At 36.6% G+C, this 72089-nt stretch overlaps 1 pseudogene; it reads left to right on the top strand.

Annotated features, from left to right (window-relative positions):
- Positions 1-34855: 34855 nt before the first annotated feature.
- Positions 34856-54451, top strand: LOC114611065 (annotated as a pseudogene).
- Positions 54452-72089: the final 17638 nt, after the last annotated feature.

Here is a 72089-nt window from a genome sequence, read left to right as displayed (position 1 = left end):
TTAACTTGATACCTGTTGATTTAAAACCTCTATTTCAGCAAAATCAGAAAAAATATTTATATTGTAGACATCATTGTGTTATCAGCTATAAATTTCTATTGGCTCAGAAGTTGAGAAATTTCACTAACCTGCATTTCCTCTGCTTGACACAGCTCCAGCACCAGCTACATAGCTGAAGACAAGGCAGTGAAGGCCATGTCCTTTAGTAGAAAGTCTAGCCCAAGAGGATAAAATGCACTAGAAAAACGCTCTCACATTTGATACAGAGTATGAGAAAAATTAAGTTTCCAGATGTACATACAGAGAATGATGAGCTGGCAAATCAAAGCAGACGATCACCAATGCCTTGGAAGCTTAAACACAAATATATTTCACAGTGATCAGTGTGCCATTGGAGAGAAGCATCCAGTCATGTACAAGCAGAGAACCCAGTAGAAGGTGATTTCATTCTCTTCAGAGGGAGATTGTAACACAGACAGAGGAAGGAGCTAAACTCAGAAATTTATTGTTGAATTCCAACTTTGAAATTTAAGTCTCTGGATATAGAACAGATATGATAAGGAGCAAAGGCAGAACTAAGCATCTCTAGAGACACCTGCCTCTTGCTGCTGAGTTAAACAAATAGTGGCATATCATTAAAAGATGTCGAATCATGCCTGTTCTGGATATTTGAAGGATGACCTCAAAGCAAGATTTTACTCTCAACATGAAAGAATAAGACAATTGGTAGCTAAGGTATTAAGTGCATGTCTGTTATGTTTCTGGATCTTGTTGTCAATGTTAGAGGTAATAATATAGCTTTGGATAGCTGAAGCTGAAGGATAGGACCAATTGTAAAGTTACTTTTGTATAAAATATTTGAGGATTGCACTTGTATCTTAATATTTCATATAAAGTACTGTAAGAACTCCATCGCCCTCACCTCCTTTTTAAAATGAATTAAAGCAAGATTCCAAGGAATTGTAGCAGTGTAGGAGAGCACAGGAGAGGGCCAAACATTAGTTTAGTGCTTTTAGTTTTACTTAACTTTACTTATATACTGAGAGGAAGAGTCTCAACAATGTATGGGGATGGATTTTCTCATTAGTTTGACAATAAGAATATATGAAGTACAAATTTATCAAATGAAAATAAAAGTAGCTTTTTCCTTCATTACCATGTGTTGTTTTATGGTACATGGACAGTCCTAGGAAGATAGAATCAGCTCTTTCAGTCATTACCAGTTGGAAGAAAAATATCCTAAAAAAAGTTGAATCCTGAGCTACAATTACAGCAAAAGCAAGAAGTATGCTTTTACTGGGGAAAACTGGTATTGAAAATACCTATTAGAAGATAGGATAATAATAATAATAATAATAATAATAATAATAATTAATAAAAGACAGAATAAAATACTTTGGTTGGTTGGAGCAGATAAGGTTTATGATTATATAGTTCAATTTGGAATCTGTGTAAAAAGTTGACCAAAAAATCGAATTCGAAGTCACAGGATTAACTCAAAGTGGTTGATAAACCAAGGCAAAGTTAACACAGGACTATGTGGAACTGCGTAAGTGGTGTTCTGGGTCATGACTGAGCAGCTGCCTAGAACTCCGAGACTCTGCATGAGAACCAACAGGAGTTCGGTGCGCCCCTAGAACCCAGGGTCCCGAAAAGCAGTCTAGTCTCCTTAAAACTCAGTCACGTAGGCCAGTCATTACAACCCCTCCCAAAATGCACAAGTAGAGGGTCTGACTAGAGGCCTCAGGGCCTAGGGATTTACATACTAATGAAAGCCAGAGGGCAGAGCAAATTATGCATGCCTCCCCAGATCCTCCCCTGATCCTCCCCAGAGCCTCCCCTTTTCTCCCTCCCTATATAACTTGGGACTACCCTGAGTTTTACTAGGTGAACTTCCAGATTCATCCACCATCTGTCATGACAATAAACCTTTTGGAACCAAGGACTTCCTCGTGTCATTGGGGCCCACCACTGCAAAAGCCCCCAGCCTCTGGAACCATAGACGTTCCTCCTGCATGTGGGACCCGCCACAGTGTGGAAGCCTCCCCCAACCCCCACTGCTGCGGCCACTAATTTTCTCCACAGGACTACAGAATGATCTTAGCATCCTCTATAGTTTTGGGTGTGTGTGCAAGATACATACCATTTTACATTGTACATCTATCATTTTACTACTATCCCAGATATTTTTCTGGTACATATTGCCAGAATAAACTTTCCCATTCTTGAAGCAACCTCTGCTCACATCACTATGGCCATATATTTATTTTGCCTATCTTCATGTAGCTAGGATAACATTTGCACTAAAATTGCTTTTTAATTAACCTATTCACTCTGCTCCTTCAAACAACCTGGTAATAGTTTAGTGTATATATCTATTATTTAAACATCAATTTCCCTAAATAGGCAAATTTGGGATTTTCCCAATTATTTTGTAGCTATTGTTTAGGATAATATGAACTTCCTTAAATAAAGTCTTGTGTTATCTCTGCATAATTATTTTGTGGCAAAATATTTTTTACTTTCTTTACACACAAACACAGTAATGTAAAGCATTAATATTATTACACAGAATTACTACTACTACTTCTACTACTACACCACAGAATCCCTGTTCATACGTTTATGGCCACCCCAAAGTCTAATTTTTGAGTTTCTTGTTTTTACTAACCTTCAATCATTGCTGTTAGTGCTTTTTTCTTGTATTGTTTTGTTGGTTGATTGGTTGATTTGGTTTGTTTGTATGTCAGGAAATTCATCAAGTCATGAAGGAAGAGATTTTAGTGACCTTTATCTTGTTGAACTTTAATTACTTATATCTGAAATGTCAGCCAAAAGCAAATGTTCTTTTTTTATACAGAAATAGCAAGTTTTTTGTATTTGGTAAATTCGGTAAGGATTTTGTATTTGGTAAATTGAGAACTAATTCTATGTTTGCAGACAGAAGTATCTTTCTGTATCCCTTTGTTTTGGAGCTGTGTTCAAATTAAGCAAGGGGAAATAAAAGGCTTAAGCTTTAAGTTTTGTCACAGTTATTACCTGCAGTCTCTGTGCTCAAAAATGTTTCCAAACAGTCTTGTGATGCTGAATTAGAGCTGGATTCAGAAAGCTAATTTTCTTTGAAACAGGTACTTTCATATTGGCTTCATTCACAGGCTGCACCAGACATTGGAGTCTGGAGTGGAAAGAAGATGCTTGACTTCTGTGTGTTTCCATTCTTCTTAATGGTGATGCTCTAGGTATCACAACTGGGTTCTTATAAGAAGTATTTTCTGATTTTTTTTCAGCTCTCTAAGTCAGCCTAATGGGATTTTATCTCCTAGATCATAAGTCTCAGATTTGTAGTTATATTCTTTTAAGTTCCTTGGTTGCCAGAATGAGCTTAACAGTGCTTGCTTCTCAGAGATCAGAACAGTGCTTATAAAGGGGCCTTTCTTCATTTTTTTCAATAGTTTTTTCAAGCTTTTCCTCCATTTTCATAACCTGGTAGTGTATAGTTACTTCAGGAGTCTTGATTGCTATATCAAATTAATATAACTATTTGCTTTCTCTGATCTCATTATTTTTAACTAGTATCTAAATTAAGTTCCATGTTTAAACACATAACTTATATCTTCCTCAATTTGATCAATGCAGTATTAAAAGTATGCCAGTCTTTGTTCTAATGAAACACAGCACACTCCCACTAATGCCTTATACTGAGTAACACTGAAATTAAATGCTAGAAATTCTTATCTCGTAAGCCACCTAGAGGTCTGAATCCTCTTTATTTAGTGAGATTCAATTTATTTTGCAGTGAATGCTGTCCATTTTAGGCTAAAAGACTGAAACTCAAATAATAGACAACAGAATTGTTACTCAAGTGCCTCTCTTCTTGTTCTCATGCTGTGCCCATGTGATGCTCCCTTTATTTAACACCAAATTAGGAAAACCACATATCCAGAGGAGAGTTCTTTGAGATATTTACAGATCATTGATTTAAAGAGAAAAAAATGATAACCCTGAAATAGTAGTTATACAATGATGTAATTATTCTAACCATGCAAACCAGATGCTAACAAAATCATTTCCTTGTTTCCTGTTAGCACAGGACATCTTTAGTTCCATTTTTAAAATGGAAAATTCAGCAAACTGTGGTTTCTTATCATGAAGTACTTAAGTAAATTGTAAAATTTATAAATAAGTCAACCCCTAGCATTTATCTAATCAACTTTTCCAGCAAATAATTTGCCTGTTGCGTCTGTATGTAATAGGGCGAAGACAGTGAACCAACGGAGGGAAACCATGTAACCTCATGTATTGCATGACCACAGATGATGAAAATGATTCAAAATTATGCCAATTGCTGTGCGTGTAACGGTCGAGTAAGATTGAAAATCACTGAGCCAACTAATCTGATGACTACCTAATTTTGATGTCTCCATTCAAGGAAGTAGGTTCAACTATTTGGATAGTTTAGCAAAATAATGTTGAAATCTATCAGAGAAATTATGCTGGCAAAATCCATTTTTACTGCTCAAAATACCATTACAGGAAGGTGATTGATTGGTAAATTTAGCAAGTTGAAAACTTTTATAAAATTTTGTTTCCAAAACTAAAATGAAATAACATCTTTACTCCTTCTTGTAATCATATTACAAGTCACTGCTGATGGATCAGTCCTAACAGCAGATATATAGCTCAAAAACAAAAAGGATAGCAATTCAACATTTCACTGTAGTACCAAATACCATATTTTATAAAGGTGTGACAGGAAGAAAAGAAACAGAGTGATATTATCACAGAAACAACTACTGAAATAAATTAACAGTAAATTCATAAAACTATAATAAATTTAATTTTAAAAAATGGAATACACTAGACACTTAAAGTCAGTGTAGACCAAGTGGTAATACATTTTATATACAATTTTAACAAATCATTTTTAAATTAAAGATTACGTGCACACATTCCATTTTGCATGTCATCTATGATTATTATGACAGCAAATGACTTAAAACTTCAAGTAATATTTAGAATATACCATCTTCTGGTATAAGCTTCTTGCCAGGCATAGAGTCAGTATGCTCACCAGGACTTGGCAGTGACCCACTGACCGAATGTACAGAACACAAGGCAGCAGTGGTCCAGCTCTGTTTGTTTGCCTTTGGTTGAACAATCTGTTCCTGCAGTGATTTCCACATGGCATGTAGGCTGGAAGGTCAAGCTCTTCTTGGTCCAGGGATTTAGAATCTAAATTACATATTTAAAACCCCAAACCTGGAGTCCTTGGAGGAATTTGGAACATAACCTTATTTGGACAGTATTATCCCCATATACTCAACTGCTAGTCTAGCTGAAACAAACAAACCAATAAATAGAAAAACACTAGAAAAATATATTAATTTTCATATATATATATATATATATATATATGAGATTATGATAAAATATGGGTTTTTAGAAATATATTTTTCTTCAAATTCTTTTGTTATATGTAAGTAATTTGAATATTAGGCATGATTATTAATTAATTGTAGCACTAATAGGAAGGATTGTGTGTGAGTGTGCATGTGTGTGTGTGTGTTTAACTGTGTATGTATAAGTGATGAATTCATTCTGCATAGGACATGAGTGGGTTTGATATACAGGAAGACAGCAACTATGGATGCATTGAGACAGAGCACATCCATAGTATCTGAAGCATCTGACAGTTGCTCAGGGTCTCTGGATTGCCAGTGGTAGCTGGGACTTGCCAAGGAGCCAGATGCTCTCATGGCTTTCCATCATAGAGTAATTTCTCTCCAAAGAACAAAAGCCTATAAATGCAAGGATAACATTATTTTTCTCATGTATGCGAAACAGTTTTATTCTCTTTTTATTATGATAAAATGAGCATAAGTGCTAAAACAACTACTTTTCAGATATTAAACCTGTAAGTGCTAAATAATTAATGTTTGATATTCCACTCAAACATTAGCACTAACTAATGAAGTTTTAAAAAATGATCTTTAACCCAGTGTATTCTCTGTGTCTACAGTCTTGACAAACTATAATGGTAATTGAGAAGAATACACACACACACACAAACACACACACACATGCACGCACACATATATGTATGTGTATGTGTATGTATATGTATATGTGAAAAGGAATGGAAACTCCAAAAATTATGTATTAGGAAAACTTCTGCCTCCACCCTAAACAACAGGGCTTGGGGTGAAATATTTTGGAGAGTTGAGATGGTATCTGAGTTAAACACTCCTCAGCCATAGTTCCATGTATGAAAGAAAAGAGATTGAAAACTGGAGCTTTAGTATTTCCTAGATATAGAAGTGATTTAAATTTTTTGAGTCTGTGTCAATGAGGCTTGAAGAGTCTGAGGCAGTTTGGGTGTCACTGAAGAGTCTGTCATTGCTGAAGAAGGATTTTTTGTCCCTGATGACCAGTTTCATTCCTGTAGCAATTCATACAGTATCAGGCTTTCCAAAAGCGTGCAGTGTGGCATTTTACTAACTTCCTCCTCTGTTTCCTTCTGCCCCTCTGCTTCTCCCCAGCTCTCTCCCTCTCTCTGTATTCCTGCATTCTTCTCTCCATTACAATACACACATATATTTGTACACATTCTCAGGTATCATTTCTCACTTTTCCCTTAGACCTGTATTAGTCTGTTTTAGGCAGACATATAGATGTATTTATACATTCCTTTTACACCTTTAAGAAGTTTAATAAATTTTTGATTAAGTTCACACTTCGTTTCCACCAAATTCTTCTTCTTTGTCATCATCATCATCATAACATCAGATTTAGCAAAACACATGCAAAATTGACAATAAAATTATTACAATATCTAAATTAAAGGACACAGAGAGTTGAATCAGATCCACATAAGAATATAGGTTACTGGGATTACAGAAGGGAAGACATATGCTTAGAAAATGATGAAAATTTGTGTTTTATGCCAACCTGTCAGAAGCATTTCTCAGTTACAGAGGGAATACTGCAGGATCCATGTCAGAAGAATGGTCAGTAGCACAAATCCTTCTTAATATTACAATAGCAAAAGTTTCTTGCATTTTAATAACAATTTTTGATTTGTAGTTTTATACTGAAGCTGCTTTAATTGTAAGTTAGCTGAAGTACCAGGAAAAACATAGTTGACATTTGTGTATGTGAGTCATTTTGCAATAAATTGGATAATATATATATATTTTTTTTAATGTGACATAAAGGTATAAAACAAAAATACATTGAGAGTTAAAAGAGTCTGCCACCTTGAAAATAAGAAAAACATAGTACATAAATACTAATAATAGCTTAGACAATTCAGCTTCTATTTGATTATGGTCCTGAACTTTATGTGAAGTTGATTTAATAACATCTGAATCCAGTCAATTCTTATATTTTTATATTTTCTCAATATAAAATATTGATTTTCGTATTTATTAAAGCATCCCATAATTTTTGAAAAATGAAAAGAATCTAATAAAAAGCAATAAAGAACTAAGGATTATATTTATTATAATTAGGGGAGCTGCTGTTTTATTTTGATGAGCAGATATCTATTATTCTGGTAACTGGCTTCTCAGTTATTTTTTCAAGAATGACATTTTCACTCTTTTATTTACTGCATTTAATTGTGTGTGTGTGTGTGTGTGTGTGTGTGTGTGTGTATGTGTACTCTATGGATCATATATGAACATGTGGAGACCAGAGAAAAATTTGAAGGATTCGATATTCTCCTTCTACTGTGTGGGTCCAAGAATTGAAATAATATCAACTGGCTTGGCCGAACATAACTTTATGCATCAGCCAAGTTTCAAGACATCAGGTAAGAATGAATAAGAATTCAGATATGAAAAATTTAACTGAGAGAAATCTCTTTATGACAAAAGTGGAGAGACCAAAGATCAAGGGCATAAGATCAGGTGCTGAGATTAAGGGATAAGACAACAGTGATTGCCAATGAACAATTACATGCTAAAACAGACTCTAGGGCTCCATAAAAAATTTGAATGAAAAATGTCTTGCTAATGATTTCTAATGATATTCTGCTATACTCACAGATTAGACCCTAGCCAAAGCATCATCAGAGGGGCTTCATTCAGCAACTAATGGGAGCAGATGTAGAAACTCACGGCCAAACAGTAGATAAGCTTAGAAACCATGTGAAAGAGAGAAAGGAAAGATTATAAGAACCGGAAGAGTCCAGGGCACCAAGAGAACATTGATTCAGAGAATCAACTAATCAGGGCTCATAGAAGCACACAGAGATCATAGCAATAATCACAGAGCCTCTATGGGTCTGCACTAGGTCATTTACACATATTATGGTTGTACAGCTTGATGTCCTAACAGTGGGACCATGGGCTGCCCCTGACTGTTTGCCTGATCTTGGGACCCTTTACCCCTACTGGGTTGCCTTGTCCAGCCTTGATATGAGGGTTTGTGCCTGGTCATGTTGTAATGTGTTATACCATGTTTGGTGGTATATCTTGGAGGCCTACTCTTTCCTGAAGAGAAACAAAGGAGAAGTGGATTTGGAGGAAGGAAGGAGTTTGGGTAAAACAAGGAAGAATGGAGGGAGGAGAAAGCATGGTAGAGACTGAATGTATGAGAGAAAAACAGACAAGTGAAAACCAGAGTATCGTGGAGGCTCTTCTGTTTGTTGAGCTTCCAGAGAAGAACCAAGAGTAGCCAGAACCTAGCTCTGAAGAGATCCTAAGCAAACATCCAAGTAGAACCTGCTAGACCCATTACTCATCTGTGAGGGGGCCAAGCATAGTTTTAAACCACTACAGCAATGGCATTGGATTTTTGCACAGTCACAGATACCAGCACACAACCATAAGCAAATCACGTTAGCAAGGGAGCATTGTTGTCAGCATCCATAGGCAAGTACGTTTTGTTTGGTTGTTCGCTTTTATTTCAAAGTCCTAATTAGTGTGCTGTATCTTTACACATGGTTTAGAATGACTTACTACCATTATATTGATGCCAATGTATCGATGATGGTTTATGAATTTTATTTATGACTTTGTGTTTTACTTTTGTGAAAGTGAGCTTATTTATTCACAAAACAGTTCAACACTGAAAATTTTCATGTCAATTAACTACTACATTTAACAGCTGTGCTTGTGTGCATTGTCTGGATGTAGAGTAAATTACTTCTGTTGAACAACATGCTTTTTACAAATCCTTCTTATTTATTTACTTATTTATTTATTCATTCTTTTATTTCCTTTTTCAAAATAAGTTTTTATTTATTTGTATGTTTGTTTTATACAATCCAAGACTTTACACATGCATATTACTAGTGAACTAGACTACACAGCCCTCTAAACCTTATTGGTAAAATCTAAACTATCGTTAATCTATGTACATATAGGGAGCAAATATATATATATATTTCTTTGTGTAGATAGTATATTCAAAGCCTTCATATTTTCCTTCTTAATATGTATTGATTTTATTATTTAATTATAATAGTTGTGATTGTGTTGCTCATTTTTTATTGGATTTGTTCATGAAGTTTTCATTCAAATATAGATTTTTCATATGGTTTAAAATGTTATGACATGAAATGTCTCCAGATACTTTCAATTTTCTTTCCTGAAACTTATATCCATAATTTATAATGATAAAAAATCAGGTTGCAAAGGATGAACTTTAAATAATCATTTTTTCCTGTATTTTCCATATTTTAGCATGTATTTCAAATCACATTCAAAAATTCCAAATTTTAAAGCCAGAGCAGCTGTTCACCAGATCTTCAGGCTAGCCAACAGGGTAGCTTGCTCTCAATAGGTTTTGTGTAACAAATAACTACAGAGCTGTTTCTGCATAAATAAAAGTTCATGGCCAACTACAAAGTTTACATGTGTAAACTAATATTGACAGTAATGTCTCAGAATGTACATTTCTGGTATAGATGAGGAAATAAAAAGAGTTAACCATGAAAGTACTGAAGAGTTTGGAATATTTTTCATCTAGGTAGATTAAGATTTGGCTTGAGTTAATCATCATTAATTATCATTTTTCTCAGTATGTTGTTACCCAATTCCTCTGAGGCAAATGCAATTTTCTCTCTTCAAACTTTTGAGTCTGAAGGCCACCACATAATTCCCATAATTATTTCAGCATAAAAAACATAACTTAGTTTAAATATAAAAATGTTAAAGCAAGGATATGCTAAGTAACATAGTTCTTTTTTGTACTTCTGAAGAATTTTATTTTAATTGACAAATTATTATTGATAGTATTTGAAATTGAAAAGTTCAAATATTTTTTATCTGAACAAATAAAATCAGGTTTAAAAAGTCTAAATGTAGAAAAAATTAACCTACATCTCAAAGTTATCTCTTGGTCAAACAAATATTTATAATGCAGACATCATTACCATGTTTACCTGATTGCTTTTTATCAGTAGGGCTTGAAACCCAAAGGCAGCAAATGTAATTGTAATCTTTGTGAGTGACTCAATAAAAATAAATAATATTTCATTCAATCCAAAGTTTCAAGGCATATTTTTTTATGACTTTAGCTATGTAATAATATGTTACCACTCTTAAATTTATGGTGCCTATGTGGAAACATTTTAAGGTTGAAGACCATGAATTAGGGACTATGAAAAGCTTAAACAGCAAACCTCAGTTAGAATGATTCGATCTTAGAACACTCACACGTCAACAAACAATTCCTTCTGATAGAGACTCTGCATCTCAATACATCACTCAGCTATGTCTGAAGATTAGAACAATGGATAGGAATACTGGCAAAATGGGTGTTCGTATTCTCTAAATGCTCAGGACAACAAGATTCTCTGCCAATGTCTCTACACCCTACCACATAAGCCTCACCGTGTAGCCCTTTAGAAATCTAACATTTTGATGGCAATGTTCAGCATTTTACAACTTTGTCTATTACATACATTGAAAATATTTAATTTTGTATTTTTAATATAATTACATTCTTACTCTTTTTTTTCCTTTCCTCCATAATAGCCCTGTCATGGAACTCACTTGATCATCGAAGTTATGACTTCTATTTCTTTAGTCACAGTTATAGATATACTATTATAAATGTTTTACTATATATATTATAATCTATAATTTATAGATAAAATAATCTATAATTTATTATATATAATCTATAATCTAATAATATATAATCAAATATGTATGAGTACACACATACACACACATTTTATATATATATAAATATATACACATGCACATATATGTGTGTATATTAGAAGGTTATTCCTTGGGGAAGACCATTTTTTACTAGGCTTCATTATTGCCCAATTGGTTATAAATAGTTTTAAGAAAGATATTTGAACATATATTTTGGTCATCCTGATAAACTCGTAGAAACAGTGATTACGGGAGTGTTCACAGAATTTTGTTTATTGTCTTCCTTGTTCCTTGACTGTTTGCGTCTATTGTATTGATAGTTTCTCAACCTAGAACTTACCTTAATACCTTCATGTAATTAAAATGGTATAAAAGCAAAAAGGAGGAGGGAGGATGGGATAGGAGTTTTCTAGGGAGGGGAAATGGGGCAAGGGGATGGCATCTGAAATGTAAATAAATAAAATAGCTGATAAAAAAGACCATAAAAAAGAAAAATCAGGAGTATGTATGATGATAAGTATCAGTTCGTGTAATATATGAAGACAAAGACAAAGCATTCTAAGATGTGGATGTGTTAAAAATATCACAAAGCTTACAAGTGTCTTAGTAATTGCCTTGTTTGTTTCTACCTTCCCCTGAACATAGCTTCCATTCTATTTTGCCACAGACAGCTTTCCCATTGTTCTGTGATATTATTTCCATGGAGGAATTAACAAATATCTATACATCCTACATAGGGAACCACTGACAGACCAAATAATGATGCCACTAAAGTGCAATTGGTTAATAACACGTTTATTGAGGTTACAAAAAAGAATATAGATGAGGACTTACTTGCAGAAATAAGAAATGAATCAAAGGTTGCTCAAAATTCAATGAATGACAGTTCATGAAAATTGGGAATTTGCAGTGTATTCATAACCTGCAGGCAGCTTAACAAGTTGGAGAATTTCTTCTAGGCAGCTCAAGTGATCTGAGTTTCTTCCAAGGAGCTTTTCTAGTGTCTGCTTCTCCCAGACACTTCAGCTAGTGTGCTTCTTCCAGACAGCTTGACTATTCTGAGAGTATCCCTCAGCAGTCCTTACTGTTCATATTTGCTTGTGAATGCAGGCATCTAATGAATCTGGTGAGTTGCAGGGACCTCATGCAGCTATTAAGCTCTTTACTCTCTGTTTCCCTGCAGGATGGAATAGTTCACAAACCTCCAGAATCTGATGTCTTAAGGAGTCACTGTGGAACTGTGAAAGGATAGCTTGGTTTTTGGTGGAGCACTGGCTAGAGATGGCCAGAGACCCTGAAAGGGATGGCACACATTTTGCCACACTCCCAGACTCCAGGCTCCTGACATGCTGCCAAAGACCTACATTGATCATTGCCTTTCAGCCAAGTAGGGCAATGCCCCTACAGCCCCTCCCAAAGAGAGGTTTGTGTTACCTAGCACAGGTAGACACATGATTACAGGCCTCAGGGCCTCAAGAGATTGCCATATTAATGAGACACCTAAAGGCCAGAGGGCAAAGCCAATTAAGCATTCCTTCCCAGACCCTCCTCCCTCCCTATTTAACTCAGGTCTGCCCTGAAGTTGTGTGTGTGTGGGGGATACAACCACATCCACTTTACACCATGACAATAAACCTTTTAAAACCATGGACTTCCTCATGTCTTTGGGGCCCTGCCATGGGGAATCTTGGAGAAGGCCTTTGACTAGCAAGCCACTGTTTAATCTCTTGCTAGAAAACTTTTCTATGTTCCCACCGAGAAGGCTTGCCAACTCAAGCAAGCTAGCTGACCCAGTGTTCCTGTGTCCAACATGGCTTAGTCATTGAAACTTGGCTGTGTGGAGAGGGGTCAAAGAAAGGACAGACACACAGATACTCATACAAAAAAGTTGGAATCAGGTGGGCTTTGTGTGCTCTTATGGAGCTGCACCAACTGAGTGACAACAAAGGATCTTGCTGATTTTATAATATGTAAAAGAGGAAGAGTTTAGATGCTGTTAGTAAGAGGTCTCTATAGATAGTACTTTTAAACATCCTACAGGAGGAAGCTAAAGTCAGTATTTCCACATACTGGTCAATTGCTCATAAATACTCATGCTTGCACATACTGTCCACATTCATACTTTGTAAAAAATTTTTTAAAAAATGAATTAAACTCTTTCTTTTGAGAGCATATTGAATTATTATGTTTTTGCTCATGTCTTAAGCTATTTTAATTTTGAATACATTTTCGAGAGATAAATCATATTTGCAGATAGTGTTACCTAGCACCAATGTACTGCAAATTAGTACAATCTACTAAGGTAAGCTGATCACTTTACAACAATAAATTAATGTGAAGAAACACAGAAAAGACTTGAATGAGTTTGAAAAAAAATTCAGTTAATATATAACAAGCTGTTAAGCAGGTTAGGAAAGCTCACTTCCCCAACTGCAGGCACATAAACTCAAATGTCATGGGCAACTTTAGAGATCATACAGTAGTGATAAGTTCAGAGTGATTTGGGAGCCCAAAAAAGAAAAATAAGCCCATAATAAGTTGATGGTGTGTGCCTATGTCAATGAAGTGCACACACAGGAAGCTTCATTATCCATTTTGATAATAAACTCATGTAGATACGTCCAAGGAACTGAACCATAGGGGAAGAATAAGAAAGGGAAATGGAAGCAGAGGAAGAAGCAAAAGCATCTTCTTGATTTCCTAGTATGAAGCTTGAGTCACAGTGGAAATGAAACTCAAATTTCAAGCATAGAGTTTTCTGATCTCAAATCTTAAAATAAATCATCCATTTTCGATTTCCCATTATTTCTTGCTTATATTTTTATTTTTCTACTCTCATGATTACATATACTCTTTAGGCATTTTTGTTTGCCTATTTCAAGATCAGAGCATGTGTGTACGATAGAGCAAATAAAAAGAGTATATAACCAGATGTTTTAAAAGTAATTGTTGTCTTAAAATTAGGAATCATCTCATCAATATGTTATTCTTATGTGCTTATTGTCACTGAGTTTTTAAAGAGATAACTGATATTTTTAAATATACCTTTCCATACATTACAAAGAAAAAATCTATTAAGTCAATAAAAATATGCCATGATATGACATTCATAGTTTTCAATAATATATCTTTTCCTTTGTTAAAAATATATTATCATTAGGCAAAAAATATGCAACTCCTCTTTTGTTGATGTGACCACTCATGGACAAACAAGAAAATTCCATACTCACCTCATTTTACTGCATTCTCAACCGTGGGAATCATAGTAATGCTCAATAATTGCTGGACCCTTGACCAGAGGAGGATTATGAAAATAACATTGAAACTTCTTTCAAAGATCTTCTCAACACTCAAGATTCAGAGTGTAAACTGAGTAAACAAAAAAAATTCCTGATAGATGTTTATCGACCATTTTAAAAGCCAAAACCAAAATCCACAAATTGATGTCACTGCTACAAAGTTAATCATCGAAAATTTACACTATTGTTTATGTTTTGGTACATGTACCCAACACAAAATCTCTGAAACCGAGGTATCACTTTCTTTCTCAAGACGGAATAGATTTATTTTAATATAGGTTGAAAAATAATTATGATGAATGCAAATTTCCAAGCACAGACTTTACAATCTGCTACTATTGGCAATGTGCTCATGCATATGGGGTTCCCTGTGCCAAATATTGTATCTATTAGCCCCTGAACAGCTACACAACTGATCATCAGCTGTATATAGCATACTGGCAAATAAACAGAGAGTAAGAATATTACTCAGTGCAAAACCATACTGAAACCAAGTGAAGTTTATGAAAATGTGAAAAATGATTGATAAATTAAAATCTAAACCATTATTAATTGCTTAATATTCTTCACTCCATGAATGCTTTGTGTGAATTTCATAGTACTTTAAAGTACCTTATTTCATGTTTATTAGTCTAATTGTTTATTTTTGTGCCTACTTTTGTGTATAAGCCAGTACACATATCTCAGAAAGTCAGTGGACAACTTGCTGGGATCAGTTCTTTTACCACATGGCTCCTGGGAATAGAATCCAGAGCATCACTCTGGGTAACAAGTGCCTTTATCCAATGCCATGCCACCAAATGCTCATTGGTATTGGGGAAATAAATTCCAGAATAAAGTTAGTAAAGATATTTTTGTAATAACTAAAAATATATATACTATATAAAATATGAAGTGAGTGTAATACAGACAGATAACAATGACAAGAGTCTTCTGAACATATAAACTAACAAATGCCTAATAATATTACAAGTGGTTTGAATACTACTTGTATCCTCTCACAACATCTAACAAACAACTTCACTTTCCTTAACTTGGTAGTTTTGTAATTGTAACTGAAATAAAATGGGAATTAACTTTCACTTGGAATTAAAATCATAGCTAGTAGAAGAGAGAGGGTCAAACTAAGGATCAAGAATGTAGAATTTATTAAACAATTACTTTTAGTCATGTGTCAATGCAGATACTTTCAAATTTTAGGATATTATTACATTGAATTTAATCTTATTATAACTAGAATTGAAATCATCTAAAAATTCCTTTGTTTTTTGTGTTACTAAAATCTATTTATTCCTACAAAATACTTCTGTTAACTTCTTTCCAAGTGTTTTTATTCCAGTAATATGATATCCATTAAATAGTCTTGTTTTAGTGTTCAATGTACTCTATAATTTAGACATATTTATATATGGGAAAAGGATATAATTTTATATGTTTTAGTTCAAATATCATGCTTATAGGTCAACACTAGTTTCCAAAGGGAAATTTCCTGGAAGAGACATACTATATAACTATATATATATGCTATGCTATGCTATGCTATGCTATGCTATGCTATGCTATGCTATGCTATGCTATACCTATACTATACTATACTATACTATACTATACTATACTATACTATACTATACTATATAAACTATCTTACTTTTACAGAGCATTCTACTCTACAGGCTTTTCCTTTCTTTTGTGGTGATTATCAATTCAACAGCAACCCAACAGCATATATTTTAAATTTATGCTTAAGAACAAGATTGCAGACTTGAAATAAAATGAGCATATTGTTACAGAAAATGTTATAGGAAACACTAATATTAGGTGAAGAGGAAGTATAGAATATAAGCAAAAGAACACGTGAGTCATGAAAGTAATCATAAGTCTACTTTTCTTTTCGAGTTTCAAATCCACATGGTTTTGTTTTGTTTTTGTGTGGTGTCTGTGTGTTTGTGTGTGCATGTGTCTGTGTGTATATGAATTTGAATGGTTAATAGAAATGTCACTTCTAGCAGACTAACAGCAAAAAGAGCCAGGAGAGCAGCTCGGCTAGTTTTGGGCTTTGTGCTACAAGAACAAGAATTTGGCTAACCACAAAGTAGATGATGTAAATGATATGGTTGAATAAGATTGAGCCTTGAGAAAAAAAGACCTGTACTTCCCCATGGTTGTTCCTCAAACCCTGTCATATACTGAGTAATGGGCTGACACTTTCCCCATGATTGTCCCCTGAACCCTGGAACTTTCCACAGTTACCCCTCCCTACTCCCCCTTGATGTATTTTTTTCTTTTAAATACACTACTCTCCCCAAGCTGGAGACTGAGCTCCTTTGCCCCTGCATGGGTTATGGAGTCTTGTCCTCAGAGCACTGATTGAACTATACCTCTTGCTGTTGCATCAAGATCAGTGTCTCTGAGTCTTTTGATTGGTTGTGAGTTCTCGTGGCTTGAGTGGGGGTCTCCCCTCCCCGGGGGGCCTTTCAAATTCAACTTCGGCATACTGAAATAACAAAATTGATTTTTTCCTTCAAATACAATCCAATATATGCTTTTAAGGTAGTAATGGTGAAGCTGCAAGTGTTGTAAATTCATTTCCTTCTGTTTAAAATGGTATTAAATCATTCTATTTCATTCATATATAATGTATAGACTATATATGAAATATATTGGTATATGTAAATTAAGATATGGTTTAGGTTTAAACCTTTAAAACAATTTAAAATGAGATGTTATCTAGAAATAGCACACATTTGTTTCCCATTGAGCATATTTAAAATCTCAGAAGATGATGCATTGCTAAAAAATGAATTCTTATTTGAAGTTTTATTAGAACAATGGAAAAGCTGTGTAAGAACATGTCAAAATATTTTTTGATTTTAAAATCTATTTTATAGTCAGAAAAGTGATCAAAATTGCATAAAATTTCAAAATTTCTCAAAAATATTCAAGAAAGAATTGATATGACAATTAGAGTTGAAAATATTTGTAGATTGAGCCCAAAAGAAACATTCTATAGTAAATATCACTGAAAATGTTTACTTCTCTAAAACAACAGCAACAAACTTTTGCTAATACAAACATAACACTAAGAATATGAAAGTGGCCAGATTTCAAATATGAAGCCTGTAATTACTCTTGATGACAAGTCCTTAAATCCAATTGGAATGCAACTGGTTATCTTTAAAACATCTGTGAAATTGTTGAACTCATTGAGTATGGAGTATGTCCTGAGTTACATGGCAATATTGTAGATCACAGGGTTGACAGAAGGGTAAGAATGTTGGTTAGATGCCTGTCTCCCAACCACCTAAATATGAAAACCAGACATCAGCAAGGAAGTGTCTTGATCAGTACCAACTGAACATTTTCATGTCCCAGGATCAAAGTGTGTGTGTGTGTGTGTGTGTGTGTGTGTGTGTGTGTACGCATGCATGTGTCTATGTGCACACATGTGTATTATTCAGCAATGAGGTCTTTCAATCAGGTTATGTTAGGGGGAAAAAAGAACAGAACCAATAGACCAGTTGATTGTACTATTCTTGGAATTATCAAACGATTCTTGAATGCAACTTTATGGATATATCACATGCTTTGTATGATTCAAAACTAACAGACCATAGAGTGATCTCAGTAAATGTTACTTTTACATTCTCAGATGAAGGGGTGATATGAGAGCCTTACCCAAGCTGTGCAAGCACATGGCTTGGTCTGAGCACAGAGTCTTTCTTTCTCTCTTCTATTTCTAGGCGTAGGCCTGGAATCTTCTAGCCTCTGTACAATCTAATCTGCCAACCTGATTGATTCATTCTGGCTTTTCTCACCTTCTGACTGGATTTCCCTTCATGACCTCTTACTGACTTTGACAACATGTTCTACTCTTCTGATTTCTTCTCATTTTCTGTTTCTTTCTATCTTCACTTGTGTTTACCTTGTTCTTTCTTCAACATGTCTCTCTAGATCCGTCCCAGTAAAACTGTCACACAAACACCCTACAACATCTCCATGCACTGTTATATAGCCTCTTTGTCCTATGCTGGTCTCATGTAAGTTGGGAATATCCTACCTCTGATTCATGCTCTCAAATATTTCTCTTATCTGTCACTTTGCCTGACCCTCAATTAGACATCACCTAACATTACCTTATTGTTAAGAATTAAAGGTGTATACTAAGATCCCAGATCATACTGTAATTCAGGGTATGTCTGCATTTCAGCTGGGTCATATATACCTAAAAGTTCTTTGGATATAATTCCTTGCCAGAGAAGGCATATTGATAGATTAAAATTCCTCTACAAATCTTGCTACTATAACTTTGCTAAATGGAAATAGCATCAAACTATCTTCTAAAGAGTATTTTTCTGCTCATGGTTTATGGTAGTTCTCAATTATGTAATTTTTAATTGTACTCATTTGAAACACTATACTGATTTTTAAAAATGTTTTCTTATAAAGGTCTAGAAAGATGCTCAATATTTATTTTGAAGAAAATTTTGATGTAATTGTGACAGTGAATGAGTTTCAGTATAAAGTTGTAATTTGAAAACTTTGACATCTCAGTAGCTTGTGATGATGTAATTATGAATATAATTTTTACTTGTCTAAAAACATGTCCCAAAATTTCTTGTTTTCCATATGATGCCATATATATTCAAAATGTTGTATTTATAATTTGTTGTATATTTGTATGTGACCTGTGTCTCACCAGCAAGAACGCACGTGGACACCAGGATCCTTCTGCAGCAAGCCTTTATTGCGATGTGAAGAGGAAGACCCTGGGCCCCGAAAAGGCACTGCTTATATATACCCTGGAGCGGCGTGTACATTTCTGGTTGGCTGCTTGCTCAGGAACACAGATTATGCCCCGGGATGGGCCATGATTTGGCGTGCGTTCACCACTTGCACAATGCACAGTTTATCTATAAACTTGGGAGAGCACCGGATGCCAGTGCCATCTTATAATGGCGTTTACTGTCACTGCTCACCGTGGCTTTCTACATCTCCCCCTTTTTGTTTTATTAAGATGAGCAATAGGCCTGGCCAGTGTCCCGTGTCTTAGGCTAGCTGACGTGAATCCATAACCAGCACCAAGAGATGGTGAGTCCTCTGTCTTAGGCTACAAGGGTTGCATCCACATCTGGCATCCTCCAAACCGGAGGATGTGCACCCCAGGGTGTGGCCACTTGCAATGCTCGTCACTGAGTACACTCACAGCTTATGGTGTGCTTCTGGTCTATAGCATCAACCTATTCCCGTCGTTGGGACCAATGGCAGCTGGCCCGGAGGCATAGTAGCATCTGTCAGCACAGTCTTCCCCACCCTACCAGGTGCAATGGACACAAGTCCTCTGGGTGCAAGGGCTAGGGGAAGCAGAAAGAGATGCAAACACCCATCCCTGTGCAATGGAGCCATCTCCCAGGGGTGCAAGGGCTGTTTGCCTCAATATTCAGGTACCAGAGCTACACAAACAAGGACGAGCCAGGCCAAGACCCCTCACCGACCCAGTGCAACGGGCTAATCCCTTGGGGTGCAACGGCTGAGGGATCTGTTTGCTGGCTATTTCCTTAACATAGACAACCAGAAATTCAGGAGGAGAGTCCTTCAGTCAGTGAAAGGTCCACACGCGTTGAGTTGATGGCCACCACCGCTGCTCGCAACTTCTCAAGAAGTTCATCAAATCCTTCTGACCATTCTCCTGCTAGGTAATGAGACAATTGTCTGGACAAATTAGCTGCTCGAGTAAAGTTTTCATATTGAACACTAGTAATACAGAGGGCTCCCAGATTTCTTTCACATCCCAATTGTGCCAGTTGAAAGAGAATATCTAACTTTTCTTCTACCAAGTCTAGGCGCTGATTAACAATCATCAATCCGCCTTTCAATTGAGCACTCATAGAAGTATGGAGGTTGACCACCTCTGTCACTGTAGCGGATAGCTGATTCAAGGCTGTACCTGTCTGGACCGAGGTTGCCATAGCAATCCCAGCAGCCGTAGCTGCAACTGCACTAATGGAAATCGCCATTACAATAGCTGCAGTTATCCCAAAATCTCTTTTTTGTCTGAATAATGATAGAGTAGAAGGGGTTTCAACAGGAACAGGGACCCATCGTGGCACCCTGGCAACCATGGCACACTTAGCTTGTCCAACAGCCCAACACTGAGACATCATGCATGAATCATTGGTGCAGTTTTCAAATGAGGAATTTGAAAGAATAAACAGGAAGGGGGGAAAGACACACATTGGGGTAGGTGAAAATACTGTTTGATTTACAATAGTCTTGCTAACTCCAGTAATTAACTGAGTAGCATTTATCAACCGAGGGGCCTGATCTGAACCCTGTTTCACCATAGTTCCATTAATAATTCCCGTAAAGGATGCCCTTCCTGCCGGTCCGCCCTGGAGAAAGACTAGGGGGTTGAGGTCGGTACAACTGCCATTAATCCCACAAAGTAGCCATTTGTGGAAGGGATTCATATCAGGGCCCTGTAGAAAAGGGCCCTCTCTCATCACCGAGTCAGCTCCAGGATCCACCAACATATTGGGTGAAAAGGAAAAGGTTTCATTGGTGTCTGCCCATCTTGTTACTCTGTATTGACAATCAGACCAGGGCAGAACAATTCCCTCATCTTCTTGACTACAAAAGGGGGAGACCTTAGGTTGACGGGGATGCTCCCCATCAGTAAAGTCGGGTGGTAAAAATGTTCCATTTATCCAAATGGCCAGTTGCAAAAAGGACTGTGAGAACTCAGTGACATAATTATTATCCTTTTTATTATTATCCTTTTTAGTTGTTAATTTAACCCATCTTCTCTTGTCATAAAACCACCCCAAGGCTCTCTTCGAGAGAGTTAAACAGTTTCCTGTCTCAGTAATCTGAAAGCAGAGAGAGCCCAGTTCAGGTAAGGAGCGATTTTCCCCCAGGGGGGCGTGGGTTTTATCATAGGGAAGATAGGGCAACCCCATGGTTTTGTTGGTTGTAAGAAATCTTGGAAACACCACGGCATCATATCTAACAGGTATGGGTTTAGGAAAAGCAGATAATATAGCCCATCGTTGTTCCCCCCATATACTAGGAACCCAAATCTGGAGGATCCAAATTAGGACTAGAAGCATCTTTCGGGGGGCCATCTTCAGTTGCCACGAGCCTTCGCATCAGTTGCTCTGGTAGACAAAATGGATTGTCTTCTTCCTGCAGAAAAACACAAACAGCTCCCCTGGATCTTATTAAAATAGGATCCGGGCTTTTCCATTGGCCAGTCAAGATATCCTTCTGCTTGACCATCTCCTTTGGCTTATCAGGCTCTAAGCAATGACGGTCAGCAGCCGAATGGCCCCGACTGTCCAAATTTAAAAAATTAAGAGTAAAGAGTGCTATAGAAACGGTTACTCGTGGCACTGAGGGTAGAGCCTCCTCGACTCCCCCTTTTTGTTTTATTAGATAAGATTTTAGAGTGCGATGAGCCCATTCTATGATGCCTTGTCCTTGAGGATTGTATGGAAGGCCCGTCAGGTGGGTCACCTCCATTTGGCAACAAAATTGTCCAAACTTTTGAGAAGTATAAGCTGGTCCATTATCAATCTTGAGAATTTTAGGCTTTCCCCAGGCACTCCAGGCCTCAAGGCAATGTTGGATTACATGTGCTGCCTTTTCTCCCAATAAGGGGGATGCAAAAATGATTCCAGAACAGGTGTCAATAGAAACATGTAAATACTGAAGTCTCCCAAAGGATGGAATATGGGTAACATCCATTTGCCAAATCTGCAATGGCCGAATTCCTCGTGGATTAATTCCCACATGAGGCACGGGTAAAAATTGACAGCAATTCTGACATTGAGTAACTATATCTCTAGCTTCTTTTCTATTTATATCAAATCGATGACGTAACATCTCTGCTGTCACATGAAATTTTTATGAAAATCTTTGGCCAAATCCAATTTTGAGGATAGGGCGATAGCAACCAACTTTGTGGCTTGATCCGCCAGGTCATTTCCATGAGACATTGGACCTGGTAGACCTGAGTGAGCCCTAATATGTGTAATAAAAACAGGATATCTTCTATTGACCAAGGTAGATTGAATCTTTTGAAAAACTTCTACAAGCCTGCTAGAGGGCCTAAGTAATCCAGCAACTTCCAAGACTTAAACTGCATTTACCACATAAAGGGAATCAGATACAATATTTAAGGGGCCTGGAAAGGTTTCTAAGACTTCCAGTACCACCAAGCATTCCACAATTTGAGGTGAAGCTTCATTATATTGTTTAGATGTAACTCTATCATCAACCACATAAGCGCCTACTCCTGTTTTTGACCCATCCGTATATACCACTACCCCATCTGGGAGTGGTTCTTGAGATAAAATACGTGGGAAAACAACAGCCTGACTCAAGGCAAATTGTAAAATAGGATGTTTAGGATAATGATTATCTATTTGGCCATTAAAGGAGGTGACTAACACCACCCAAACATCGGAGGTAGCAGTTAATATTTGAACCTGATGTGCAGTGTAAGGTACTAGCAAAATCTTAGGCTCTCTTCCAAAATGAGTAATAGCTGCTTTTAATCCCCGAAGGGCAAGCTGAGCAATTGCATCTGGATACCATTCAATAATCTTTGCAGGGGATGCATTAGGATGGATCCATAATAAGGGCCCGTCCTGCCATAACACAGCAGTTGGTAAATGTCTGGTTTTAAAGACACATAAATTAAAAGCTTTAGTCTCATCAATGCGTTTTAGCTGGGCCTCCTGCAAAGCATCCTCTACCATTCGCAGGGCACGGCTTGCAGCTGGTGTTAGTGCTCTTGGCGAGGAAATGTGAGAATCTCCTTCCAAAATGTCAAACAAAGGTTTCAATTCAGCAGAGGGAATTTTCAAAAATGGTCTTAACCAATTTATATCACCTAATAATTTTTGAAAAATCATTTAAGGTATGTAAATGATCTCTGCGAATTTCTAATTTTTGAGGAACTATTTTCTCAGGGTAAATAACTGTCCCTAAAAAGGAACCAATTTCTGAAAGTTGAACCTTCTCTGTGGCAATATGCAGACCCCGCTGTCCTAATGTAGCAATTAATAAAGGGTACGAGTTCTGCAAAATGGTCAACTCTTTATGGCAGATAAGAATATCATCCATAAAATGAATCAAAAGCAGGGAAGGAAATTGTTTCCTAACGGGTTTAAGGGCCATTTGTACATACAGTTAACACATAGTAGGACTATTGGCCATGCCTTGAGGCAAAACTTTCCAATGATATCTCTTATCAGGTTCAAGGTTATTGATAGCACGTAATGTAAATGCAAATCTCTGTCTGTCTTGTGGGTGTAGGGGAATGGAGAAGAAGCAGTCTTTAATATCTATAATTATTTTCCTCCATTGTCTGGGTAAGGCAGAAAGCAAGGGTAAACCTCTTTGCACCGAACCAAACAATCACATCTGAGCATTAATGGCCCTTAAATCATGGAGAAGTCTCCATTTTCCTGATTTCTTTTTTATGACAAAAATAGGCGTATTCCAAGGGGAAGTAGAAGGTTCTAAATGGCCATTTTTAACTCGTTCTTCAATTAATTTGGTAGCGGCCTCCAATTTCTCAGAGGATAAAGGCCATTGAGGAACCCACACATCCTCCTCCGTAAGCCAGGGTATGGGCATAGAGCCCTCAATGGCAACTAGGGAAAACCTAGACCTTGTCTTCCTGTATTACTTTCTTGTGAGATTGGGTTTAATCTTCCTTGTTCTTTTCTGCCAAGGCCTTTTCCTTCCTTATATCCCATCCTTTTCATAATTTCTATGGCTTTTGGTGAATACTCATTAGTCAGTGTCAGTCCCAAGTCTTGCAAAATGTCTCTTCCCCAGAGGTTAACAGGGAGAGGAAGCACATAAGGTATAAAGCTTCCTGTCTGACCCTGTGGTGTCTGCCAAGTCAAGGAGCGTGAACTGACTGCAGGGCTGGCCTCATATTCCAACCCCTGTAAGGAGTGGGATGATTGTGTAACAGACCACGCCTTAGGCCACCAGTTGGAGGAAATAATACTTTTATCAGCTCCTGTGTCTAAAATTCCTACAAAATTCTTCCCCTCTCTCATTAATTGTAAAGTGGGTCTAGTTTTAAGATCGACTACCAGGTGAGCGAAGTCTGTTCCTGAAGAACCAAACCCATTGGTGCCTCTAGGCACCCCGGTTGATGGGAAACAATCATGCAAACTTGGGAGAATAACCAATTGAGCAATCCTATCCCCAGGGGAAATAGAAGATATGCCTTGTGGACAAGAACAGAGAACTTGAAGTTCCCCTGTATAATCTTGGTCTATCACTCCAGGGTGAACCACGAGCCCTTTCAATGTTAGGGAGGAACGACCTAGAATAAGACCGACATTTCCCTCAGGCAGGGGACCTTTGAAATCAACTGAGACAAGCTGCACACCCACATGTGGCATTAGTATGAATTCAGAGATGGAACAGAGGTCCAATGCTATGGAGCCCCTTGTAGTTCTGCAGCTAGAGATGTCCCCCGGCTGCAGGCTTGTGTCCCATATATTTTGGGGCCCTGGGAACTGGGGCCCGGAAACCCGTTTTTTGGAGTACCTTCATCTCTTCCTGATGATGGGGAATTATGTTGAATAAGCTTTCCTTGAATATCTCTGACTGAGCGACACTCATTAGCCCAGTGATAACCTTTCCTGCATTTGGTGCAAAGCCGTGGGGTTCTTTTTTGCATGGAAACACGACACTCATTTCAAATGACCCAGCTTGCCACAGTTATAGCACACTTTACGGTGGCCAGGACTTGAGCAGTTTTTGCTTTGCAAAATAGCTGCTGCAAGGCCAGCATTGGTCAGTGGGCCTCCAAGTCCTCGGCAGAATTTTATCCAATCTGTCAACCCTTTGCTTCTTCTAGGGGTAATTACTGCCTTGCATTCTGGTGAAGCATTCTCATACACCAGTTGTTCTATCAGTGGTTTAACTCGCTCCGGGTCTCCAAAAATTCTGCCTGCTGCTTCTGTCATTCTAGCCACAAAGTCTGAGAATGGCTCTTGGGAGTCTTGCAATATTTTCGTTAAATTTCCCCCAGCCTCCCCCTTCTTTGAGAGGGCTTTCCATGCCTTAATAGCGGCAGCGGAGATCTAGCTGTATGCTTCCCAATCGTAGTTTGTCTGATCATTAACAAATTGTCCCTGCCCTGTTAGCAGGTCAAATGTCCATTGCCTCTGATTGCCTTCCACGTTAGCGTTGGCTTTTGCCTGCGTCTGAGAAACATCATGCCACAAGGCTTTCCACTCCATATATTGTCCCATGTTAGGGAGGGCAGCTTTTACTGTATTTTGCCAATCACTCGGAGTCATTGCCATAGCGGCAAATCTCTCAAGCTGCATGACTGTGAAATTGGCATCAAACCCATACTTCTGAACTGATTCAGCAAGTTATTTAATAGGGGTATATTCTACCGGTGCGTGGACACGACCTCCCTCTCCAGCCTCAAACACCAGGAAGGCTCGTAACATCTTTCTTTTATCTTCCTTTGAAAGGAAGGAGTCCGAACAGCACCCGTCCACGTAGGATGGAGGAGCACAGGGGACTACAGTGGGAAGTGCTCCCTGGGAGATCACCACAGGCGGGGTAGCCGTGTGGTCCCTATTCCCTGCCTTCTTTTGCTTTTGATTTGGCGGTGGCAGCCACCCATCTGGATGGTATCTTTCCTCTTCATAGCGGGCTGCTTTCATCTAAGTCCTCTTCCTCGGAGGGACTTAGTTCCTCTGACTCAGAGCTATCAAGCCCCAAGGCCTCCAGTTCCTTTACCGGATAAAGAGATTTTCTTTCTGAGGCCTCTTCTCCCTTCCTGCGCCTCTCTCCCAGGGTGTACTTTCCCTTATCTCTGGCTTCCACGGACTGAGCGTCTTTGGAAGGGTCTGTTTTCTTAGGCATGCCTTTTCTTTTTTCTTTCTGTGCTCCTAACCTTTTATCCTGCTCTGTTTCTGACATGCTGTCTTTTAACTCCTCTAGCACTCCTTGACCTGCCACGATAGTTGGGCGGCACTTCTCATCTTGTAGGCACGATCTTACTAGCCTCCACAGCGGCCGAGTCCCAGGCTTCAATTTTCCATTCTGTTGTTCCCTAATTAAATCGCCCTCCAATTTGTCCCAGGAGGCGAGCATCAGCGACCCTGAGCATATATACCAGGGCACCACGTGATCGATCTCCTTCACAAACCCCTCTAACGTTTTTGTAGAGACTTTCAATTCATGCTGTCGCAAGAGCTACTGTAGCGCCGTGATCACCGAATGTGGAGCTCCCATGCTGCTCTCTTATCTACGAGAGAATCTGACACATGGAGAGGGGCACCACGGCTTACCTACGTCCGACTAACCGTGCCTAACGGCGGCGGAATTTAACAAGAGAATCGTTGGAGATCAAGACCAAACAAACCTCTCAGAGCTTACCTTCGTCCTGCAGTTCTGAATCCTCCCCGCGACCGGGGGTCTCCTCGGCGCCGGCGATGGTGAGTTTCCCGGGTTTCGGCACCAGCTGTGACCTGTGTAATCGTCTCCCCAGCAAGAACACACGCGGACACCAGGATCCTTCTGCAGCAAGCCTTTATTGTGATGTGAAGAGGAAGACCCCGGGCCCCGAAAAGGCACTGCTTATATATACCCTGGAGCGGCGTGTACATTTCTGGTTGGCTGCTTGCTCAGGAACGCATATTATGCCCCAGGATGGGCCGTGATTTGCCGCGCGTTCACCACTTGCACAATGCACAGTTTATCTATAAACTTGGGAGAGCACCAGATCCCAGCGCCATCTTATAATGGTGATTACTGTCACCGCTCACCATGGCTCTCTACATTTGTAACTATTGCAAATACTGTTTCAGTTACTTTACCAATGCTGAGCTCCTCTGACTGTATCTGTGGATGCCCAGTCTTTTGTGTTTTTGCCAAGTCTTTCCTCATATCATTCTTTTACAGTTCACTAGGACTTCTTAGCTTGTCGAATACATGGTAGATTACTTCTTTGGTTCATTTCCATATTTATTTGCAATCCTTTTCAAGTTAAAATACAATTCGTCTATATCCAGATATAAATATTATTATATTTATCCATTTATAACAACAAAGTTGCTAGAATTTATTACATATATATGTATGTATATATTTTCCATAAAATTTTCATCATTGTGCTTTTATTCTTCATTTGCAAAATAAATACTTTTTCCTAAGTTAGTATGTATTAAATTTTGTGATCCCCATGGCTATAATTCTCAAATTGTTATTATTTTACCTTCAATTACATGACAATCTTCTGGATTTACTAAAATTTATGACCTGTCACTTGTCTTGATTATGCTCAGTTCTCCTTCTTTCAGTTGGTAATTTGCATAGTGTAGATCCTGTTTCTGGAATTTCCTGAGTAAAGTCCATATTTCCAATCTGTTCATTTATTGTGAGCACATTTTTCTTTACCTTTACATTTAGCAAACATATAATAGCACTCTTTATTTTTTATTGGATATTTTATTTACATTTCAGATGTTATCCACTTTCACCATTTTCCCCCACCTAGAACCCCAATATCCCATCCCCCCTCCTCCTGCTTCTATGAGGATACCCACCTTCGAATTCTCCTGCCCCACTGGGTCATCCAGCCTTCACAGGACCAAGGAGCTCCTTTCCTCCCTATGCCCGACAAGTCCATCATCCCCTATATATACAGCTGGAGCCATGGATCCCTCTCTATGTGCTCCCAGACTGGTGGTTTATATGCTGGGAGCTCTGGTTGGTTGATATTGTTGCTCTCCTCAAGGGGCTACAATCCCTTTCAGCTCCTTCAGTCTTCTCTCTAACTACTCCATTGGGAACTCCATGATCAGGTCAATGTTTAGCTGTGAGCATCTGCCTCTGTATATGTCAGGCCCTGGCAAAATGGCCATATCACCCTGAATGCACGCCCAATCTTATCTGACCTCAGAAGCTAAGCAGGGTTGGGCCTGGTTAGTACTTGAATGGGAGACCATAATAGTACTTTTAAAGTAACAAAGTCATTTTCATATCAGTGTATAACATCTGTAGTGGAGAGCAACTCAAGTCCAAGTTTAGTTATTTTGACTGAGCCATTAAAGTAAACCTCATGTAGAGATGATACAATAGCCCACAGAATTTATGTAAATTTTATGCAGTGCTTTTGTGAGTTATTTTATTCCCTCTTTCCAATAATGCCTAGTTCACTTTCAATCAGCTGAAAGTTCATTGTTTCCATCTTTTATCCTAAACACGAACAACAATAACAATATCTGCTTTATTGATTCTTTGTGAGTTTCGCATCATGCCCCCAGTCCCACTCATGTCCCTGTCCCCCGATATGTGCTCTTCATTTTTGCAATCTCCACTCCAATATAAAAACACATAAAGATAAACAAAAAATAAGCCAAACAAAGCAAAGCATAGAAACATATTCACATCACCAAGACAAACTCTCCAGTACTGCTCTGGCTTGGCCACTCAATACCACCACCAGCAGGCAGGAGGCAGGGTCAGCTCTCTTGCTCTCATGCAGTTGGCTGGCTCACTAGGACCAGCACCTCCAGACCCAGTTCTACTGTATTGCCCAGTTGAGAAAAGGGGCCCACTCTCCTGATTGCTGCAGCTTGTGTTGGGCAGAGACAGCTCACCTGCTCTCGTAACTTCACAGTTAACTGCCTCAGGTGGCGGAGGGAGTAGAAGACATTGCTTCTGCTGGGGACACCTTATGACAGAAGATGGCAGGGCCAGCTCTTGAATGCCACCAAGGCCAGCTCTACTGTGCTTCTAGGACAAGGTACAAGGCTGGCTCTCCTGAGTGTTGACCTCCACAGGTGAGAATGGGGCCAGTTCTTCAGAATAACACACACAGGGAAGGCCCTAGCTCCATAACCTTTGGATATCTGTGTGGTCTCATGTAGTTGCCTTGACCAAGAAGGTCCCCATGGTCTCTAGTAATAATATGAATCATGGACATCAACACAGACCCCTGCCTGCATAGGTACAGACCTAGGGCCTTACTGGCAGCAGTGGGAATTTACAAAACCTAGTATGGTCTTGGAGTGGCTACTCTCACAATACTGTTCTTTTCCACCTTTGCTTCCACCCAGTTCCAACTCTCTCCATAATCCGCAAACTGTTCTATTACTCTTTCTCTTCCACCTGTCTATCATATACTTGCACGTTGTAGTGGATCTTCCCTCAGGGAGGCCACACAGCTGCCAGGCTTCCTGGTGACCTCCTTTGTCTAATCTATGTGGCATAGTGGCAATCAGGTGTCTACAGCATGCCTGTGTGGCATGCAGTTGATGAGTCTATGTATGTCTATCTCCTCCAGTGTACAGTGTGGGGGCAGGCAGAGATCTATGTGTCCTCTGTCCACAGTGTCAGGCAGAAGATGGCAAGTCCCCAGATGTCTTTCCATACCCTGCCTTGTAACATGGAAGTTAGCAGTTTTTTGTATATCTTCCTCTTTTTTGTGCTTTGTGGTGTGGAGACAGGTAGGGCCCTGGCTATCTACGGCCTGCCCATGCACTTTAGAGGAGGACAGGTCTATGGTTCTCTTTCCCTACCCAAATTAAGTGGCATGGCAGTTGTCAGGTCTCTGGATATCTTCTTTCTTTTATTTCTTACTCTGAGAAATTAACATCGCCATAGTTGAAATTCCTAGCAGAATACATCATGTTGCAGTTGCAAGTACTGTCTAGAATAATCTACAAAACGTTCACCAATGCTGTTTCTTTCTTTCATAAAAAGTGAAACTCTGCTCTTCACTCTTGATTAGACCCCTCCAAGAGTGGTTGAAAAGATTTTCTTTTCTTCAGTTACACCTGGGTAGAGTAGTTATAGCTGTAATTGATATAGTGCTAAAAGTCTACTTTAATTTTCTGTATTTGTAGAATGTTTTTACATGTAATAGAGAATACACCACGATATTTCACATCTATGCTTGAATACATAAAAATAGACATCAAATAGTGTTGCCTTGTGAAATAAGATCCATCATTTCAATTAGAAAAAAAAAAGTTTGTAATGACTTGGAATTTAATCAATTTTATTTTTATTTGGATTGTCACTTATTTTACATACATAGGTATAAAACATTATTCCATGAATTTTTTGAAATGTATAAAAGTTATTGTTATATGATGAAGCTTACAATAATTTAAACATTCTCAAAACTATATTTTCAAGAAATTTCTGACTATATTAATGATTTCTGGAATTTATATTATGAAAGGGATATCTAGAAATCATTGAAGGTGTTAGTTTTAATTTGACAATAACTGCTAGTGTAAGACTATTTGGAGAAAACTCAGCTATAGTGGCCCTGTCGTGGTAACTGAGGCGAGCAGGGAGTTAACTGTGCTTTGGGAAAAGGTTTTCCCATTTTATGAAGTTCAGTTTATGTTATGACTAGATGCTTGAATGCTTCAATTTGTCCCTTCATGTTCTTAGGTCAGAACAAAGATAATTTCTTCCAAGAACTGTCCTAGTTCATGTTCCTGGAATAGTTAGGTTAATTTTCAAACCAGAAATTATAATTTTCATAATTATCTAAAGCTGAAAAAAGTCACAAATATAATTTCTAAGTGGAATCCTTTTCTCATTTAAGTTTTGTAAGAAGTCTATTTATCAATTTGGTTAATCTTGTGGAATAGTCAATTTTGTTGAAGGATGTTTTAAGTTACTTAAATAATCAAATACATTCCCTATATTAATATTGGATTTTTATAATCATATTACTATTAAATATAACTGTTTAAGCTATGATGTTAGATGGAATTACACTTGAATTTGTGGTTTTGATCATAGATTGTACTTCTACAATAACTTATACAGAAATGTTATATATATATAACATATATATATATATTTATATCTGTATATATATATATATATATATATATATATGGAATTTTTCTGTTTTTAACTTTGTCCTATATTTTTGTGAATCTATGAATGTGCAGATGTTATCTTTATTGCATGTAGAGGATATTTATTGAGAAGCAACTATATGTCCTATACTTTGATTTTACCATTTGAGCCCATTTCTCTCTACCCAAGAAGCTACATTCATTGTGTTTATGTTGACAATTATTCTCTCATATAGTTTCCTTTAAGTGTTTGTGGTATCTTGATTTGTTGAAAAAAAATATTTAAGTGCTTATATATATATTTTTTTTTTGGTGAGTAGATATTCCCTTAGTCCTTCATAGTTTTAACTTAATTAATGTTAGCTTTTATTTAGTGGCTTCAATAGTTAGTTTAGATTTAATGTTTTCTATTTGACAATAGTATGCATATAAGTTTTTTTCCTATGTTAAAATTTTTCTCTAACATGGTATTTTTTTCATACTACCTAGCAAAGGATATTCTTGAGTGGTGGTTTCAAGATCATTCTTCCCCATGGACTCAGAAAATTCAATACTTGATTTTCAGCTATAGTCACTTTTTGTGCAGGCTTTGCTGGAGGAAGTATGTCAGCGGGAGGTGAGCTTTTTAGAGCTTAAAGCCTTGCCCTATCCCTAGTTTACTCTCTCTCCTTGTTGCTTCTGGTTCAAGGTTGTAAACACTCATCTTGTTGCTCCACCTTCTGGACTTGCAATCTGCTGCGGCTCTCCCAGTGATCACAGACTCTTATCTCTCTGGTACCGTTCACCAGAATAAACTCTTTCTTACTGTGTCACGTTGTTTTTCATAGAAACTATAAATTAGCTAAAATGGTTTCCTTCTGCAAAAAGTATAAAGTATTTAAGTTTGTTATTTTCTTATGTCAGTTTTTGAAGTTGTTAGCTCCCATGACTTCTAATATTAGTTTTTCTCCTTTGTAATGTGGCTTTGGTTAATAAGTTCTATACTGTCACTGAATCTCATTGTATGTCTGCATATTTTGGAGCTGTTCTAAAGTAGTTTTCCATTATGCGTCAGCTTAAGCATGCCACTAATGGTATTTCTATTCCACTAACATTTCTGTATAAATCATGTGCTGAGTGTAATATCTCTCTAGAACATTTATAATTTTTATTAGTATATAAAATTATTCATTCTATTACTTAGTTTTTTAAAGTGTATATTATACTAACATTGTCTATCTACTAAAGACACATATAAATTAATTTCTATTATCATTTCTTTATTATTGTATTATCATTGTTTCTTTGTGAACATAGTGCTTTATACTTAAATTCTCTGTTTGCATGAAAAATGCGAGAGATGAAGTCACAGTTTAAATAAGTAGGAACTTCCACCAGGCATGTTTTACTTTTGTTCTGGCCAGACCACTTAATATCTGAATATATATGTCTTGGAGATATTTAGCTGAATTGAAGCAGTGCCACATTCATAAGCAGCTTATTTGATTATTTGTTTTTTCATGCTCATCCAGGTAACATACCACAATAAGTATTGTAACGAATGGACCTGTTCAGGTCAGTCAACAGGTATTTAGCTGAATTGAAGCAGTGCCACATTCAAAAGCAGCTTGTTTGATTGTTTGTTTTTTCATGCTCATCCAGGTAACATACCACAATAAGTATTGTAATGACTGGACCTGTTCAGGTCAGTCAACAGGTTCTCCAGCGCAGGAGTGAGGATGCACACTTACAATTCTCGCTAAGTCCTTCACTGTATCCTGCTTACTGGAGCTCCAACGTTGAGGTGCCACTATATAACAACCTGTTCTGCCCCACGTTTGGGGGCCACTTTGTCCTGGCCCATTCTGTCCCACATTTGGGGACCACTTTGCCCCAGCTGAGCTGCTGCTCTGGTCCATGGGTCAGGGTCTAGCAAGAGACAGAGTGGGGATGGAGGAGCGAGAGACACGAAGAATAGAGGCAGGACAGAGTCTGTTCAACTCTCTTTGAAAGGAAATCCTGTGTGTTTATACCTTTTACCACGTGCCTTGCCCTCATGGACAAGCTCAGCTGAAGGCACGATGTCATGTGCTTAGCAGCATGGAGACTACGTGCACCTAGCTGCTAGCAGCATAAACAGCAAAACAAGATATGTGAGAAAAACATGATGTTTATCAGAGTATGCTCTGCTGTTGTAGGCTGTTGAAACCATGTCTCTTGTCTGGGTATATGGCTCGAGATGGCTGCAAAGATGATAGCTGCTTTTGTCTTGGAGTCATCTCCCAACAAAGTATTACATGTGGGAGAAACCTTGGGACATTTTTTTTAGTAGTGTGATTTTATGTAAACCACACAAATAAAATACATTTTATTTTAGTGTTTTGAGAATGTCAGTAACTACTCTAATTAAAGTTCATGACCAGCCATTTTCTGCTTTAATTCTGTTCTGTTGAGCTGTTCCTTAGATTAGAAAATCCTAGAAAGACTTGTGGTTCAAAATCCCATCTCATCTATCATCGTTTTCTGCAGAATACCTTCTACCCTCAAATCCATACCTGTTTATACCTTTCATTTTTCTGCACAATAATTTTGTTTGTGTTTAAATCTTTTCTTGGTGATTGAAAATATCAGCTTTGAAATAATTTATCTATTTTCATTGAAAAATATTTTTTATAAAATATATTCTAATCATATTTTCTTCTCTCTTAAATTCTACCAAATCCTCTCCACTTTCCCACCTACTAAACTCCATACCCTTTCTTTTTCTTTCTATTTAGAAAACAATCAACACTGTACCGTCTGGTTTCCTATGTCAACTTGACACAAGGTGGGGTTATTACAGAGAAAGGAGCCTCTCTTGAGTAAATGCGTCCATGAGAACCAGCTGTAAGGCATTTTCTCAGTTAGTATCAAGGATTGGAGAACTCAGTCCATTGTGGGTGGTGCTGTCCCTGGGCTGGTAGTCCTGTGTAGGAGGAGCTAAGGTGAGAGGTCTAAGGAAAGGAAGAGGAAAAGGAAGAGCAGGAGCTAGGAAAAAAAGGAGAGAGAAGGGAAAATGGAGGCATATGTTCAGTGTCTCCTGCTGTCAAAGGTAGTTGGTATATCTAGTTTGGGTATTGGGTTACACCTCTGATCAAGTGGGCATCTTGTTATTAATCATTACCAAACACATAAAGCCTTTGATTAATCTTTAAGCATTAGCAACTCATTCTTTTACTGGGCCCGCATGGATGATAGAATGGTCTGGGCAATGCAGAGCCATCTCCCACACTGGTGTCTCATGGGTGGTAAGTCTGGTATTTCTGGCTGGCCGGTTCTAGCTGCTGCATGCACATGGCCTCTCGCCATGGAACATGGTGGCTGAGCTAGGCTGAGCTGCTGCAGCTTAGATAGTCGGCTTGATCTAGTGGCTGATTTTAATTAATTACTACAACAGTCCTGGGTTCTATAAGAAAGCAGACTGAGAAATTCAGATAGATTCTCAGAGAAGCCTTATTGACTCAGTCAGGTGGGAGAGGAGTTTGAGCTAGAACAGGCAAGTTGAACTAACCAGAGCTCAGAAAGACCCAAAAGGATAAACATGTACAGCAGTAAGCCTCTGAAAGTACAGAAAATTACATTTGGTGAAAAAAAAGGTACTTTTATACATACTTTACCTCTGTTTCACAGTTTAAAAATAAAAAAAAAAGTTTAAGCAGAGAACCTTAAAAGTCTCTCTATGTATAAAATTCTGCGAATCATTAATTGTTAAAGTTGGATTTGATTCTTAAAATCCACAAAAATTTTCTAATTTCTAAATTTAGAATAAAATAAATTTTTTTCTCATTTCTACTGTTAGAGATAACCCTCTTGACTTGATAAAGTTTCTGTGCAATAATTTGATATATATTTGAAATGAAATTTTTAAGATGGCTAGTAATATTTGAGAAACTACTTTTCATATATGAATGCCTATTGTAAAGCCTCAAAATTATTATATTAATATATCAGTCTGGAAATATACAAATGAGGGACCACACAGAATGAGGAGTCATTCAACATATGAAGGGTCACTAGGTTTAACAATTTTTTGTGCTATATACCAATTAGAAATATGATCTGGTATAAAACTGGTACTGAGATTGTCAATATTCTAAAAGCAGAAAGCAGCAACTGCAAAACACAGACAATTAAGACTTGTTTTTAATATTTAAAAATTCATGCTTACATGTATATAATAAGACTCAAAATTTAAACTTTCGTTCATAAAAACATGGATATAGCATGTGAAGAAATTATAATGGTTAAGAATCAAAACTTTATCTTTAAACTCACATTTAATGTTTGCTGTATTTTATAATGACCCATTAATTCTCTTTGTAAACATGAGTCAAATGTCTACTTCAATAATTAAATTATATTTGCTACATGTTACTAACAGAACTTTTTGTTAATGACAAATGATGTAGTAAGTTTCCTATTATCAAAACACTTGATTTGATATTAAAACAGTAGAAAGTTCAAAATGCTAGTATTCCCCACAGTTTCAATTAATCTGGACCTCTGAGATCTCTCAAACACTGGATCACCAAAAAGGAAGCATACACCGGCTGATATGAGACCCCCAACACATATACAACAGAAGACTGCCGGGTTTGTGTTCAATCAGAGATTATGTATCTAACCCTCAAGAGTCTGGAGGCCCCAGGGAGTTTACAGGTCAGGTGGGATGTGGAATGTGGAGACAGGCAGATGGATTTGAGGTATGAGATGTGGAACAGTTGGAAAGTGGATGGGGTGGGGTTAAATCTGGAGTGATAAATAAATAAATAAATAAATAAATAAATAAATAAATATTCTTATTTTACAATCTGAAATTCATAGCATTTCTAGAGGATGTAACAAAAATTAGGCCTAGAATATGTGTGCATTCATCAGCTGGAGGTAAACATTTTTGTATAAGTGAAATACAGAGGAGACGAGGAACAGTAATCCTTCTTCAGTTCTTTTAATCCAGTGACACTTTTCAAGAGTAAGTGAAAGATGATAGACAGCTCTCCAAAAGACTGACAAGGGAGGCAAACTGCTGGGATATGAAAATAAGTAGTGGCAGCAATCTCTTTGTCTGTGATTTATCACAGCTTAGCATCTTAAATGTAGACAAGGTTTCTTTTACTACATTTGAAGATCTATAAAGTTGCTGTTGCAATAAAAAAACACCTTTAAAATAAAAAAATACACACATATTTAATTTTTGGGTTTAAAATATAATTACACCAATTCCTCCTGCCTTTCCTTTCCTCCAAACTCTCATATATACCCCTCCTTGCTCTCTTTCAGATTTATGACCTCTTTTTTCTCATTTGATATATATATATATATATATATATATATATATATATATATATATATCCAAAAAATATAAAAAAACAACCTCTTCAGTCTGTAAAATATTTCTTGTATGTATTGACCTTTTGCTTGGAATTGGATAACCGATTGATTTTCCTTTTCCTGAAGGAGATTCATTCTCTCTCTCTGTGTGTCTCTCTCTGTTTCTCTCTCTCTCTTTCCCTCTCTCCTCTCTGTCTCTCTGTCTCTCCCTCTCCCACTCCCTCCCCCTCTCCCTCTCCTTCTCCCTCTCCCTCTCCCTCATAATTCCTTAGTTGCCTGTAGATCTTTCTCTTAACTACATTATCATGTTTACTGCTGCTGTCCTTGTCCAGCTCTTTTTTAGGCAGTACTGTTTATCCTAGAAATGCCTGAAGCTATACCGCTTCTTTAAAAAGTGAAGACACACTTTTTAAAAAGATTTATTTATTTATTTATTTATTTAATATATATGAGTACACCATTGCTCTCTTCAGACACACCGGAAGAAGGCATCAGACCTTATTGCAGATGGCTGTGAGCCACCATGTGGTTGCTGGGAATTGAACTCGGGACCTCTGGAATAGTAGTAGCTGATCTTTACCACTGAGCCATCTCTCCAGCCCCAAAGACACACTTTTAATGATCGAATTAGGTTAAGTAGAATGGTATTGAGAGTAAAGACACAATAAAAGTAGGAAAATCCTCTTGTAGGTCTGAGATAATAGGAGGAAGTGGATGCTAAACATGTTTAAGCAATCTCAAACTTGCAATCAGGTAGGAAGAGAATGTGATGAAGATACAGTTAAAATATTACCTTACAAGAGTGGAAGATTGAAAAAAATTAAGATACTTAAAAGCATTAAAAAATTATTGAAGAAAATGCAACATGAATGTTGAAGCCTTATTTCCTAGATCTCTGACCTACAGGTAACAGGAAGTCCTTCTGTTAAAAAGGTTAACATGGATGTCTGGAAAATCCTGTTGATGACCTCAGGTTTCCTGTAGGAGGCACATTATATTAACAAGACTTGAGGATCCTAGGGAATGGTGAGGCCTGGCAGAGTTTGGGGGTCTGTGGGGGCGTGGGGATATCCTCTTGGGGGATGGGAGTGGAGGAATGAGATAAAGAACTGTTGGAGGGAAAGCTGGGAGATATATAATGATTGGACTGTGAAAAAAGATTAAAGATAATAATAAAAATATTTATAATTATAATAAAGAAGTAGACAACACATTTTATACACTGCAAGTGTAAATCTTCCTGGTCTGGCTGGTAACTATAAAAAAAGAAGATTCTAAAGCTGTGAGGAAAACACATCACAGTTGAGGCGCTTCACTGAATATTCCCATTGCCAAGTTAAAGGTGTGATTTACCATCCATCCACTTTTACTCCAACCAGACCTAACTTTCCTCTAGGCAGTTGGAACGGTCAGGTCAGATAGTAACTTTATAAAAAACGTTTAAAACACCACACTATAATACCTGTTAAGAGGCTGGCCTTGACGCTCCTTGGCAAAGTTAATAGCTAGCTTGTCTACTGCACTGAACTCTGGCTTCACCTTGGATTCAGTTTACAGCACTAAATTAAACCACAATGGTTGTGGGGTACAGTCACCACCAACACCATAGTCTGAGACAAAAACATAGAACCACCTGTCAGTCAAGAAAAGTACATTTACTTTAGTACATTTGTGCCATCTTAGCCTTAAAAAGGACAAGATTTGAATGTTTCCATTTTAATCACTTTTCCGTTCAAATTAAAACAAGAAAAATGATGATTTGTTTTTTTAATGAGGTTTTTCTAATTAAGGAGCCTTTGCAAGAAAGAATTAATTTTCTTCTCCTCTCTCTCTCTCTCTCTTTCTCTCTCTCTCTCTCTCTCTCTCTCTCTGTCTCTCTCTCTCTGTCTCTCTGTCTCTCTGTCTTTCTTTCTTTTCTTTTTTCTTTTTTTATATGATTTTTAATCTCCAAAGATGTTTCTTATTGAACTACATGTTTGAGAGAAGAATTCATAGAACACAATCTCTAGCTCCAGTCAAAAGCCACAGACAAGAAAAGAAACAAATCAAAGATAATTTGTAATTGAAACTAACTATAAGTAAAAGGAATTTATTGTTGAAGAACCTTGGCATGTTTAAAAGATGAATAAGTTGAATATTTAAATTTATTTTTTAATCACTTAATAGAAGAGAGAGCTAAACTTAGGGAGACAAGACAGGAATAGAATCTATTTCATGTTCTCTTTAAAACTCAGAGGATGAAATACCTTTTGAAGATGAATTAAAGTGTATTTCATGGAATAAAAAGAACACAGGGGAAAGTTTTAAAGTATTTTCTATGTGGTGAGTGCTAATACAATGTAATCTAAAACTTTATAAATTAAAAAACATTTTGTCTTAGATTTAAATTTCCATCCTGTAAATACTTAATGCTCTCTCCTAAATGAAAGTATTATGCCTTATTTCTTATTTTGAAAATGAAACTTATAATTTTACTAATAGTTTTTTAAAGTACACATTGGTATTCACAACGTACTCCATATCCTTTGCTTTGCAAAAGGTGAGAGTAACTCTTTTAAATTTAGGCATGTCTTGGGCAGAAACTTTTTCTACTAATGCTAGTCTAGACAAGTAGCTGCTTGGTGGCTAATAGGAAAAATATCGATAACAACCTGGAGAGTATCTAAATAAATACCTAGTTAACTGGAAATGCAGGGGTTGTTTGTTTGATTTTTGGTTGGTTTGTTTTTTTATATTTTTGTTTGTTTTGTTTTTGCTTCTTTTTGGGTTTTTTGGGGGGAGTTGGTCTGGACTTGCCTCTTGAGGAAACATAATGTACCATCTTGGTGTTCCTTGAAGATGGGTTTCATGGCTAGTTTAACTGTCAACTTTACAGAATTTAGACTCATCTGAGTTACAGGACTTGACCATGAAAGATTTTCATATTACCTGAATTTACATGTTAAGCCATTTATTTCTTTTATTTATTGCTTCTAAATTTTGTCCATGTATTGTGGCTGTTTGTATTCTTATGTTAATTTTGTCCCAAAACTGTTTTTATGAGAACATCTGCATGAACATAGTTTCTGGGATCCTGTCTCCAGTTGTTTCTGATTGGTAAGTAAAAGTGCCAGCAGCCAAAGGCTGGACAGAGCAAATAGAGGCAAGACATTTAGGATTTCAGGGTTAGGGACAGAGAGGAAGTAGGAGAAGGAGAGCTACCATGCTAGGGTAGGCGGAGGAGAGGTGTAGCCATGCCTGGTGCAGGAGAGCAGGGCCACCATTTAGGAGCTGGGGAAGAGATGTGTGCATCTCACGACTGGGTCCAGAGAAGGCAGCCAAGATGGAATGTAGTATTGTGTAAGTAATAACTCGGTTTCAGAGGGAGATGGGTTAGCCACATGGAGGTACGGAAGTAGGCCATCTCTTGAGCTGATGAAAACATATCAAAATACAAAGGGTGTGTTTGTCTTTCACTCAGGAATCCAGAACATTGATGTGGGTAGCAAGGAATGTGCTGCTGCCGGGATTTATATATAATAGATATTATTACATATATCTAATATGTTTTGATCAAATATAACCTTACTACCTCCACTCCAACTCCACCCATATCATCACCATATTTTCTTCCTAACTTCGTGTGTGTGTGTGTGTTTAATATGACATCACTTAGTGATGTCAGCATGAGTATGGGTATAGTGCTATTGACTGGAGCATGGGAAATAAATAGAGAGCACATCCCTGAAAGAAACAGACTCCACCATCATAGTAACCATCAATTGATCATATCACAACAAAAGAAAATAATAGATTTGATATTTGAGTAAATTAGACTGTGGAATGGTTGGGGTGATGGAGTTTCACAGTATTACTTTCAAAATCGTGAAAATGATTAATCTAAATGACTAAGAACTCAAGTGATATAGAAAAAAAATAGAAATAAACATACCCATCAATGATCCATGATTCACTTGTGATATAAGAAAGCAGATGGCCTCTAGGTGATCTCATTTCAAATACATGTTCCTTAGCATGAATGATCATAGCATGTCATTTAAAATGCCTCCACTGAAAGTGAAATAGACACATCCTTGATGAGAAGAAGAAATAATCCTCTTTCTGAGATCATTTTGGTACTAAACTATCATTTCCTTTTCCATTTAGTTTGACACTTAAAGTTTATACCAAACTACCTAGATGTCTTGGTTTGCTTTTGACATCTGATGAATACCATGACTACAAACAACTTGGGAAGAAAATAGTTTATTATAGCTTAAGTATCCCTACCACAGCCCATCATTGAGGGAATTCAAGGCACAAACTTAAGCAAGGCAGAAACCAGGAGAAAGTAGCTGAAGCCCAGACAACAGAAGATAGTTGCTTGCTGGTAGGGTATACTTGGCAGTTTCACCTTGCTTTCTTATTCCCCAAAGGTTCATTTGGTGAAGCTTGGCACCACATATCGAGATGTGGGGCCTCATATATCAGTCATTTGTTAAGAAAATATCCCACAGAATTACCTACAAGCCAGCTGATGCAGACATTTTTTAGTTGAGGTCTAGTCTTTTCAGATGATTCTAGTTTATATCAGGTAAATTAGTCCTTTGGAAAAAAATTAGCCAGCATACCATCTACTGAAAAACAACTGAGTGTTCAGGCATGTTGATGTATGTTGCTATACTATATATAGAAAGATAGGTGGAAAGATTATAGGTTTGGTATCAATCTTATTACCTAGAACATCTCTCCCCACCCCAAATGTAATTTTGAATCTGTATCAAAAGATTTAACTCTTCTTCCCTTGTGTTATAATCAATGTATTATTTAGTTGTTGTTGTATAGAAGAAAATAGGATAGATAATTATATGATTTATGTCCATACAGTTTTATAGGATAATACAATTTTACAGTGTTACCCACTAGTATCAGTATGGGTGTTTTGTTCTGAATAGAAAGCCAGAAGAGAAAAAAAAAATTCGGAAGAACTACCATATCAGAAAGGTCTTAGTTCACTAAATTCTTTTACATATCTGTAAGTAAATTATTAAAGTCTTAATGACTTTATGATAAGTAAAACGAATAGTCTTTAAATATGAAACTACAAACCGTTAACTTCAATAGCACTCACCCTTTTAACAAGTATTTAATTTTGGTGGTACCATATATTTACCCACAAAATAGCATTAGTCTAACTCTTCTTCATCTTTTTCTTCCCTCCCTCCGGTTCTTGCCTTTTTTCTTAAAATTGATTAGTTTGAAGTCCTGCTTTCCTGAGGTGCAAATGCCATGCCACTTTATTATAGGTCAGAGAAGTCAATAGACAGTTTCCATAAGAAAAATGAAGGCAATAGTCTGATATACCGATAATAAAATAGGATAGTTAAGAACCCTGGGACAAAGCAGTTGTTTTCTGTTCTTACTGTGCTCACTCATCTTTGACACCAGAGATTCAATTGAAGAGTATAAATGATTTATTTTGACAAATCACAAACTAAATGTGCATATATTTGGCTGAGTGGTTGATCCCTTTAAAGTTCCTGCACCTTTGAGCTGACCTTCATGTTTTCTATCTGATAATAACAGTTTTAAGTCGAATAGCCATGGTTGAATGAACACCATCACACCTTTGGTTTAGGAAAGTAGAACCTAGAAGTATTTGCGAGATATTTCTTGGTTATTCACGAAGCAACCCCTGATTGAAATAGGTTGCAGTAAAACTCCCAGTTCATCTTAGCTTATAGCAGAAGCACTGGACTGCAGCTCAACAACTGACCTTCAGAGATTATCATGACCTTCAAACTGCCATTGAAATTTGGCAAAAAGAAAACTTCTATGAAACAAATAAATGCAACAAATTTATTTGGCAATTTCCTAAGAATAAGAAATAATAAGTGGTTTTTAATAGTATAGCTAATCTAAGGAATTTAAACTTTTTCACTTTACTTTTGTAACATCACCTTTTATGTAACACATGTGCAGGTGGCCACATGATAACTTTCTTTCTGTGACTGACTTTATAAAGTTACATCAATAGCTTGAAGAGTAATTTTGGTCATGGAGAATAAAGGTTATGGCTATTACATCTTGCATTTTGTTCTCCTTTTAAAAATAAACATTTTTCTACTTCAAGAAAATTGATAACATAAAGAACACATACTTGAACTGTTTGCTCATATACATGTACACATGCACCAAATATGATTGACCCTATAATAACTTGCTTGGCTATGAAGAATTAATGCAGAAATATTATTTATGAATTTTGAAAATGAAGTGAACTTTTGTGATTTTTTTAACTTCAGTATGATTCATCATTTTGATGTGAAAAAAAGAGACAAACCTTTAATATTACTTTCAAAAAGTATATTCCGACTGTTTGATCACAGAATAAAGAGATTTCAAAAAGACATGAAGATTCAAGAGATCAGACTTGAAGTACAACGATCTAGGGTTGTTAGTAACTGGACTGAGCAAGTTACTTTGCCCTCTCTACAGTGATTAAAAACTTTTATATAGAGAGACAATGCACATCTCAATTTATTGTGTTCTGGATAATATCAATTTATTTATAATGTCATAAAAATCATTGTTACCACCTATTTGTTCATTATTTTTAACAAAAATACATAATAATTGAGAAATAGTCTGCCCTACACATTAAAGATGTTTATTTCAAAATAATTAGCTTATATCTTAAAATCATAGGTTTGATAGAAAAATTGTGATTTATGATGATAAGCTTTAATAGTCATTTTAATGATTGGTCAGAATCCAAGCAAATGAAATATGTACATGTACAATGAATGTTACCTGCAACATTGTTTTACTTTAGTACCTTTTAATACAGGTATTCATTTCCTTTAATTATAATATTTGTAATGTAAAAGTAGGATGAAATGAATACTTCCTACTTGCACTAAAAATTAAACCACAATAAATTAGCAACTTTCCTTGTCATTATACATGAATTGAATACTATAACATATAAAAATTGTTATTAAAGTATGCTCTAAAATGTAAGAATTATTTTTATTTTAACAAATATGTATGAGCATGTAAGGCCTACACATGCTGAGTTTAATCCGTGCTGTATAATAAGTTGCTATTTTAAGGTTAGATCGAAATTATCCCTCACTTCCTGACAATATTTGGTGAAATCTGACATAGATCCACGCTTATTTATTCAGTTATATCACATATGACACAAAAGGGTTAAGAACATATTTTCTCCTTTAAGAGTATATAATTTTTAGGATCACATTAAATACAATTCAAAGTGAGAATGCAATGTATACAAAAATTATAAAACTTACACATGGCTAATAATACAGAGAAAAGCTAAACTGAAATGAAATTTTATGCATATAAAAAATCACAATTTAAGACCTAGTGTTTTTCTATGTAAGAAATCTGAGAAATAAAATGTCCATTTTAAATTACAAACTGGACTGGTGTTTATGATGAAGTTCTTGTGTCTATGTATCAATATTTTATTTTTGAAATATAGACATTAAAACTCATGCATAATGAGGTAAAGATATAAGACCTTAAAACATTTCTAGCAATTTCTACAGTTTTGTTAGTATTTTGTCTAATTAATGGAAAAAATTCATTAAGTTAGCATTAGTACCTGACTCATTTGATATTTATTGTTCTCAACTGTCAATAATTACATGATATGTATATTATTTTAAAGTAAAAGTGATGTATTTACTGAGATAGACAATGAGGAGTTCTAATAAATCTCAAGTAACTATACTATAATACAACAGAACATATCACTATATTACAAAGGAACATGTAAAGAAACAACAACATCACACACAGCCACAAACATATATCCTTTGGAATTCTGTATCTTTAAACACTATAACTATTAAAATATTACTGTCATGCAAATAAACAAAATTTGATAAAAATGAAAATATATTTGGTGGTTTGAATGAGATTGTTCCCCATAAACTCATAGATTTAAGTGCTTAGTTAGGAATTGTGTCACAGGTGGTGGGCGTTGAGGGTTTCAAACACCCAATCCATGCCTAATAGCTCTTTCTACTGCCTGCAGATCTGAATATAGAACTCTCAGCTACTTCTCCAGCACCATGTCTGCCTGTATGCTGCCATGCTTCCCTTTCATGAGGATATGGCCTAAACATCTGAAACTGGAAGCAAGCCATAATTAAATACTTTCCTTCATAAGAGTTTCATGGTGTCTCTTCACACTGTAAATAGTGACAAAAACAATAATTATATAATTATATACATAAATAAAAATAATTTCACATATTACATTAAAGAAATTCTATTATTACTTGTGAAAATTCTGAATATTTAAGTGTTAATATTAGAAAGAACAAAAGTTTAAATTCATGCTTGAGTTATACAATTTGGGTATAAATAGTAGACACAAAGCAGCAAAAGTAAATGGATAAATACAATAAGTATAATTAGTATTACATAAAGATTATTTGAAACAACAGAAACACTAACAAAATACCATGATTTTGGAAGATTTATATAATTTATAGAGAAAAAGATGTGTTGAGAAAAATAGAAGTTTCCATTTGGAAACAAAAAGAAAAAAAACAAACATTACAGAGCCTAGAGAGATGGGTAGGAAGGAAGGAAAATAGTTTATACATACACACATAATGCACAGCATTTCAGTTTATGGGGTGTGTTAGTACATATGTGCAAGAGTAGCTTGCCATTAGGATCTAAGAAGCATAAAAATTTGAATAAATCTGTATCTGTAAATGAATTTGAGTTAGAACGTAAAATATCTCTACAAAGAGTATATTATATATGGAGTTTTTCACTTGAACATTTTTAAGAAATTGAAAGAGAAAATATATCCAGAATGTATCCAGGATATAAAGGTCAAATAAACATCCTTGAATCTCACTTTATACTCAGAATTGCTCTGCCCTGTTTTTGAAAACACTCAGAGATTATTACATAATAAAGATATAATGAATATTCCCATTAACAAAGACTCAGAATTTATGTATGAAATCTGCTAATATAGTATAATTAAATACATAACTAAAGTAGATCATGATCAAATGTGTGTCTTCAACATTCAAGAAAATGAATTATAATCTCATATGTATCAAACTGTGTAGACAAAATCCATACTTCTATATACAAACTGTAAGTAAATAGAAAAAAGTATTCAGTGTAAAGTAAACAATTATTAAAAAGTTGTTTGTATCATGCTTCTGGATGAATAAATGGAAAAATTTCCCTTAAGATCAGGAAAAAGGCTTTTTGGCTGGGGCAGACACATAGCTGGTCTGCTCCTGTGGAGATACTGAATCCTGAGCCATCCTAGAGGAGCCACTGCACTCAGAGCAGCAGACACCTAACTGGTTAGCACTTGTGGAGACATCATATCCTGAGCCATCCTAGAGGAACCACTGAACCCAGAGCAGAAGGATTTCCAGATCCCAGAGGTGGATTGACTCCCAGAAGTTCTTCCACCCAGGAGATTAGGATCGTAAGACTGCAGAGACATCTGGACTCCGAGGAGCTCTGACACTAGCAAGATAACTGGAAAGACAGACTCCAGTCTTACACAGCAAGAGCAGTTAACACTGGAGTTAACCAGATGGCGAAAGGGAAGCTCAAGAACATAAGCAACAGAAATCAAAGTTACTTGGCATCATCAGTACACAGTTCTCCCAATATAGCAAGCCCTGGACACTCCATCACACCAGAAAAGCAGGATTCAGAATTAAAATCACTTCTCATGATGATGATAGAGGATTTTAAAATGGACATAAGTAACTCCCTTAAAGAAATACAGGAGAATACAAATAAACAGGTAGAAGCCCTTAAAGAGGAATCACAGAAATCCCATAAAGAACTGCAAGAAAACATAAAGAAAGAATTAAACAAAGACATTCAGGATCTGAAAATGGAAATAGAAACAATAAAGAAATCTCAAAGGGAGACAACCATGGAGATAGAAACCTAGGAAAGAGATCAGGAGTCATAGACGCAAGCATCACCAACTGAATACAAGAGATAGAAGAGAGAATCTCATGTGCAGTAGATACCATGGAAAACATTGACAAAGAAAATGCAGAATGCAAAAACCACCTAACCCAAAACACCCAGGAAATCCAGGATACAATGAGAAGACCAAACCTAAGGATAACAGGTATAGATGAGAGTGAAGTTTTTCAACTTAAAGGGCCAGTAAATATCTTCAACAAAATTATTGAAGAAAACTTCCCTAACCTAAAGAACGAGATGCACATAAACATACAAGAAGCCTACAGAACACCAAATAGACTAAACCAGAAAAGAAAAACCTCCAGTCATATAATAACCAAAACATCAAATGCACAAAACAAAGAAAAAATACTAAAAGCCATAAGAGAAAAAGGTCAAGTAACATATAAAGGCAGACCTATAAGAATTACACCATACTTCTCACCAGAGACTATAAAAGCTAGAAGAGCCTGGACTGACATCATACAGACCCTAAAAGAACACAAATGCCAGGCCAGACTACTATACCCAGCAAAAGTCTCAATCACTGTAAAGGGTGAAATAAAGATATTCCATGACAAAACCAAATTTGCTCAATATCTTCCCACAAACCCAGCACTTCAAAGGATAATTGATGGAAAACGCCAACCCAAGGAGGGAACTACAACCTAGAAAAAGCAAGAAAGTAATCTTCCAACAACCCCAAAAGAAGATAGCTATACAAACATAATTCTGCCTCTAATAACAAAAATAACTGGAAGCCACAATCATTTTTCCTTCATATCTCTTAACATCAAGGAACTCAATTCCCCAATAAAAAGACGCAGACTATCAGACTGGATACACAAACAAGACCCAGAATTTTGCTGCATATAAGAAATGTACCTCAGTGACAAAGACAGACACTACCTCAGAATAAAGGATGCAAAACAATTTTCCAAGCAAATGGACCCAAAAACAAGCTGGAGTAGCCATTCTAATATCAAGTAAAATCGACTTTCATCCAAAGTAATCAAAAAAGATAAGGAAAGACACTTCATACACGTCAAAGGTATGAAGGTTTACTAAGGTGAACTCTCAATTTTGAACATCTATGCTCCAAATGCAAGGGCACCTACATACATAAAAGAAACTTTACTAAAGCTCAAAACACACATTACACCTCACACAATAATAGTGGGGGATTTCAACACCCCACTCTCAGCAATGGACAGATCATGGAAACAGAAACTAAACCGAGACACTTTGAAGTTAAGAGAAGTTATGAACCAAACGGACTTAACAGATATCTATAGAACATTTGATCCTAAAACAAAAGAATATACCTTTTTCTCAGCACCTCATGGTACCTTCTCCAAAATAGACCATATAACTGGTCACAAAATAGGCCTCTACAGATACAAAATGATTGAAATAATCCCTTGCATCTTATCAGATCACCACACACTAAGACTGGTCTTTAATAATGACAAAACCAATAGAAAACCCATGTGCACATGGAAACTAAACAACACTGTATTCAATGATGACTTGGTCAAGGAAGAAATAAAGAAAGAAATTAAAGACTTTTTAGAATGTAATGAAAATGAGGACACATCATACCAAAACTTGTGAGACTCCATGAAGGCACTGCTAAGAGGAAAACTCATAGCTCTAAGTGCCTACAAAAAGAAACTGAAGAGAGCACACACTAACAACTTGACAGCACAACTAAAAGCTCTAGAACAAAAAGAAGCAAATACACCCAAGAGAAGTAGAAGGCAGGAAATAATAAAACTCAGGGCTGAAATCAACCAAATAGAAACACAAAGAACAATACAAAATATCAACAAATCTAGGAGCTGGTTCGTTGAGAAAATCAACAAGATAGATAAACCCTTAGCCAGTGTGGGGAAAATTTAGAGACCACCACAGCGGTGGGGGCCAGGAGGGGATTCCACGCAGCAGCAGGTCCCACATTCGGGAGGAATCCTATGGTTCCAGCAGCTGGAGGCCTTGGCGGTTGCAGGCCCCAATGACACAAGGAAGTCCTTGGTTCCAGAAAGGTTTATTGTCATGGCAGATGGTGGATTGATCTAGGCGTACCCCCCAGAACTCAGGGCAGTCCCGACTTATATAGGGAGAGAGAAAGAGGGAGGATTGGGGGAGGATCTGGGGGAGGCATGCTTAATTTGCTCTGCCCTCTGTCCTTCATTAGTATGGAAATCCCTAAGGCCTGAGGCCTATAGTTTGGCCTTTGTGACTGAACAATGTAATTTTATGAAGACATGACTGCTTTTTAGGACCCTGGATTCTGGGGGGGGGGTGCGGAACTCCTGCTGGTGCTCACGCAGAGTCTCTGGGTTCTTGGCACCTGCTCAACTATGACCCAGGAAACCCTCACGAAGTCCCACAACCCAGATTAACTAGAGGGCACAGAGACAGTATCCAAATTAATAAAATCAGAACTGAAAAGGGAGACATAACAACAGAAACAGAAAAAATTCAAAAAATCATCAGATCCTACTACAAAGACCTATATTCAACAAAACTGAAAAACCTGGATGAAATGGACAACTTCCTAGACAGATACCAGGTACTAAAGTTAAACCAGGAGCAGATAAACCATCTAAACAGTCCCATAACCCCTAAGGAAAAAGCAGCAATCATTAAAAGTCTCCCCACCAAAGAAAAGCCAAGGACCAGATGGTTTTAGTGCAGAATTCTATCAGACTTTCAAGGGAGACCTAATACCAATTCTCTTCAAACTATTCCACAAAATAGAAACAGAAGGAACACTACCCAATTCGATTTATGAAGCTACACTTACACTCATACCCAAACCTTACAAAGACCGAACAAAGAAAGAGAACTTCAGACTCCCTTATGAACATCTATGCAAAAATACTCAATAAAATTCTAGCAAACTGAATCCAAGAACACATCAAAACAATCATCCATCATGATCAAGTAGGTCTTATCCCAGGAATGCAGGGATGGTTCAATATTCAGAAATCCATCAATGTAATCCTCTGTATAAACAAACTCAAAGAAAAAAAAAACACATGATCATGTCACTAGATGCTGAGAAAGAATTTGACAAAATTCAACATCCCTTCATGATAAAAGTCTTGCAAAGATCAGGAATTCAAGGCTCATACCTAAACATAGTAAAAGCAATTTACAGAAAACCAGTAGCCAACATCAAACTAAATGGAGAGAAACTTGTAGCAATCCTACTAAGATCAGGGACTAGACAAGGCTGCCCACTCTCACCCTACCTATTCAATATAGTACTGGAAGTCCTAGCCAGAGCAATTAGACAACAAAAAGAAGTCAAAGGGATACAAATAGGAAAGAAAGAAGTCAAAATATAACTATTTGCAGATGATATGACAGTATACTAAAATGACCTGAAAACTTCAACCAGAGAACTTCTAAACCTGATAAACAACTTCAGCAAAGTGGCTGGTTATAAAATCAACTCAAACAAATCAGTAGCCTTCCTCTACATGAAAGATAAACAGACTGCAAAGAAATTAGGGAAAGGACACTCTTCACAATAGTCGCAAATAATATAAAATACCTTGGTGTGAACCTAACCAAACAAGTGAAAGACCTGTATGACAAGAACTTCAAGTCCCTGAAGAAGAAATCGAAGAATATCTCAGAAGATGGAAAGATCTCCCATGCTCATGGATTGGCAGGATTAATATAATAAAAATGGCCATCTTGCCAAAAGCAATCTACAGATTCAATGCAATTCCCATTAAAATCCCAACTCAATTTTTCACAGAATTAGAAAAAGAAATTCTCAAATTTATTTGGAATAATAAAAAACCCAGGATAGCAAAAACTATTCTCAACAATAAAAGAACTTCTGGAGGAATCACCATCCCTGACCTCAAGCTGTACTACAGAGCAATAGTGATAAAAACTACCTGGTATTGGTACAGAGACATGCAGGAAGATCAATGGAATAGAATTGAAGACCCAGAAATGAACCCACACACCTATGGTCACTTGATCTTGGATAAAGGAGCTAAAACCGTCCAGGGGAAAAAGGACAGCATTTTCAACAAATGGTGCTGTTTCAACTGGAGGACAACATGTAGAAGAATGCAAATTGATCCATTCTCATCCCCTTTTACAAAGCTCAAGTCTAAGTGGATAAAGGACCTCCACATAAAACCAGATACACTGAAACTAATAGAAGAGAAGGTGAGGAAGAGCCTCGAATACTTGGGCACAGGGGAAAAGTTCCTGAACAGAACACCAGTAGAATATGCTTTAAGGTCAAGAATTGACCAATGGGACTTCATAAAATTGCAAAGTCTCTGTAAGGCAAAGGACACTGTCAATAGGACAAAACTACAACCAACATATTGGGAAAAGATCTTTACCAATCCTACATCTGATAGAGGGCTAATATCCAATATATACAAAGAACTCAAGAAATTAGACTCCAGACAACCAAATAACCCTATTAAAAATGGGGAATAGAGCTTAACAAAGAATTTTCAACTGAGGAAACTCAAACGGCGAAGAAGCACCTAAAGAAATGTTCAGTATCCTTAGTCGTCAGGGAAATGCAAATCAAAACAACCCTGGGATTCCATCTCACACCAGTCAGAATGGCTGAGATTAAAAACTCAGATGATAGTAGATGCTGGCGAGGGTGTGGAGAAAGAGGAACACTCCTTCATTGTTGGTTAGACTGCAAAATGGTACAACCACTTTGGAAATCAGTCTGGTGGTTCCTCAGAAAATTGGACATAGCATTACCTGAGGATTTAGCTATACCACTCCTAGGCATATACCCAGAAGTTGCTCGAACATATAACAAGGACATATGCTCAACTATGTTCATAGCAGCCTTAGTTATAATAGCCAGAAGCTGGAAATAACCCAGATGTCCTTCAACTGAGGAATGGATACAAAAAATGTGGTATATTTACACAATGGAGTGTTATTCAGCTATTAAAAACAATGAATTTGAGAAATTCCTAGGTAAATGGATGGAACTAGAAAATATCATCCTGAGTGAGGTAAGCCAATCACAAAAGAACACACATGGTATTCATTCACTGATTATTGGATATTAGCCCAGAACCTTCAAATACCCAAGAATCAACTCACAGGCCACATGAAGCTCATGTAGAAAGAAGACCAAGTGGGCCTTCTTAGAAGGTGCAACAAAATACTCAAGGGAGCAAATATGGAGACAAAGTGAGGGACAGAAACTGAAGGAGGGGCCATCTGAAGACCATTCCACCTGAGTATCCATCCCAGGTGCAGTCACCAAAGGTAGATGCTGATGTGGAAGTCAGGAAGTGCATGCTGATAAGAGCCTGATATAGATGTCTCCTCACAGGTCTGCAAGAGTCTGACATATTCAGAGGCAGATGCTCACAGCTAGCCTTTGAACTGATCATGGGGTTCCCAATAGAGTAGTTAGAGTGAAGACTGTTGTAGTTGAAAGGGTTTTCAGCCCCATGAGGAGAGCAACAATATCAACCAACCAGAGCTCCCAGGGTCTAAACAACCAGGCTGGGATCACTTAGGGAGGGATCCATGGCTTCAGCTGTATATGTAATGGTGGAGGGCCCTGCTGGGCATAGGTGGGAGAAGAGATCCTTGGTCTCAGGAAGGCCAGACACTCCAGGGGTGAGAATTTGAGGTTGGGGAGGTGAGAATGGGGGTGGTAGTTAGGGGTACATCCACAGACAACCAGAAAGAGGGGTGAGCGGATATGGGGTTCCTGTGGAGGGGGATGGGGTAAGGGGATAACATATGAAATGTAAATAAAACATCCAATAAAAAAAGAAAAAGTTCAGCCTCCTTTCCCTAGCACTTTCAAGGCCAGGATGGACCTGTCTCAAAAACAAATACTAATCATGAAGGTAACCACTTGCAGGAGAGATCAGCCATGATGCTGGGCAGAGTATTCAGAATAGTACCTCACCAAATAGACGGTGGAGAAGCAAGTCTTCCTTCATTCTAAAAGTCCATCGTTTCATCTATCCCCTCGTGGAGGCTGCAGACTCACCCAATGATCCCTCTCTCCCCATCCCAGTATGCAAAATCACTCAGCCTGAAGTGCATACCCCCTTGGGTCGTGTTCGAGGCTGGGAGATGGATGTAAAGGATCAGACCATATGGTAAATGTCTTCCTGGGCATTCCCTTTGCTCAGGCACCACTGGGACCTCTTCGATTCTCAGCTCCACTCCCACCACAGCCCTGGGAAGGTGTGAGGGATGCCAGCATCAATCCTCCGATGTGCCTACAGGATGTAGAGAGAATGACAAGCAGCAGAATCACTCTCAACGAAAAGCTTCAAATCTTCCCTATTTTTGAGGACTGCCTAACCCTCAACATCTACAGCCCCGCTGAGACCACTGCAGCCGCCAAGAGGCTGGTCATGGTATGGTTCCATGGAGGCGCTCAGATAGTTGGCTCTGCCACCTCTCAGGATGGATCAGCCCTGGCTGCCTATGGGGATGTGGTAGTTGTGACTGTCCAGTATCGCCTTGGGATCTTTGGCTTCCTCAGGTGCCATTGGCAACTCACAGCCAAGCCAGGACTGGGAAGCAGAGAAGTGCTCAATGCTCTGGTGACGGACTCAAAGCAGATGTGCAGTGTGGAAGAAAAAAATGTCTTGAAAGTTATGTTAAGCTAAGCAGTGCCTCTCCCTGTCCCTAGCCAGGGACAAGCACATGCTGAGAAACAGGGGCTTCCTGGATGTGGTGGCTGCTCTGTGCTGGATCCAGTGGAACATAGCCCCCTTTGGGGGTGATCCCAACTGTGCCACAATCTTTGGTAACTCCACTGGTGGCTTTATAGTCTTGTCCCTGCTCCTGTCTCCAATGTCTGCTGGGGTCTTCCACAGAGCCATATCCCAGAGTGGGATTGTCACAATCAAGGCGTTGAAAGAGTTGAATGCATGACCTGAAGCTCAGAACTTTGCCAATTCTGTGGCCTGTAGCTGCGGATCCCCAGCTGAGCTGGTAGAGTGTTTGCTGTAGAAGAAAGGAAAGGACCTTATCAGGCAGAAAAATGTGGTCATTTCCTACACAGAAATGACTCCTTCTTCCTACAAAGGCCGGAGAAGCTCCTAGCAGACCAGTGATTCCGCGCTGTGCCTTAACTCCTGGGAGTCAACAACCATGAGTTTGGCTGGCTCATATTCAAGATCTGGGATATCTTGGATAAGTTGGAACATTTTAGCCGGGAGAACCTTTTGGAGATTTCAAGGCCCTTGTTGGCCCTTGTGGAAGTGTCCCCTGAGATCACGCCCACCGTCATAGATGAATACCTAGATAATGGCTCAGATGAATCAGCTACAAGTTATGCCTTCCAGGAAATACTGGGTGATACCAAGTTCTTCATTCCTACCTTGAACTTCTCAAAATACCTTCAAGTTGCTGGGTGCCCTGTTTTCCTGTACGAGTTCCAGCATACACCCAGTTGTTTTGTGAAGTTCAAGCCAGCCTGGGTGAAGGCTGAACATTCGTCTGAGAATTACTTAGTATTTGGAGGTCCTTTCCTCACTTACGAGAGTTCCCTCTTGGCCTTCCCAGAGGCCACAGAGGAAGAGAAGCAGCTAAGCCTGACCATGATGGTCCAATGGAGCCAATTTGCACGCACAGGGAACCCCAATGGCAAGGGGCTGCTCCTTGGCCCCATTTTAACCAGTTTGAACAACACTTGGAGATTGGTGTAGAATCATGGACTGGGGTGAAGCTAAAGAGGGGTCGGCTACAGTTCTGGACAGAGACACTGCCCAGAAAAATTTAAGAATGGCACCAAGGGCAGAGGAGCAGGAAAGTTCTGGAGAAACTCTGAGGCCAGACCTACCTAGACCTTCCTGACTGGGCCCAATACAAGAAAGATGGAGTCCCAGCAGCACAACTGCAACTTCTTTCTGTTTCTGCCCAGAGACTCTAACCTGGACCAGCCTGCTGTTAGCCGAGGTTTCTGAAAACATCGGCCACTGTAATGTAGAAGGAAATTTTTCCTGCAAGTTGGGAGGAGCTAAGGTGGGAGGAGTAAGGAAAGAAAGACGAGGAGTAAGGAGAGGAAGAGGAGGAGCTAGAGGAGAGAGGAGAGAGGTGGGGGGGGGGACATGGAAGCTGATGTGTGTGTGTCTCTAGCAGTCAAAGGTAGTTGATATATCTAGTTGGGTATTGGGTAACACCTCTGATTGTATGTGTACCTTGTTATTGAGCATTACCAAATATATAAAGTCGTTGGATAAACTAAAAAATAAAAATCAGGAAAAAGGGGAGATATTTTTATTTTTTCTCACTTTTTTCTAGAGTCTATTCTGATATGTTTGAAAAGCTTACAATATATAAAGGTCATCAGAAGCAAATATATTAATGAGTAAACATCAAAATCTATTCCTGTATGGATAATACTGGTTTCCGATGGAAAATACTAAATAGTAGAACTTGAGATTTTGTTTTGAGCATGCACTGTTCTTTTACAGAATCCATCTGCCACCTAAGTCAGATGTCTCCCAGTGGCCTGTAGCTCTAGTCCCGAGGGTGTCATCACCTCTGGCTTCATTGGGTACCTGAACACTCATTCACACACCAGTACACAAACGTGTATACATGGTAACCACATAGTTATAAACAATAAAACTGATTTCGAAAATTCAAAATTAACATTAATATATATTTTAAAACTAACATTTAAATTTAGCAAGGATGAATGTTTAAGTTTAGAATAAAATAACTACTGATTCATACTCTGCAAAGAAAATTGAAGAATAAATCTAAAAATAAAAAATTATTGCAGGATTTAGCAACATTTTAAGTGAAAATACTACAAGACCTACAAAATTGAAACCCAAATGAAATAGAAAATTACAAAGGTTCAAATAATGTAGAAATTAAATGTGATAACAGAATTTAAAGCTCTTAGATTTATGAATGTCTGTATGTGTGTGTCAGTGAGTGCACATACATATATATGAATACATATATATGCAAAAATATTTAATGGAAAAAGAGAACTTGAATTAGAAAAGGAGCAAGGAGGAGTTTATTGGTAGGTTTGGAGGCAAAAAAGGGAAACAAGAAATGGTGTGATCATATTATAATATCAAAAATTTCACAGAAATAAAAACAAATCAGTGTTCTTTAAGCTGATACTAGGTTTAGGCTTAGTACAGTTGACATTAATCCAACAGCATTTTGTTTATCTTTGAAATAATTTTATTATTCTTGGCCAAGAAGGGTTTAAATAATCTTTAAATTTAATAAAATTAAAAGGTATGAATTTGCTATTGTAAAGTTTTTCATAAAGCAGCTTATGTAGGCAGGTAAAAATACAAAGATTAAAATGTTAAGCATATATTTAATTTCTTCTTTAAAAATATGTCTAAAGTATGGAACATTGAATAATATTCATTTTGAAATGCAGTTAGAATACTGGAATATAGAAAAAAATAAACTAATAGCAACTTCTGTTTCACCACAAACATAAATATGTATTTAAGTTGGAACCTAGAACTGAAAATAAGAATTAATATAGAGTTTATCATAGGAATGACAATACAGGCAGAATATTTTTGCAAAATTTATTTATGTAAAATATCATATAAATTGAAAAAAAATTATCAAAAACGGCATTCAGAAATTGAATTTAATTAAAGATAAATAAATAGAAATTGTACAGTAAACTATACTTAAAATAAATAAAAACTTCTATTAAAAATCTGAATCAAACAGAGAACATGATGCTGAGGTTAAAAAACAAGTGGATAAAATAATTCAGCAAGCATATTACAAAAGAAGATATGAGATTAGTGTAAACATGGAAAATTTATTCAGTACTGTTAAAACTATGTATTAACTCCTATCCAAAATCAGTACCACTATACTAAAAGAAGGCCAACTAGAAATTTAGAGTTAAAAATAAAAAATGTGCATTTTGGACAGGGTTCAGAATAACCTGGAAGTCTAACATACTTAAGAGGCAGCATGTTGCACAATTGTTTATCAACCCTAAAAGTTTCTACTGTAACTGTCTGTTTTTGTATTGAAATTTATATACTCAAAGTGCCTCAATACCTTTCCATAAAATCTTTGTAATAATATCACAAATTTAAACAATGTCATGCACACCAATAGAAAGTTGATTAAAAATTTGTGAATTTCCAATAAGAAACAAGAGTTATTTCAATGTCTCTGTATCTGTTGAGGCTTGCTTTCTAACCTACTATGTGGTTAATTTTGGAGAAGATTCTTGAGGTACTGAGAAGAAAATTCATCATTGTAATCCAGTGTATAAACAAACTGAAAGAGAAAAATCACATGAGCATTTCATTAGATGCTGAATATGCCTTTGACAAAATCCAACACCCATTGACGCTGAAAGCCAATGAGAGACCAGGGAAACAAAGTGCATACCGCAACAGAATAAAACAACAATAAACAGCAAGCTAATACCCAACATCAAATTAAATGGAGAGAAACATAAAGCAATTGAAATAAGATGAGGTACGGGACAAGGTTGTCCATTCTCTCCTTATCTATTCAGTACTCAATGTTCTAGCTAGTGTACTGAGACAACTAAACGAGATCTTATTAAATCTTATTAAGATTTAACCATCATAATAAAAATTGGGAAATTCCATATTTTATAGGTATCAGCTACTAAGAAATTAGCTACTCGTTGTCATTCCAGCACAAAGAATACTCATCCATTTAGGAAAAATAATGGCCAGGGAAAAATATTCCTTATATTCAGGCAAACTTCAATAGTTTAGACCAGACAGTGGCAGACGACAGGAAACAACTGTGTTCTGTGGAAGACAGGGGACAGGTTGCAAAATGGTAAAGGTCATTTCTGAGGTGCTTAAAGTACTTTATATCCTTATTCAATAGTGGGTTAGTAGAACAATAAGTGCATGTCAAAAAATCTGTCAAATTCTATACTTCATAACTGTTCATCTATTTGTAAAATATAAAACAAAATAAAATACAGAGAAATTATAATTTTCCCATATAGCATTAATATGAAATTTGTAAAGAAAAAATAGTATAAATTCCACCAAAATTCATTTGTTATTTTTTATAAATTTAGAAATAACAGAGATGTTTGTACCCTAGTAACTTAAAAAGAAGTATACATGGTAAAAAAAAAAAATTCAGAATAGCTTTTCTAGTTTAGAGGAATTTGTGAATCATTAATTTTTATCTACACTTCATCATGTAGATCCAATTATCCGACAAAAGGTCACAAGATGGACCAAACATCTCTTCTTATGAATCCCATCTTCCCAGAGAATGTGAATAAGAATACACTTTAAGTATTTTACCATGAATTAAGTATGCATAATCTTGTCACTTTCAACCAACCCTTAACCAGTCACAATTACCACACCTCATCCTCATCCATCAGAAAATAACTGTGAAGTCATCAAAAGGTTAACTTGCAGTATGTCTTCAGAGAATATGTCTTCAAAGAGAAACAATGTAGAGGAGGAAAAGAACAAAGAGAATGAGGGAGAGAGGGAAAGAGAGACAGAAAGAAAGTTTTCTAATAAATATGAAATTTAGTAGCTAAAGAGAGCATCTCTAGCAAGAAATGAAAATTAAGTAATATTAGTAACCTGAAACAGATAAGACACAATGAAATTTGAATCTTTTCTGTTTCTATTTCAAAGTATTTTAATGAAATATTTTTTGTCTTTGCAAAGATAATTTTCCCAATATTCACTAAAGCAGATGGCATGACCTAAAATATTTCTTGCTCAAAAATAAATTTATATTGATTTAATTACTTGTTTTTAGCTATGTGATGGACTTTTTAAATTTTATGCTATAAAGTTAATTAATAAAGAAAGTATGACGTTCTTTTTTTGAAATTCTGTATCAGTGGTTCAAAGATGACATAACTGCAGGAAATATCAGAAAGACACAAATCCATGGTGGTGAGTTAAGAACAAGAGAAATTATATTTTTGCAACTTGAGGTAAATAAGGTCTTAAGGACCTGTTAAGACACAAATAATAAATTCCTTCTTCTTCTACACTATCCTAAGTGTGGCATATCTTGCACCTGTCTTTTGCTCTTCCCACATGCACAGCACATTCTGTACATTTTATCCTTAGTGTTATTCTGTATAACTCCATCAGCTCATGGTTTTTCCAGCAAGGGCATTTTCACTAAAGAGGTATCAAACACCTTTCTTTAAGATCAATGGATCCCATCCAACCATCTTGTGAGTATATTTTTTCCTTCTTTTTTTTTTCATTATGATGGGGAAATGTTTCATAACATTTTCTGCTGCAAGAGTACCTGCAATTTTCTCTACCATCATCATAGATTAAAAATCTTTTAGACTATAGGGATGGCTCAGTAGTTAATAATGGACTAACGTATAAGTCCTGGAACTGATGTTATAAATCAGAACTCCTTAAAACTTCAGTTCTAAGGAGATGACCCCCTTTTCTGGTTTCCATGGGTACTAAGCAGTAGTCACACATGTGGTATGTGCATGCAGGCAAAATCTTCGTATATATTAACATTTATAAATTAAAAATCCTTTTATCATTTTATATAAATCATCCAAATTTAGAGATATTATACTATGTTATATATTTTCAGTATTGCCAGTGAAAATTAATAAATTTTAAAGGTGAGGAAATCCCTTTAGAAATGAGGAATAGATTAAATATACATTTTGTTTGGATGTCATTTTTCTTGAGGATTTTGTAACACCTAGTGATATTGATTTTCAATTATTCTGTTTTTGCCTATAACTGAAATTGTGCAAAATTGATTTCAGGTTAATTCTGGACTCTATAGATTGCAATTCTTATTTCTGACGTGCAGTGATAATCACTTTATTTATTAACTTCCTGAACATACATAAATTGTTACCTGAAAACTTAAAAGAATGATTTCTATTCATGAAAACAGGGCTAAGCTTGTTAACATTGAATGGAACATAATAAGAAATAAAAGTACAATTAGTGAAATTCTGCTTGAAAAGATGTAAAAGGCCATTTTCTCAAGAACAGTCACATGTCCCTGCGTCACACATACTGTGTCTTGGATAATCCTTTTGCCATTCATTTGTCCTCTTCTGTTTTTATTGGACCGTAATAATAGAAAGCTATTTTCACACTAGAAGATGGCCTTGCCCATGTCTAAATAATTGGTGCCATTCAGCCAACTGAGACTCCCAATCTAGGAGCTTCATGATGGCCTTGGATTGATATTGGTTGGCAAGTGAGGGCTCAAATCCACCTTGAAAAGTCTATTGAAGGTGACACATTACTTGAAGAAATTTTGCAAAGCTGAGTTATACTAGAAACAATTTCTAAAAATGTAGTCATATTTTATATCTCAGGACTCCATTTCTATGTGATTTCATTTTCTCAGAGTTGTTCTGCTGTGGATATTTACTCTGAGGTTTCCGAAGAGAAGTCACATCTAAGGTACCACATCTACCTTTGCTGTCACTATATTTTAAATAAATAGTTGGGCTGGACATGGTGCTCAATCCTTTTTTAGCCATTAAAGAGCCTTCAGGTTAAAATAACCTAGGGAATCAATGTCTATTCAAAACATACTTTATGCTTCAGCACTTTAATATTCTTATGCGACCATTTTATGTACTTCTTCACATTATTTAACTTCCTTTTCATTTAATATGAAAAAAGAACGCTCACAATTACTTACCATAGCAACCACAGCACACGTAGATTAAAACTCTAAGACTGCAGAGTTCACAGTTGCTATAATCTTGTAAAGAGTCTGCAACATGACCCTGTGTGGTTGATTATTTTAAGGATTTTGTATTGTGATAAGCACAGCAAATCTGCAAAGGATAAGATTTGCTTTTAATCAGCAAAAGCAAAATTATTACCACCATGATCAAAGACAAAGCCTGTGTTGAGGACTTTGATACAGATATTATTAATACTATAAATCATGGAACAGTTTATCTCATACTAAGTATTGCACTGATGCTTGCTTTATATACATATGTGCATGAATGACTTTGTATTATATTTTATTACATAATTTAAGCTTCATACATGACTGTACCTTCAAAATCAGCAATAGATCATCTTAAGAAACTATATTTGACTGCAAAGCTTCTGTAAAGCAAAGGACACAGTCAATAGGACAAAGCGGCAACCAAGAGATTGGGAAAAGATCTTCACCAACCCTACATCTGATAAAGGGCTAATATCCAAGGTATACAAAGAACTGAAGAAATTAGACTCTAGACAATCAAAGAACCCTATTAAAAAAATGGAGCACAGAGCTGAACAGAGAATTCTCAACTGAGGAAGCTCGAATGGTTGAGAAGCACCTAAAGAACTGTTAAACATCCCTAGTCATCAGGGAAATGCAAATAAAAACAACACTGAGATTCCACCTTACACCAGTCAGAATTGCTAAGATCAAAAACACAGATGACAGCACATGTTGGCGAGGATGTGGAGAAAGAGGAACATCCCTCCACTGTTGGTGGGATTGTAAACTGGTACAACCAATATGGAAAGCAGTCTGGCAGTATCTCAGGAAATTGAACATAGTGTTAACTGAGGACCCAGCTATACCACTCCTGGGCATATACCCAAAAGACGTTTCAACATACAACAGGGACACATGCTCCACCATGTTCATAGCAGCCTTATTTATAATAGCCAGAAGTTGGAAAGAACCTAGATGCCCTTCAACAGAAGAATGGATGCAGAAAATGTGGTACATTTATACAATTGAGTACTACTCAGCTATTAAAAACAATGAGTTCATGAAATTCTTAGGCAAATGGATGGAGTTGGAAAATATCATTTTGAGTGAGGTGACCCAATCTAAAAAGAACATACATGGTATGCACTCACTGATAAGTGGATCTTAGCCCAAAAGCTCACAATTTCTAAGAAACAACGTATAGACCACATAAAACTCACATAGAAGAAGGAAGACCAAAGTGTGGATGCTTTGGTCCTTTCTAGAAGGAGTATCAAAAGTTTCAACCAGAGCGCCTAAAGTCTAAACCACCAGACAGAGAGCACAAAGGGAGGGACTCATGCACCTGTATAGAGAATTGAGGGTGACCTTGTTAGACTTCAGTGAAAGTGGAGGGGCCATGGTCCCTGAAAGTTTGGATCCCCTACTGTGTGGGAATTCAAGAGCAGGGAGATGGGACTGGGAGGATTTTTGGAGCACACTCTCACAAAAATTAGGAGGAGGGGGTATGGGAAAAGGGGTTTTAGGGGAGAATGGGAGAGGAGATAACAATGAAAGGTAAATACATATAATATCCAATTTAAAAAAAACACACAGATAAAGGGTCTAAAGAGAGAGAGAGAGAGAGAGAGAGAGAGAGAGAGAGAGAGAGAGAGAGAGAGAGAATTAACTTATTTTAAATTATTTTCAAAAGTTTCTAGGAGTTGCTAATTGGCTAAGATCCTATTTTAAGCTCTCCACAAAAGAATTGAAGTCTCTGTTCAATATTCTCAAGAGAGAGGTAAACCTAAGTTTCCTCAACAATTAATTGACAAAAGAGAGGTAATCTCACAAAAAGTAGAAGAAGCTATTACTAATTGATATATTATATAGTCTGGCTAGTTGTCGGCAGTGCTATGACAGTCCTTTGACAAAAGATTATTGATATAGATTTATATATCCTTAAATAGGGTCTTCATGACTCTCTGAGTGTGGAAGGAACGACTGTTGGTGCTTCTGCCCTGATTTTACAAGAACTCTGAAAAATTGGCTTTAAAAACAAAAGAGGGGGCACGGTCCTCCCTCAGAAGGAGTCCCCCTGAAATACTCTCCATCATGCTTTGTTCACTTTTATCTCTCTAAAGCTGAAAGCTCATGGCAAATCTGCTGCTGACTGCCTCTGGCACCACCGAGACCAACAAAACTTTGCCACAGATATGGGGAAGGACTCTCTTACCCTTAAAGGGAATGGCCCAGACTCAGTTCCCTTCTGGGGCCGAGGATTGATATGCCTGTCTGAAATCACAGAAGGCACAGCTAACTGGCTACCAAAAAGATTAATAAAAAAATAGTTACCCCCACAAAGCCAGGCCCAACCATAATACGATGAATAAAAGTTTACACACAGGGAAGAGAAATCTCCCTGAGAATTCCCTTCTTTTTCCTTTCAAGGTAAAAAATGAATCACCTGTTATGTCTGCTATTGGAAGTTCTAATCCAGATGCTGGCCTCCAAACTTACACTACTCAGACCTTTGAAGGGCCACTGACAAGAACATCAAACAGCTAGAGACTGACATCACTAATCTGAAGAAATCCCTCGTTTAGCTGTTTGAAGCGACCTCCTAAAATCGCAAAGATCCTTATTGGACTTGATTTACTCTATTACAATAGAAAAGGCTGTGTACAGCTTTTGACTGTGTACAGCTCTTAAAGAAGAAGGTTGCCTTTACATACACAAGACAAGGAGGGTTAAAGAGAGCATGAAACAGGTAGTAAAGGCCCTAAGAAAAATCAGAGAGAGAAAGAGACAGATGAAGGCTGGTACAAGAATTGGTTTTCAGCCTCCCCAAGGTTGTCAACCCTATATCCTCCCATCTTGGGACCATTATTTGGGTTCTTTTTGCTTTTTTTGCTGGTCTCTGGCTGTCAAATAGGCAGACTAACTCTGTGACACAACAGATAAATAATTTGGTAGCAAAACCTACTCAGATACATTATCATAAGTTAGCTATGGAGGACCACGAGACTCAAGATGGGGTTGTTACTTTATACAGGATGTTTCCAAAACCCATCTCCACCCAACCTAAAAGGGGGGACTTCTGCCCCTAGACCAAGCAGAGAGGGGCCACCCAGAACCCCCTCTGTCAGGCGATCTGAATTCCTGCTTAGGATGTGAGGCTAAGCACTGCAAAGGAATATAAATAAAAGATAAAAGTATCTATCTGGGTTCCCTGAGGGAAAAGCCTAACTGCATAGGGGTTGATGTCAAAAGTATCCCCTCTCCAGGAAAAAGACATCGGGATGGGAATGGCCCTCATGCCTCACTGGACAACGACAGGGGGACTGGAGCCATTACAAGCTCCCCTTCAAATACTGGAGGTCAGGCCTCTATCCCCGCCTTCGCAAGTTTAGAATTGCCACAGCCCTTCTACAATTAGAGAAGGGAGAAGATGTCAGGAGCAGCCCTGCTTACCCACTGAAGGCCTAAAATCATCCATAGGCCTAAAATTAGCAATAGGCCTGTCATACATGTTTACTAACACCAAGTCTTCGGTCTCAGCGGAAAAATATTAAAACAGATGGGTATAAGCTGTTGTAAACAGGCAGCTTTTGTGGAAATTTACAAGCTTGAGTAGTCATAGACCTTGTAAATAGGTAGCCTGGGCAGACAATACCAACTTAGATAAGGACAAGTGAGTCATAGGCAGAGTCATAGTGACTTGTCCCCTGAACCTTCCCCAAGCCGATACCCAGGTCTGATCATATCTGTATTCCCCCTGATCACCCACACTCCAGTGTCATTCCCTTCCCCACATCCTGCCTTTCTGTGTTTATAACCCCTGTGTGAATGAATTACGATTTGAGAAAAAATAAAATATATATAAGAAAAAAGAAACTATGTTTGAAGATTTATTAACAAGTTAGGAAATAAATGTAAATATATTATATTCCATCCCTGAAATGAAATAGACATGCTTTCAATATGGTCTTTAACTTCTCAAATTTGAGAAATTTATAATTTTTCATTTTTAATATAAAAATTCTTTGGAATCATAATGTAATTACATCATGTATCAACATGTATCAATAATATTAGTTAATTTTTGTTACATATGTGTTTGTGTTTCTGTATGTGTGTCTGTTCCTAAATACACAAATGGTTAATGTTCAGTCTGTAAAAGGTATTTACATATACATCATTTCAGGGCTGATGTATTTACATATACATCATTTCAGGGCATATTAGATAACCTTTGGTGTGCTCTCTTCTAGAGAAGACTATTTCTCTGGCTCACAGCATTCCTTAGTTACCAGGCATTCTTTTTGCCAGGTTCATGTTCTTGGACTATCTTCTGTCCGAATTAGTATGCCTATTTGTGACAATCTTTTTCACATGTTAGGCATTAATGTTGGTGAGGCTTTGTGTGTGTAGCTCCTGAATTTACCAGAAGTTCATAATCTCACATCCAACTCCTTGATCCTGTCACTTATACATTTTCTAACACCTCTTCTGAAATAACCATTGGTCCTTAGGAGTGGGTTGTGTTTTAGATGTATCAATGGAGTCTAAGCTGTACACTGTTGCATTTTTATGGGCTATTTTCTGTGACTGTCACTCTCAGTTGCAAAGAGCAGTTTCTATGAGAGGGAAAGGGCTTCACTTAACTTTGTATTTAAAGATAACTATTTTAGAATGTACTTACGGATTAGGCTGGCTTATTAGGGTACTAGTCTCCTCAAAGACCCATGACATCACTAGCCCTTACTAATCAATCAGCTATATTTCCAGTTTCATGGCTTGTTTCCCTCTTGTTGAGTGGATCTTTAGTGCAATTTGAGAGCTATTGGTTACTACCAAGGTATATGTGCCTATACTCTACAGGTTAACATGTACAGTGTTATATATACCTCTGTCCTTAAGGTTACCTCTGCTATGTTGTTCATTGTTGCTTTCTATAGGGGTAGGGGTTATATCTGGGTAGAACTGGTGGCTGATGACATCCTTTTGAAGTTTGTATGCCTCTTTCTGTAACTCAAAAAACTACTGCTCAGGGAGGAGGCACCCAGCTCAGCTTCAGCTCAAGGACCTCTGGATCCTGTGTCTGATGGACATGGTGTTTTCAGTAGTAGATACTTCCCTTCCTCCTCTGGAGGGGGGCAGCCAAAATATAATATAAGTAGTCTACATTTTGGGAGGAATTTCCTGGATAGCCCTGCCCAGCAATTCAAATTGGTTCTTGCTCCTCCTGTTAAGGTTATGTTAAATGTTTTATGGCTTTTAGAGGGAGTATTGTCAGCCCCAATGGGCAAATTTTATTTAAACTATAAACATGGATTTACACATTAGGTTATGTGTATTATAGGCATTTTTGTTAGACAGTTAATACTATAGCTCCTTATGACATTTCCAAACATCTTTGTTGTAATTTTACCCTCTTCTCTCTTCATTTAATTTTAAATAATTTTTATAAATCATCTAAGTAACTAATTTAAGAAAAGTATTTTTCTATCCTGGTCATATATGGTCTCACGATGCAACTGTCTTTTTTCTTATTTTTATCTTACTTCACTGGAGTATAAATTATGCACAAAAATCCGTATTGTATATTCTACTAGTCTGTAATACAAATTAGTCTTGCCATTATGGAAAACAGTATGAAAGGTTTACAAAAGAGCATTATAGAACTAGAATCACCATGCCATCAAGCTATTTCACCCTTGATGCAAGTGAAGCCAGCACACACACACACACACACACACACACACACACACACACACAAATACATCGTCTCTGTAGTTGTTGCAGGACTATTCACTATAACCAATAAAAGAGCTAACTAGCACATGGATATGTAATGAAAACATACTTCCACTATATAAGGGAATCATTTGTTTGTGAGAAAAAGAAAGTTATACCATTTCAGGAAAATAAATTTAACTGGATACTTTGTTAAGCAACATAGCCTAGACTCAAAAGATAAGTTCAGTTATCAAAAGATAAGCATGTTTGTTCCCACATGTGGAAAGTAAAACAAACAAACAAAGACAAAAAAGAAAACTACAAATATGAACAGCTGAAAGATGAGGAGGAAAATATTGGGAACTGGAAAGGAGGCTAGTAGAGAAATATACAAATGTGGGTGTATTTGCAGATGAAGCTTCAAATGTAACCTTGGGCTATGATTGAATCTCTATTTTATTTTTCTGATAAGAAAAGATTTTGAAAAGGGTGCAACTGGCTTTAACATCATTCATAAATAAAATCAAAGAGATAACTGTACTAAAAAAGTCACTACATTCCCATTTTAAGACAAATAATTCAGGCATTTCCTATTTATGTAATAAAAATGAACTGAAAACGGCAATGCTCATCCTCACACTTAAAGTTGACACTTTAGTCAATGAGCAACCAAAGAAATAAGTTGGACAAGTATATACATGATGATATAAACCATACGTACCATCCTTTTAGGTGATAGAAAGAAATATATTTACCTTTCAGATTGAAGGAATAATGAGCCATATCCAGGCAAACTAACTGGCATATAATCAACTAGCATAATGAGTAGGGAATCTCAATCTAATGTTCAAAATTCGATTCTAAATCTACCTAAATAATCCACACAAGACCCAAGACATTAGTATTTTTACAATTAGTATCTGAATATGCCCACATCCCAAATCCTGTCATTTTTCCTCTAACAAAGCTACTGCTTTGGCAGAGAATTTTCAGTTGTAATTATTATGTGGTTAATTGTCCTACAGTTCAACTTAATTTTCAGTATTTTTTAAATAAACATGATAAAATACATTACAGGGATAATTGTTCCTACATTGTTTAGATTATTAAGACTGCCATTGTATTTTTTTGGTTATTTATAGCACAATAACATATTTATTTCATATTAAGCGAGAAAACAAAACATGTTTTAAAAGCTTTGATTTGGCTTCCCCTATAATGAAATATTTTTACTATAATTCCTTATCAATGCCATAACTATATATGAAGCAATACACATTTTGTATGTGCACCAGTGCAAAGTGAGTCGCACCCGAGACAAGATGCCATTGATTGCTTTTTCTTGTAGGATTTATCTTATATATCTTATGTGATATATCAAGTTGGGCTATTTCTATAAACCATGAATTGAAATTACAAAAATATTTCTGAAAATTCCAGTTTCTTTTTTAAACAAATTATGTTTTATTTCATGTTTATATAAAAAAGAATATTCCCTTTTCTCAAATAATTTTTCATAAGTATGGTTTCCCCTCCCTCTACTCCTGCCAGTTCCTCCCTACCTTCTCTCCCACCCAGATTCCCCCATCTTTACTCTCTCATTAAAATCAAGTGGTTTTCTAAGTAATTATAATAAAAAAAACCCTACACACTGGAATAGGAAAAAAACAATAAAATAGAAGGAAATTAGTTCAGGAAAAGACAAAAGGAACAGATATAAATGTAGATACCTACTCAATTGGATTCTCAGTTGTCCTATAAAAATACTAAATTGAAAGCCTTAAATATATGGGAAAAACTCTAGCATCAAAAGAGAATCGATAGTTAATAGATAGATAGATAGATAGATAGATAGATAGATAGATAGATAGATAAAAAGACAAGAAAAATTTTAAATAGAAAAGAAAGAAAATTAGTGGAACAAAATTATAAGCGGGCCAGGCGGTGGTGGCGCACGCCTTTAATCCCAGCACTTGGGAGGCAGAGGCAGGCGGATTTCTGAGTTCGAGAGTTCGAGGCTAGCCTGATCTACAGAGTGAGTTCCAGGACAGCCAGGGCTACACAGAGAAACCCTGTCTCGAAAAACCAAAAAAAAAAAAAAAAAAAAGAAAAAAAAATTATAAGCGAAGAAAACTCCAAAGATGCCATTGAGTTTTTTTGTTTGTTTGTTTTTGTTTTATTTTTTCCTGGTTTCTTTTGCTCAGATCTATTGTTACCTGACTAGCTATAATTCCCTCTGGTAGCAATTTAGGAGAATCTTTATGTGTATACATATACTTGGGTTTGATAGTTGTTCAGTTAACAGTTACACAAGCTGAAAATAATTTTTTTTGAAAATTACTTTTAAATCCATAAAAATATAGTCTCTGGTAAAATAGTGAATGTGATACAAAGAAAACTTGAATATCAGATCTTCTCAGGCATGAAGCAGAAAATTATAGCACAATAGCTGATCTAGAATTATTTGGGAAACATATGTCTTTATACTTGTTTAGAATTTAGTCATAGACACAAATATGTGAAATTTTAAACCCAGTCTAGACACAGAACTAGTTTAAGAATAAATTGTTACCTTCTTCTGTTACCCTTTCAGCCTCCAGGATTTTCAATCACTAACATACAATTTTCTAATCACTGTCCTTATAATTGTGTCATGGAAAGAATATTATCTAATCATGGCCCCTGGAGATCTATGACATCCATCCAGAAGGAAATCTTCAACTAACCCTTCCTCCCCCTTTTCTGTAGGGATCCCCAAGCTCCACCTGATGTTTGGCTTTAGGTCTCTGCATCTGCTCCAATAAGCTGCCTGAGGAATCCTCTCTGATAATGATTGAGCTCGGCACCAATTTTTGAGTATCAGAGAACATTATTAGCAATCATTGAATTGTATTCATTAAGTGATAATTAATTAATTTGCCAGTTCTGTTTAGCAGGTTGTTAACACCCAATTGAAAGACATCTTTCTTGTTTAGTTTGAGTTACTATAAGTAAAACTTCAATAAACATTTGCTTATTAGTCCATGTGTTGATATTTTTCACTTGTGTAGAATAAATGACCCGAAGAAAAATTGCTGGAATGTATTAAAAACATGTTTCTTTAAAAGTGAAAAATACACATAATTTTAATTCAGTGCCTGTATCATTTATACATTTTCACAATGGATGGAAGAGATCCAAATTGTCCATCTATCCTCAACAGGTGATATCCTTTTTTCCTTTCTGTCGTTTCACATTGTTCTTCCCTCCCTTCTCCCCCCTCCCCCTCCTCCCCTCCCCTTCCCCCCTTCCTCTCCTCTCCCCTCTCCCTCCTCTCTCCATCTTTTTCCCCTACCCCTACCCCTCCAGTCCCCTCTGCCCTCTGCTAAAACTGAAGCTGTAGAGACAGATGTTGGAATCCAGGTAGATTTCCTTTTAAATTTATTTTTCCATTGATGTCCTATATGAATAAAAACATTAGAATAAATATGTCTGCATTAAAAATTGTATATAAGTTGAATTGAATTCATGTATTAACTTTGAAATAATTTTTTTACTAAGGTGTATTCATGTTGAAGCATTTATCAGTGTACCATTTCTTCTTAACCAAATACTATTCTATTTTACAGATATATTCTGCTTATCCATTTTTTAGTAGACAATTATTTTTCTTTGATATTACACACATTTATTTATAATGTTTGTGTGTGTGTGTGTGTGTGTGTGTGTGTGTATTCTATTCTTCTTAGTTCCATTCATTGGAGTGAAATTTCTGGGTCATTGGCTCTATGTGGACTCACTTGAAGGGCCTACCACCGATCACTTTCCATAAGCACTTATACTCCATGTTCCACATCATGTTGAAAATCTGATTTCTCTACAGCTTCTCTATCATTGTTCTGAATCAGTCTTTACCTATAACTTTCTTAGGAAAGATGAAAATGTATACATATATATTATCAAGTAGGTTTTAATCTCCTTGATAAAATGGCTATAAGCATATTTTCAAGTGTGTTAGTTTTGTGTCATCTTTATAAATGTTTTCTAGTAATTCACTCATTTTTAAATTACATTGTTTATTGTTAATATTATTGATCAAGATAATGACAAAAAGGAAAAGTTATAGTCATACATTTAATTTAAATACCAAAATATACTTCTGAAAGTCCATTTATAGTGTTATTATCTTTATTTGTGACTTTAGTATAAGTAGAGATATTTACTTTTAAATTCCTGGTATCATTGAATGTTATTTTTATTTCTGCACCAATTTTTCAACTCTATTTATGTATTTAAAGATACCATAATTAAATATGTTCATTTTCTTACTGCTTTTATATTTTCAACATTTTGTATTTAATTGATATGATTTTCTTTCATTTTTCTTGCATTTTGTTGTTATGGTATATAGTGAAGGACTGTGCTGTCCTTTCTCCAATATACACACTTTCTATTATATCAAATTTTTACCTCCATCCATATTATAAAGTTATTTTATTTCCATAAATCTTATGGATTTTTTTAGAATTTTGTTTAATTTTCAAATATTTAAGGACTTTTCTATTATTTTACAATTCTAAATTTTAGAATATTTCTACTGTGGTATGTGAAAATGTTGCATGTCATAAATTATTTTAATTTATTAAATGTTGTTTTAGTGCTTAGATTTATTTTTATTTCTTAGACACTATATGTCATGGCCCAAAGTACAGGGAAACATACAGAAGAATTTATAGAATTTGAACAGCATCCTATTAGAAGCTAAGACTCAGTGATAGACTCTTGTTGAGTATTAGTCTAGCTTGTCTGCCAGTTGTTGAAACAGATGTTGAAATGTCCAGTAATTGTTCATTTGTCCATTTCCCATCTCAATTTTATTAGCCGTTATTTCATATACTTTGCATTTGTGTTGATTGATGAATATTCTTGTTGGTAAATTAGCACATTAGTCATTAGACAACATTTTTCTCATTATATTGCAATAGTGTTTCATCCAAAAGCAGCATTATTGGAAATAAACAGGATGACTTTTGCAATTTGCTTTTGATTAATGTCTGCAAGTTATAACTATTCTATCAATTTTCCTGCAAGCTGCATATGTCATTTTAAGTCACTTTCTTATAGAGAATCTATACAGGGATCACACATCTTTTGTCCACTCTCTCAATGTCTCTGTTTCAACCACTATGTTCAAATGAATGTAATTTACTGTAACTCTTTATAATATCATGGCTAAAATATACTATAATAATTTTTTTCATTTGTAAATTTTGGTACATTTTGATTTGTCTGTCTCCAAAGATCTGTAATTAAAGGCATATACAGCCATACTCTGTAGCTTTAACATTTTAACTTTCAGATCCTGGGATAATGTATTCAGGAAAAAAAATTGAGCTAATTTAACAATTTTTATTTTTATTCTTAGCTCCAGAAACTTCACAATAGACTTAGATATGTGCATTTCAAATTCTTCCCCCATAACCCATTCTTTATTTTTTGTTACTTTCAGGATTATGAATAATTAATGATATGCATCCTACAAAGAAATTCTTGAAACAAAATGGAAGAAAAAGGTTTACCAGAAATTAACTATTTTTTCAGGTTTGTATACTATATGTACAGTGTTTGTAGTATGGAGTACAAGTCAGCACATGGAGGTATGTGCTTCTATCCTTCTACCATGTATATCCCTGAAATTGAACATAGGTTGTCAGGCTGCCCACTAACTTTACCCACTGAACCATCATTCAAGCCAGCTCACAATCACTTTTAATAATAAAATGAGAAAAATATAAAATATTTTGTTATACCTCTCTTCTTCCTATGGATAGATCTTTACTTTGTTCTAGAGATCTGCAATACTGAATTGCCATATTTTTTCTTACAATTTTTTTTATTAATGCTTTCCTTGCTTCTATATGTCTTTCTTCTGACATTTCTAAGTGCATTTCTCTAAGTCAGAGACAATGGGTCTTCGGGTTGTTCCTTTACAGGCTACTTAAGGAAAATAATTTTAGTGTTCTTTCATGAGACAGACTGATAGGGTTCTTTGCATT

The sequence above is a fragment of the Grammomys surdaster genome, unplaced genomic scaffold (assembly GCF_004785775.1).
Source record: "Grammomys surdaster isolate TR1022 unplaced genomic scaffold, NIH_TR_1.0 126076, whole genome shotgun sequence".
NCBI lineage: Eukaryota > Metazoa > Chordata > Mammalia > Rodentia > Muridae > Grammomys > Grammomys surdaster.
This window is presented reverse-complemented; position numbering and strand designations above follow the sequence as displayed.